We start from the raw sequence: 72,089 nt of genomic DNA, 5'->3' as shown, positions 1-72,089 counted from the left end.
GCAGTTTAATTTGTTAGTGTTAATATGCATAGCTTATGTATTTATGGCATTATATTCACCCTTTGACGTTCCAATTATGTAGCTAGGAAGCTGTTTAGAGCACTTATTATTAAATGTAATCGTTGTTTTCCAGGAAATACTGGAACGATGCAAAAATAAAAGATATTTCAACCATTATTGTTTTATCAACAGAACCAGGGCGCAAATATTATTAAAAGCGTAGGATGTAAAAAATGTGTGCGTGTACTAGTGTAGGACATACGTAAGAAGTGAAACTTCTTTATGACCTTATTTTTAAAAAAATAATTGACTTTAAGCAACTTAACAGAAATACGTCGAATCACGCGTGGTAGGAATAAGAAAAAGATGGCGCGTAACGGAAAAATGTCACGCGTAACGAAAAAATGTTACACAAAAATGTTTTCCAACCCCGATTTAAAGAAGTTTCACTTCAAAAATTCAAATTTGTCATATACAAACTTATAGTATTAGAAAAATTGGTAACAATAAGAAAATATTTAAAATAACATATTATAATATAATAATACCTTTTTGTAACCGGAATATCATCCCATTTATTGATATTCTAATTCATATTCTAATACACTTTCCTTATTCGATACAATTAACATTCCAATTATTTAATAAGGCCACCAAATTGTTCATTAAACGTACCCCTGAGTCACGTTTTTATAGCCAATGAATTTTCCATCCTTGTGTCTAAGTAATTAAAATGTACGACACATTAGCGGTGAAATATTACTTACTAATACCTACAGACTAAAGTGTATAAAATCTTATTCTATCCTACTATAATAATATAAACCTTTATTCAGACACACAAAAAGGATACCAGCAGCACGGTCTCTTTTCCCAATCCTGGCAAAATCAGCTCCTCCATCTTCCTTCACTCTCTTCTGGACGGCTGGTCTATACTACTAACCTATACTTAATATTATAAAGCTGAAGAGTTTGTTTCTTTGATTGTACGCGCTAATCTCAGGAACTACTGGTCCTATTTGAAAAATTCTTTCGGTGATAGATAGCTTATTTATCGAGGAATATTAAGACCAACAGGAGCGGACTACTGCGGGTAAAACCGCAGGACACAGGTAGTATATTATTATAAATAGAAAAGTTTGTAAGGTTGAATACCTAGATGGATGGATATAATATAAACTGATGCGATCTGAACTAAATTTTATATACCTACAGATATTATATTGAAGGAAGTCACACACCATATTATTTCCATAGAAACATACGTAAAACACTCCTCTTTTTATACTGTTTTTATCTAACATTCATACCAATATTTACCATATCCGACCACTGGCCGGTACATTCTGTTCTATTCGTATCCCTTATCAAAGCACTAGCTCATAGCAAACAGTGAGCATGAATAATTCATAGCGGAATGTCTAGCGTTTGCCTCGAAGACGACTCTTGAATCCCGATGTTTCGCACCATATTGTCTTACTATTTTTATGGGTGTAGGGACAATTGGCGGCAATTTGCTGGTGTTAGTAAGTAAATAGAAAAAGTATTTGGGAATAATGTTATGTGTGAAATTGCTTTGTATTGATTGTACTGATTCAGACAGAGTCATTCGTTTAAGAGGGATATTAATTAGGCATCTTCGTTCTTCGAAGGCTTCAAGAATCAATGTTTATTTATTTATTTATAAATTCTTTATTGCACTTAAAGAGAATAAAAAAGAAATACAGACACTTAAATATAGCTTAAACTAAGTACAAATGGCGGTCTTATCGCTTTAGAGCGATTTCTTCCAGACAACCTTTGGTACAGTAAAGGAAAAAGTACCTATAAAATAAAATAAATGGGTAGTGCAATAATAAATAATAATAGTAGGGAAAATATACACATACATATTTATATTGTTATTGATAATAAATAGTGAAAGGGAAAGAGAAATACAAAATACCATAATATGACATAATACATAGTAATTAATAATTTAATAATAAGTATATTATAATTTATGTAATGTTATAGCTAGTATGCCGATAATTGCATCCCTGCTAATGTGAAAAATGCTTTAAACTTTACAATTAGTAATGGAAATTCTGAGTTCAATACCTGGTGGAACTTGGAAATAGTTCCAGTATGTCTGTATATACTAGACCAATCCTGTATACTCGACCGTAAATGTATTTCTGCTCAATACAGCCATTCCCATCAAGGGGTACTGAAAATCAAGTATATTTTTGACCAATGGTATACAATAAAAAGTAACTATTTCAACATTAAAGGCAACAATTTTCACACTCAATTGTTTCAGTTATCAGCTAGAACATGGTCGTTCGTGCGGAAATAATAATAATTATGATAATGTGCCATCATCCACCGTGGCAAGGGAACAATTAATGTCATTAATTTGTATAATTAAACTCCATTAAATCCTTTGAAAGTGCCCAGTTTTAAATTAACTGCATGTTTTCGGTTTATACGCTCGAATTCCTTTGATGGCTTGTTGGAATAACTTCTCAATTAAAGCTATTATATTCATGATATTATATGTATACTAGATTTCCGCCCGCGGCTTCGCCCGCGTTTGCAAAGGAAAACCCGCATAGTTCCCGTTCCCGTGGGATTTCCGGGATAAAAACTATCCTATGTGTTAATCCAAGTTACCCTCTATATGTGTGCTAAATTTCATTGTAATCGGTTCAGTAGTTTTTACGTGAAAGAGTAACAAACATCCATACATCCATACATCCATACAAACTTTCGCCTTTATAATATATATTAGATATTAGATGTAGAGAACGTTGTTTAATAAAATGGGTAGATAATTAGATATCAACAGCATCTTCTTATGAACCAAAAGAACAACTGTAGAGTTTCTTGCTGGCTCCACTCTGTAGAAACTGCTTTCCGAACCGGTATTTTTTCTTGACGATTCTGAAAGAAGTCTAGGTCTAAGTCTAAATATACGAGTTTTTGTTTGTTGATTTTGTGTATCGAATCCTCTCGTGCAGTACCTATACAGTAGATGCATGTGTTGCTGAATTCAAACTTCAAATATATGTATTTTTGATATCTTTAAGCTAAATTTTAACATACTCATCTTTTCTTTATAAATGTATTGAGTTTAATACTATGAGCACAATTTCCTAAATAGATACATAATTTACCTAATACACATCTATTACACTAGAAGCAGACAATAGTCACAGAATATTTGTCCAGTAGTTACATCAAACCAACTCTCTGATAACTACACCATTAACTATTAAGCCATCTTCACGAAACAGTATCAAACGGCATATCAAATAGTACCATTAGCCAAGAATGAATATTAATTTTAGGGATGTAACGATACATGATTTTGCCGATACGATACCGATACCGATATTTGTAGTAATGTATCGGCGATACCGATACCGATACCGATATCGATGGCTTGGTAGAAAAATAAATTGTGAATTAAGCATAAAAAGTTACCAACATTTAACAGAGACTCAACTATTAATCGTATTCTTTTAAATAAAAATGCCAAATCAAAAAACAACAAAACCATTTATTTTAGTATTATTATTTTGCAAAGTCAGTTAAACTTTAAGTAATACACATACAATCAGTACCTAATAAAAGTTTACTATTGGTAGTTTTTTCAGAAAACTAAGTGCGCACGCGCGGGCGGCCTTCCGCATCGTTCATTGGGCGCGGTTTTTTGAATTGTTTGATATCGGTATCGGTTGTTTTATTATCGGCGATACCAATATATCGGCTTGCCGATTAATCGGCCGATATATCGGTATCGGTATCGGTATCGTTACATCCCTAATTAATTTCAATTAAATTTTCCCGAATTTAGGCTCAATATGACCTAAAAAATAATCCAAACATCTTTAAAACGAATTTCGCAGAAACATTGACGGACGATCTTCAGCTAAAATAATACGGGGATTGTGGAAAAAATTCTCTTCTTAATTTTTTTCCAAATAATAAAGTCGAGTGTCAAAGGGCTGGAACAGAATGGAGCGCTCGTGAGCGGCGACGGAAGTTTTGTTTGTAGTTGTAGACGGGCGGTTGAAATGCTTCTTTCTTTGAATTAAATAATGATAAGTAACAAAATTTTCCTTTACACTACAATTAGTATATGAATAAAAGTGATACTAACAATTTCTCAATAATTCAACCTTCTGTGCATTATCCACAAAGCAGAGTCAGTGTAAGAAAATAAACAAAATGTTGTGGGATAACAAAAACAAAACAAAGAATATTAAAATTATTTACGTTATATCTACTCATATTAACAATTTTGCCCGATGAATTCCATCGAATTTTTTTTATAAATTACTTCATCCATTATTCTTGCCGGGATTTTCCAGTAAGTAGTAATTACGTATAATATTATCATGACTCCTGTTGAAATATTTAACAAAACACTTATACTATTGCTCCCACTAAAATGTTATTCAAAAACGCTCGTTTACACTACACGGAATACTAAGGAAGAGTTAATTAAGCCTTCCTTATTATAATCGCGAACTGTACTTACCTTTCCCTGCTGCAGATTTTTCCCTAAATTAAGAAATTTTTTAAAGCATTCTAGCTTCCTGGGGGAATTTTTGCAAACAATTTTCTTTGATAAATTTTTTAAAGGCTTATCTTTTGTGAAAATTTGACCTTTTGATAAGGTATACGAAGCCCTAAAATAAATAAAATGACTAATTTATTTGATGATAAATTTCCAAAAGATAGTCTATTTATAAAACAGCACAAATATTCTACGAATCCAGGATAAAACGACAACAATTTATTTAAAAAATACCAGATAATTCGCGTAATCCTGGCGTTATCGGCGTTTAAAAATGTTACAAAAATAGTATTGGAATTCCAGAATGTTCCAGCAAATTCTCGTAAATAATTCCACTGAGCACTTACCGAAATAGCGCTAAGTGCTAAAGTGTAACTGTTATGACTTCGGCTAATCCTATTAAGTCGGTACCCACTTAAGTTCCATGTGGTTTAGTGAATAACCTGACCATACATATACTAGTCTATGCGTAAAATCTATACTAATATTATAAATGCGAAAGTAACTCTGTCTGTCTGTCTGTTACTCAATCACGCCTAAACTACTGAACCAATTTTCATGTTTGGTATGGAGATATTTTGATACCCGAGAAAGGACATAGGCTACTTTTTATCTCATTATGCAGTGCACAGTCTCAGAATAGAACGAATTCAAAAGCGTTTTCTAAAACATCTTGCATTTTCGGTAGGAAAATCCAAGGAATTGAGAAGCTATAATAACCGTCTAACTCATTTCAAAATTAAAAACTTAGATAAAAGAAGAAACGCATTAGACTTAATGTACTTATTTAAAATTTTAAATGGTCATATTAACTGTTCGGCGTTGCTATCTAAATTTAAGTTAAAGTTCCTTTTAAATATCCACGAAATCCCGTTAACCTTCTATCTGCCCCATTACGTAAGACTGTCCTTGGTTCCAGTTCTCCGATTCCTAGACTCTGTAGAATTTACAATGAATTTGCTAAAGACCTAGATATATTCTCCCTTAGGTTAAATAAATTTAAGTACCTTGTCCATCACTTAGTTTAAGTTTTTAGATTAATTTTTTGTTTCCTGTATAAAACCTTTTAAAATTTAAATGTATGCATGTGGTGTTTACCTACCTTAAATTGTACACTTAGTTTTAAGATTAATTTTATATATTATATACTTGTTTATTTTGTGTAACAATTACTGGTAAACCTAATAAATAAATAAATAAATAAATAAATCCCGGGAGAATGACGTAATCCCAGAAATCCCACGGGAACGGGAACTATGCGGGTTTTTCTTTGACTGCGCGGGCGAAGCCGCGCGCGGAAACCTAGTTTTATATGTATAAATTAGAATTGACTAAAATTTCTTCGTAACAACACTCCCAACGATTGTAAGTTGTTACAATGCCTAGCTTAAGAGACACCAGTTTTATGTACTGTTATATTCATTACCATAATATAAGTACAAGAATAACGTTCTTCAAAACTTTTCACTAGGGCGGCCATAGCAATCTTGCCACTTTGCAAATAAAGGTTCATTGAAATTATAATATCATTTAAGTGCTAACGTTATTTACCAAAGTTATATTTTCTACAACATGATTAAAAAAATATCCACACACATAGAAAGATGCACAATGAAGCTAACAATTAGGCGTTATTAAATCCCTTGTATTTTCATTGCAAAATATCCAAGAAGTAAAAGGCATAATTAACCTTAATTCCTTGTCCATTGCAATTAAAACATCTAAAGAAAATGAGTTTATGCGATAAAAACAATAGAATACTTAACACAAAACATGATGTCCAATAACAAAAATATTCAGTCAAAGTCTGATGGTATGCTTTGACACACAAATCGTGAACATTCCTTCGAGTGCATATTACTTCCTCATTCCGATTCTAGACAAAGGATTGCTGGTTCTAGCTATCTATGTGAACCAATATGATGTAGATTCACAACGCTAATATAAGCTAGACAGCGATTTTAAAATGATGGAAGTTCCTTGATGGATGTTCATCTAAATACAAAAATGGGACAAAGAATAATCGATTAAGCTTCTTTCCGCGCACAACTAATTTATGGAACGAACTTCCCCATGCGGTGTTTCCAAACGGTTACGACTTAGGGACCTTCAAGAAAAGAGCGTACTCCTACCTTAAAGGCCGGCAACGCACTGACAATGTCCCCGGCATTGCTGGTGCCTATGGGCGACGCAGTGCACTTAACATCAGGTGACGCGTCTGCTCTGTTGCCTCCTCTTATATAAAAAAAACCGGCCAAGTGCGAGTCGGGCTCGCGCACAAAGGGTTCCGTAGCAGCAAATATAATAAATTACAGTTAAATCAACCTATCTCAAAAACTATAAGAGATACTTTGATCAAACCAAAAATCGTTGAAAGAGTTAATTAGCATGCATCACCTCTATTTTTTTTAGAATTTTATACCCCGTAGTTATAAAAATAGAGGGGGGGGGACATACTTTTTACGACTTTGAGAGCTGATATCTCAAAAACCGTTCACTTTAAGAAAAATGTTTTTTAGAAAACTTTATATCATTTTAAAAGACCTTTCCATTGATACCCCACACGGGTATGTACATCGAAAAAAAAAATTTCATCCCTCAGTTACATGTATGGGGGGCCCCACCCCCAATTCTTTTTTTTACTATTTAGTGTCATATTTTTGTAGCGGTTCATACAACACATATTCCCATCAAATTTCATCACTGTAGTACTTATAGTTTCCGAGTAAATCGGCTGTGACAGACGGACAGACGGACAGACGGACAGACGGACATGACGAAACTATAAGGGTTCCGTTTTTGCCATTTTGGCTACGGAACCCTAAAAAAGATGAATATTCGTTCTACAAAGCTGTTGGTCATAGGCGAATGTGAACTTTCAACAGTTATTTCAATCAAAAGTTCAATAAATCGCTTTTACTCTGATTCTGACTCCTTTAGTATGATTTAAAGAAATGCGCAAGAGAGCTAACTTTCTTACATACTTAAATAAATAAAATTTTGCATATTTCAGAGCATTTATAGCTATATTATCGCCTACAATTACTTTCTTCTTCCAAAATGCATGTGTGGCATTGCAAAGCTATTTCTTTACAAAATTCGTTAAAACAGATGTACTAGAAGTCACTAAATCGCTAAGCTCCAAAACTTATTCGATAGTATTAGAGCTAAAAAGTACAGCAAACCTTCAGTATCTATAAAGTCACTTATAACTCAGAAATCTCGAATACTAAAAGAGAGCAAGCAGAAAAAATGCTATCGGAAATGGAGCGGCACAGCCACGGCATCTAAGTGCCCTTTGCTACGGAACCCATCAACTTTTCAGCCTTTAAAAAGTAACTGTATTGTCAATCGAATTTGTCTCCATTAGGAGGCAGCAGTGACGTCTACCTAATTTCCTCTAAAAGCGGCCGTCCACAACTCGATTCGCGATCGTTTTCCGTTCGTTCCCTTGATTTTATTACAACAATTCCCTTTTGCCCCCACTGCCTTGAATTACTTTGATCAAACCTCGATGTTCCAATGATTCGACGAGGAATTCAATTGGCGAGCTTTGAGCGAACAATTTGTTATTGAGCAGTTTGGTGTATTGTTTTGGTGATGTAATGTTAAGACGATACACAAAAAAAAATCCACTGCTTGGCGGGCGGAGTCTAATAGCTCGCTATCGCGAACGCGGGTGTGCGCGAAGTCATTCTTGCAAACTCGCCGCGCTGCCGCTGGCCGACTCGGGACAAACATGTATGGAGTCGTCATACAGTTATAATATTGTTATACATTTATTCAATTGTTGATTTATTGGTTTTATTTTCTTGCTTATAAACAAATAATCTTCTTTCCAACAACTACTTAGACATTATTAATAATTATTATTATTTCGTAATGTTTACTTTATTACAAAATAATACAGGTTATAAATAATCTTTAAAATAACAAAAATATTGTTACTCTGAAAAAATGAAATGGTAATCAATAACGCGGACTACTGAATTGATTTAGATAGAATTTGATGCTGACGTAGATATTACATCATGCCCAGAAATGAAAGGTACTATTTCTGAAAGAAGTTATAAAATATAAACCCTAATTCTTCTCAGTCAAAGTCAAGAGTGGAAGATATCACTAATACAGTAAAACTGATGCGAAACTTTGGATGTTAATTTGTATATTTTTTTGTTAGTTGTTACTTAATCACGTCAAGACTACATTACCAATTTTGATAAAATATAGCTAATTGCCTGGATTTACACATAGGATACTTTTTATCCGAACTGAACACTTCTGTGGGATAAAACAGGATTCACGATATAACCTAATTCCAAGCGGGCAAAGCCGCGGTCGGAATGTATTTTTTTAAATAGAAAAATTGTTTAAAAAAAAACACAAAATATATTGACGCATGTATTTATTTTTTTCACTCTATTATAATTGTAATTATTCATTACAAATAATCAAAATAAAATAGCCAGAACAAAGTTAGGCCCTGGTAGGGTAGGTAGGCAGGTACAGCAATGTGAGACGAACACTGGCTTATTTATACCAATAATAATGTATTATAAACATTAAATTAAGTTTACAACAAAAATACATAATATTAGCTAATGTGAAAACGAATCAACCAATCATCCCACAACAATGAAATGTGCACACAAATATTCATCCAAATCGGTTCATGTGATTAGGAGGAGTGACTGCAGCGCCATCTTCCGGGCCCAATTGTGTTTCCAGATCACCCAGGAACTCAATTTAATATACTTACACAAAATTTTTCGAAATTAAAACTCACATTACTATGTAAATATGAATATAAACCTGTTTTAGTACTAAGCAATTTCCCGCACAGGTGTAGTAAGTATAAATGAAATAAATATCAACATCAAATTCTTTATACAACATACTTATCTACCACCTACTAAGAAATGTAATTCTTGAAATTTTTTCGTATTTTTTTTAAATATAATACTACTCCAATGAGCTCCTGTTCCATATCACGTCCGCCATACTTCCACTAAGTTCACCATGATTTTTTATTTCTTTGCACTTTGTTGCTTTTTGCTAAAAATGGAATCATGCGATAAAACCAGTAGAACGTTGATAACATACATTTTTGACTGAATAAAGGTGCTTACGAAGGAGTGGGTTCACATTGTGAACAATCAGTGGGTTTATTTTCCTTCTGGATTCCGGATTTCTGAAAAGATTATCTATGCTATAAATGAAAAAAATCTTACACATTCGTTATGTACTTAAAACAGGGGTACATATCAAACATCGTCTATAATACAATTATCATCAAATTTAAAATAAAACCAACTTCTTCATTAATTTGTTCCAATTGTAAGCATTCTTTTTTCTTCAACCTTTATGTTTCTTCTTCTTATTTTCTTTATTGTCCCCATTTGTCTCATTTTGTCTTATCGTGTTGTCACCCTGTTTTACGATTGCGCGAGCGACACAAGTTCCCCGTGTGACGGCCGTAGCGGGAATGACTCGTGCAGCGATCGGGTTAGGAAGGTACAGGGCGGCTCTCGCTATATTGGCTGGTCGCGCGCTAATTTCAAGTATTTCTTGTTTATTTCAAAACCATCGCATATTTCAAAATTCTAAATCGGTAGACGTATAGGTTGTATATTTTATAGTTAATATCCAAAAAGTCGTAACTTAACGTTTGTTATTTTGAAGATGCCAGAGATTATAAAAAAATAACAATGAGAACTTTGTATTTTTTTTCTATCGAGAAAATATCATGGAATCATGTTTCTAAAACGGTAGACGTATTGTGTTACTATTGAACTTTCTTGTCAAGAATTTTCATCACGACAACTTTAATAATATAAAAATTACGAAGGTTTGAAAAGGGCCGTAAATGTTAGAAAAATTAATTCATCACCTTAAGCGGGTATTCTTATCGTGTGCATCCATACATAGACGCTTTATAGTTTATAGCATGACGTGAGAACGTGTGATCGTAACTATGGGTGTATTTTTCGTGTCTAATCTCAATTTGTGTGTAATGTAAGCTCAATTTAACTTAATTATAAAGAAATGCATACATTTAATAACATTCTAGACATTCTTTACATACTCAAAAGAACTTATTATAGTGATCGATTACTAAAATTTCACCATATTAAGCCTCCTAATTTAAATGCTAGGTATTTGTGCGTTATTTTGTTGCATAAAGATATATTCCGCTATATAGTTCGTCTAATTTAGTTAGATAAGGTCAACTCTGGAGTTTAGGATTATATATATATTAAGTTTATAGGATTATATAGGATTCACCCACGTAAAAAATGGTTTTCAAATTATCTCTTTATCAATATTAATACGCAGTTGGTTGGCTTCTTGCACGTCTAATATAGTGTTATCTTCAATATAATAGCCGTACAAAATATATAGTGCTTATATGTTATTAATTTTACTAGTATGTATTACAATTTTGAATGCAGTTTTTGTTAAATGATCTTGCTGTGACCACAGTAAGAGGAGTAGAATTAATTGATTAAAACCATTGTCTATGTTAAAACACAATATTATTTGGTGGAAAAAACGTATATATATTTCCTTGAATCTAATTAAGTACATTAGTTAATAGATAAATGAACTAAGTATTATAGTAAGGGTAACCATAGAATAATTTTCAATGATAGAAGGAGAATTATATCGGCATCTCGTAAAAAATCATGTGAGAGAAAGAGACAGACTGACTCTCTTGATAATGCGATTTGTGATTAAAAGCAATACATTTTTTGAAAACATTCTCTATAATATTTGCCTATAAATAATAATGTATCACGACAGTAGTTATTCTCATTTCAATTAAATTAATGTTAAATAAACATGTATGATTTAAGAGGTCTTAAAAAAGCGATTTTTAACATTTTGATAAAAAATTTCATAACCATATTTCGAATCTATAGGTACGTGAATAGACCTATGTATTTTGCATGTCTAAAATCGATTTTTTTTTTCACAAATTATGCACGTGTATATTATTGTACTTACTTTTATTTTCCTATTTACACCGTGTTACATAAAAAATCAATGTAAAATACATTTTGCTTTCCTATCTTATAGAATTAGATCATTAGTTAATTTTAATTATACTTGAAATATTAAATCTCTTTAACATATTCAAAACCACATAATTATGCATTTTTATTGTTAATTTTTCAAAGGCGCTAATTCTGGCGCTGACGGTACAGGAGTGACAGTTTCTGAAGGCATCAGAAGGTCGAATTTCTTTGGATGAAGCATGCCCTTTTTTGACGCGTATATGAGTAGTATGAATATGGAGACGGAGAAAGACAGCACCTGTAAAAGAAATACATTTTTATTTACATTTAATGAGCCTCTAATGAGCCTATGAATCGAAATAATTAATGTAGGTACTTTATGCTTGTCAATGGTTCTGTCATACTAATACCTTCTAAATGAAATGGATCTGTTGAAATGGAACAATTAATTTTAACGAAAAGTAGCAATCTCTACCACAAAATACAGATACATACAGTAAGAGCTAGCGCGCACGAGCAACTTTGTCTCCGCAACTATTTTGTCTCTCCCATCAATTGTATGGGGAGTTGCGTCGCTACGTGCGCGCACTTTCATACTAGCCCATGGGTGGAGAGACAAAATAATTTGGAAAATCCAAAAGTGCACGCCTCATAATTTTTTTTTAATAAATATTTATTAATTATTATTTTTGTTTATTTAATAACAATTAAACCACATCGAATCAGACCCTGAAAAATGAAAGGGTTCTATTCCTGAGCATACTCAAGCGTAAGAGAAAAAAAAAGACTCGATTAGTAAAGTATTTCGGTCGCTATCGTGTTAACAAGAAAAAGGATCCGCACATACAGACACACGGACGTCCAAGACAGAACTTTTTTAAACTGTTTTTTAACTAGTTTAAATAACAAAAATGACATCAAAAATATCATGAACGTTAAAAATAGTGTTTTTTCTTAATATGTGTGTGTATGTATTATCTTACAAGTGCAATGTATGATACATAAAGACATTTTAAGTTTGAAAAATCAGATGTTTTGCGCGAAGTGACAGTAGTACCCACCTCAACGCTTCGCTTATGAGGCGTGCAATAATTGCGGAGAAAAAGTTGCTCGTGCGCGCTAGCTCTAAGGAAACTTCATACAAAATGTTCGAAATGGCTCCCCCCCCATCAAGCGTGTTTACGAGGGTATTGAGGGGGATCGATAGTAGCGGGTGACACATCCACAGATTTTGAATGACAAAGATACATAGTATAGAAAAGTGATGTCAATGACTTCACGTTAAATAAATATCGATTGTTTCAGTTTGTAGCCTTATATTATTGGCTTCGGTATCTATTGTAAGTATTCTTTTAAAAAAAATATTCAATCTACAGTTTTGACTTTCCTACGATTTTATTATATGTAGGTATAGATATTAAAATAAGTAATAACCATCACATAAATATGCCTATATTCGAAAAAAAAAATTACAAATTATTTACTGAAAAATACTTTCGTCTACTACGACTAATTCGGAATTTATTGTTAAATTTTAAGGTGTAAAATATTCTCAATCTTATGAACAGTTTTTAGTAACTTATGTTTAATTCGTTGTAAATTTATTCAGCCACTTTACAGTTTATGTGTTCTCTCTTAAAGCAGCAACGAAAATGTTATCCATTTTCGACATATTGAACAAAATCATCTGGTGGTATAATTGAATTCAAGCAGCCGAATATTGCGCAATTAGTACGTGGCATTTTTAAAATGATCGCTGAAATTAACTAATTTACAAGCACGTGTTCAAATTAAACTGAAATAATATATTTCACCAAAATGTTAAAACAATAAATACATAAAAGATAGATATTATAATTATTAACTAAGTGAAATTAACTAATTTACAAGCACGTGTTCAAATTAAACTGAAATAATATATGTCACCAAAATGTTAAAACAATAAATACATAAAAGATAGATATTATAATTATTGTATTTTTATCGATACGTGACGTCACCAATTTGTCAAGCACTATTAGCCTGTCAAACTATTTTCTTTTTCATCCTAAAACAAAAATAATTTGGAAAATACAAAAGTGCACGCCTCATAATTTTTTTTTATAAATATTTATTAATTATTATTTTTGTTTATTTAATAACAATTAAACCACATCGAAACAGACCCTAAAAATGAAAGGGTTCTATTCCTGAGCATACTCAAGCGTAAGAGAAAAAAAAAGACTCGATTAGTAAAGTATTTCGGTCGCTATCGTGTTAACAAGAAAAAGGATCCGCACATACAGACACACGGACGTCCAAGACAGAACTTTTTTAAACTGTTTTTTAACTAGTTTAAATAACAAAAATGACATCAAAAATATCATGAACGTTAAAAATAGTGTTTTTTCTTAATATGTGTGTGTATGTATTATCTTACAAGTGCAATGTATGATACATAAAGACATTTTAAGTTTGAAAAATCAGATGTTTTGCGCGAAGTGACAGTAGTACCCACCTCAACGCTTCGCTTATGAGGCGTGCAAAAGGTGTTTTAGGATGAAAATTATTATTATACGAGCGTAGCGCTCGTATAATAATAATTTTAATTTATTTTTGCATATTTTGTGTTTTGTAATTTAATTTAATTTATCGTTTCAAAAATAATTTAGTAGGTATACCTACATACAAGTATTGTAATTTCTGGTTTAAAATAATTATTGAATGTTCGATGTTCGATGTTCGATGTTCGATGTTCGTTGTTCGTTGTTCGTGGTTCGATGTTCGTTGTTCGTGTTTGTGTTCGAATTAAAATTCGAGTTTGTGTTTGTGTTCGTGTTCGTGTTCGTGTTCGTGTTCGTGTTCGTGTTCGTGTTCGTGTTCGTGTTCGTGTTCATGTTCGTTGTTCGTTGTTCGTTGTTCGTTGGTCGTTGGTCGTTGCTCGTTGCTCGTTGCTCGTTGCTCGTTGTTCGTTGTTCGATGTTCGATGTTCGATGTTCGTGTTCCTGTTCGTGTTCGTGTTCGTGTTCGTGTTCGTTGTTCGTTGTTCGTTGTTCGTTGTTCGTTGTTCGTTGTTCGTTGTTCGTTGTTCGTTGTTCGTTGTTCGTTGTTCGTTGTTCGTTGTTCGTTGTTCGTTGTTCGTTGTTCGTTGTTCGTTGTTCGTTGTTCGTTGTTCGTTGTTCGTTGTTCGTTGTTCGTTGTTCGTTGTTCGTTGTTCGTTGTTCGTTGTTCGTTGTTCGTTGTTCGTTGTTCGTTGTTCGTTGTTCGTTGTTCGTTGTTCGTTGTTCGTGTTCGTGTTCGTTGTTCGTTGTTCGTTGTTCGTTGTTCGTTGTTCGTTGTTCGTTGTTCGTTGTTCGTTGTTCGTTGTTCGTTGTTCGTTGTTCGTTGTTCGTTGTTCGTTGTTCGTTGTTCGTTGTTCGTTGTTCGTAGTTCGTTGTTCGTTGTTCGTTGTTCGTTGTTCGTTGTTCGTTGTTCGTTGTTCGTTGTTCGTTGTTCGTTGTTCGTTGTTCGTTGTTCGTTGTTCGTTGTTCGTTGTTCGTTGTTCGTTGTTCGTTGTTCTTTGTTCGATGTTCGTTGTTCGTGTTCGTGTTCGTGTTCGTTGTTCGTTGTTCGTTGTTCGTTGTTCGTTGTTCGTTGTTCGTTGTTCGTTGTTCGATGTTCGTTGTTCGTGTTCGTGTTCGTGTTCGTGTTCGTGTTCGTGTTCGTGTTCGTTGTTCGTTGTTCGTTGTTCGTTGTTCGTTGTTCGTTGTTCGTTGCTCGTTGGTCGTTGCTCGTTGCTCGTTGCTCGTTGTTCGTTGTTCGATGTTCGATGTTCGATGTTCGATGTTCGTGTTCGTGTTCGTGTTCGTGTTCGTGTTCGTGTTCGTGTTCGTGTTCGTTGTTCGTTGTTCGTTGTTCGTTGTTCGTTGTTCGTTGTTCTTTGTTCGATGTTCGTTGTTCGTGTTCGTGTTCGTGTTCGTTGTTCGTTGTTCGTTGTTCGTTGTTCGTTGTTCGTTGTTCGTTGTTCGTTGTTCGTTGTTCGTTGTTCGTTGTTCGTTGTTCGTTGTTCGTTGTTAGTTGTTCGTTGTTCGTTGTTCGTTGTTCGTTGTTCGTTGTTCGTTGTTCGTTGTTCGTGTTCGTGTTCGTTGTTCGTTGTTCGTTGTTCGTTGTTCGTTGTTCGTAGTTCGTTGTTCGTTGTTCGTTGTTCGTTGTTCGTTGTTCGTTGTTCGTTGTTCGTTGTTCGTTGTTCGTTGTTCGTTGTTCGTTGTTCGTTGTTCGTTGTTCGTTGTTCGTTGTTCGTTGTTCGTTGTTCGTTGTTCGTTGTTCGTTGTTCGTTGTTCTTTGTTCGATGTTCGTTGTTCGTGTTCGTGTTCGTGTTCGTTGTTCGTTGTTCGTTGTTCGTTGTTCGTTGTTCGTTGTTCGTTGTTCGATGTTCGATGTTCGTTGTTCGTGTTCGTGTTCGTGTTCGTGTTCGTGTTCGTGTTCGTGTTCGTGTTCGTTGTTCGTTGTTCGATGTTCGATGTTCGATGTTCGATGTTCGTGTTCGTGTTCGTGTTCGTGTTCGTGTTCGTGTTCGTGTTCGTGTTCGTTGTTCGTTGTTCGTTGTTCGTTGTTCGTTGTTCTTTGTTCGATGTTCGTTGTTCGTGTTCGTGTTCGTGTTCGTTGTTCGTTGTTCGTTGTTCGTTGTTCGTTGTTCTTTGTTCGATGTTCGTTGTTCGTGTTCGTGTTCGTGTTCGTGTTCGTGTTCGTTGTTCGTTGTTCGTTGTTCGTTGTTCGTTGTTCGTTGTTCTTTGTTCGATGTTCGTTGTTCGTGTTCGTGTTCGTGTTCGTGTTCGTGTTCGTGTTCGTGTTCGTTGTTCGTTGTTCGATGTTCGATGTTCGATGTTCGATGTTCGTGTTCGTGTTCGTGTTCGTGTTCGTGTTCGTGTTCGTGTTCGTGTTCGTGTTCGTGTTCGTTGTTCGTTGTTCGTTGTTCGTTGTTCGTTGTTCGTTGTTCGTTGTTCGTTGTTCGTTGTTCGTTGTTCGTTGTTCGTTGTTCGTTGTTCGTTGTTCGTTGTTCGTTGTTCGTTGTTCGTTGTTCGTTGTTCGTTGTTCGTTGTTCGTTGTTCGTTGTTCGTTGTTCGTTGTTCGTTGTTCGTTGTTCGTTGTTCGTTGTTCGTTGTTCGTTGTTCGTTGTTCGTTGTTCGTTGTTCGTTGTTCGTTGTTCGTTGTTCGTTGTTCGTTGTTCGTTGTTCGTTGTTCGTTGTTCGTTGTTCGTTGTTCGTTGTTCGTTGTTCGTTGTTCGTTGTTCGTTGTTCGTTGTTCGTTGTTCGTTGTTCGTTGTTCGTTGTTCGTTGTTCGTTGTTCGTTGTTCGTTGTTCGTTGTTCGTTGTTCGTTGTTCGTTGTTCGTTGTTCGTTGTTCGTTGTTCGTTGTTCGTTGTTCGTTGTTCGTTGTTCGTTGTTCGTTGTTCTTTGTTCGATGTTCGTTGTTCGTGTTCGTGTTCGTGTTCGTTGTTCGTTGTTCGTTGTTCGTTGTTCGTTGTTCGTTGTTCGTTGTTCGTTGTTCGATGTTCGTTGTTCGTGTTCGTGTTCGTGTTCGTGTTCGTGTTCGTGTTCGTTGTTCGTTGTTCGTTGTTCGTTGTTCGTTGTTCGTTGTTCGTTGTTCGTTGCTCGTTGGTCGTTGTTCGTTGTTCGATGTTCGATGTTCGATGTTCGATGTTCGTGTTCGTGTTCGTGTTCGTGTTCGTGTTCGTGTTCGTGTTCGTTGTTCGTTGTTCGTTGTTCGTTGTTCGTTGTTCGTTGTTCGTTGTTCGTTGTTCGTGTTCGTGTTCGTGTTCGTTGTTCGTTGTTCGTTGTTCGTTGTTCGTTGTTCGTTGTTCTTTGTTCGATGTTCGTTGTTCGTGTTCGTGTTCGTGTTCGTGTTCGTTGTTCGTTGTTCGTTGTTCGTTGTTCGTTGTTCGTTGTTCGTTGTTCGTTGTTCGTTGTTCGTTGTTCGTTGTTCGTTGTTCGTTGTTCGTTGTTCGTTGTTAGGGCATGCACCCGGGTTTACCCGGTTCCGAAAAACCCGGGTAAACCCGGGTTTTTTGATGATCTTGAGAACCGGGTCTGAAAAGTATGAAACCCGGTTCTCCCGGTTCCACAAAAATATTAAAATATTAAGTATTATTTATATTTTGCTGCATTATTTTAACAAATTTATTGTATCTGGCAACGTCAGACTCACGTGCATCGCGAATTTTCGTGCCACGCCTCAAGCGTGGCTCTGATTGGTGGTCTAATAGGCCGGGAGATACTGACACAAAATTTCGGGTCATTTGTAACAGAATGGCGGTTCTACAGGGGTCTTAGTATGCCATGACAAAAACAAAAATGATGGTCAGAACGCTGGTACCGGCAGACTAGTCGCGTGGGCGTTAGTAGAACTCGTCGGATAAATAGCGAAAATCAAACGATTTGTAACACAAAAATTTTAGAATTTACCGATAGCCCATAAAAAAGATGTAGGCAGTAGTGTCATGCCATACTTTTCCGTTGTGACTTACAGCCCGGCATACCGACGTGAATGCGTTAATTTAAAAAAAACAATTCAACCATTTGTACCAGGATAACTTTTGCACAGGTAACCATCGTCGTGCAGCCATTTACGAAAATCGTCATGCCATACTTTTCGGACGATTCCAAATTGTCGCCATACCGCCGAAAATCTGCAATTTTTTTTTCTCACCAAATAATGTTTTTGTTTTTGGTATCAAGCTGAAATTTATATCGAATACTCAAGTCTTCGGTCCCTTTTATGTGAAGAAGTCAAACTCACAAGCCAACGCATCAAAAGATACAGTCGTAAATGCTGAAAAATTTCGCGAATTTCGACATTCGCATGGGTCTCAAAACCTACAGCTGGGTACTTTTCATGAACACAGAACCTTTAAATTAGGTAAAAGTAACGTCTTATAACACAGATAAAGGAAAAATTGCTAGAAACATAAATTTTAAAGTTACAACATTATAAAAAATAGGTTTGTTCGGAGCCCTCGGAGCGCGAGTCCGACTCGCACTTTGCCGGTTTTTTGCTTTACAGTTTGCAGTTAATTAATAAGGTTTAAGTTTATATGTGATATTAATGATAACAATTAACAAGGTACTTTTATAAGACTGATGAATAAAGAGAAGTATTGAAATTTTGTTTCTTTATTAATTTAATAAAATAAGACACAAGCCGCGTAAAATAAAAAGCCCATTAGGTACTTTTACGGTTACTTTTGTTTAATTTCGTATTTTTTTCCGAGGTATTATAAAAGAACCGGGTAACCCGGTTCTACCCGGTTCTGAGCTCGATTTGGAACCGGGTTTCAGAAACTTGGAACCGGACTCGGTTCTGCATGCCCTATTCGTTGTTCGTTGTTCGTTGTTCGTTGTTCGTTGTTCGTTGTTCGTTGTTCGTTGTTCGTTGTTCGTTGTTCGTTGTTCGTTGTTCGTTGTTCGTTGTTCGTTGTTCGTTGTTCGTTGTTCGTTGTTCGTTGTTCGTTGTTCGTTGTTCGTTGTTCGTTGTTCGTTGTTCGTTGTTCGTTGTTCGTTGTTCGTTGTTCGTTGTTCGTTGTTCGTTGTTCGTTGTTCGTTGTTCGTTGTTCGATGTTCGTTGTTCGTGTTCGTGTTCGTGTTCGTTGTTCGTTGTTCGTTGTTCGTTGTTCGTTGTTCGTTGTTCTTTGTTCGATGTTCGTTGTTCGTGTTCGTGTTCGTGTTCGTGTTCGTGTTCGTGTTCGTTGTTCGTTGTTCGTTGTTCGTTGTTCGTTGTTCGTTGTTCGTTGTTCGTTGTTCGTTGTTCGTTGTTCGTTGTTCGTTGTTCGTTGTTCGTTGTTCGTTGTTCGTTGTTCGTTGTTCGTTGTTCGTTGTTCGTTGTTCGTTGTTCGTTGTTCGTTGTTCGTTGTTCGTTGTTCGTTGTTCGTTGTTCGTTGTTCGTTGTTCGTTGTTCGTTGTTCGTTGTTCGTTGTTCGTTGTTCGTTGTTCGTTGTTCGTTGTTCGTTGTTCGTTGTTCGTTGTTCGTTGTTCGTTGTTCGTTGTTCGTTGTTCGTTGTTCGTTGTTCGTTGTTCGTTGTTCGTTGTTCGTTGTTCGTTGTTCGTTGTTCGTTGTTCGTTGTTCGTTGTTCGTTGTTCGTTGTTCGTTGTTCGTTGTTCGTTGTTCGTTGTTCGTTGTTCGTTGTTCGTTGTTCGTTGTTCGTTGTTCGTTGTTCGTTGTTCGTTGTTCGTTGTACGTTGTTCGTTGTTCGTTGTTCGTTGTTCGTTGTTCGTTGTTCGTTGTTCGTTGTTCGTTGTTCGTAGTTCGTAGTTCGTTGTTCGTTGTTCGTTGTTCGTTGTTCGTTGTTCGTTGTTCGTTGTTCGTTGTTCGTTGTTCGTTGTTCGTTGTTCGTTGTTCGTTGTTCGTTGTTCGTTGTTCGTTGTTCGTTGTTCGTTGTTCGTTGTTCGTTGTTCGTTGTTCGTTGTTCGTTGTTCGTTGTTCGTTGTTCGTTGTTCGTTGTTCGTTGTTCGTTGTTCTTTGTTCGATGTTCGTTGTTCGTGTTCGTGTTCGTGTTCGTGTTCGTGTTCGTGTTCGTTGTTCGTTGTTCGTTGTTCGTTGTTCGTTGTTCGTTGTTCGTTGTTCGTTGTTCGTTGTTCGTTGTTCGTTGTTCGTTGTTCGTTGTTCGTTGTTCGTTGTTCGTTGTTCGTTGTTCGTTGTTCGTTGTTCGTTGTTCGTTGTTCGTTGTTCGTTGTTCGTTGTTCGTTGTTCGTTGTTCGTTGTTCGTTGTTCGTTGTTCGTTGTTCGTTGTTCGTTGTTCTTTGTTCGATGTTCGTTGTTCGTGTTCGTGTTCGTGTTCGTGTTCGTGTTCGTGTTCGTTGTTCGTTGTTCGTTGTTCGTTGTTCGTTGTTCGTTGTTCGTTGTTCGTTGTTCGTTGTTCGTTGTTCGTTGTTCGTTGTTCGTTGTTCGTTGTTCGTTGTTCGTTGTTCGTTGTTCGTTGTTCGTTGTTCGTTGTTCGTTGTTCGTTGTTCGTTGTTCATTGTTCGTTGTTCGTTGTTCGTTGTTCGTTGTTCGTTGTTCGTTGTTCGTTGTTCGTTGTTCGTTGTTCGTTGTTCGTTGTTCGTTGTTCGTTGTTCGTTGTTCGTTGTTCGTTGTTCGTTGTTCGTTGTTCGATGTTCGATGTTCGATGTTCTTTGTTCGTTTTTCGTTGTTCGTTGTTCGTTGTTCGTTGTTCGTTGTTCGTTGTTCGTTGTTCGTTGTTCGTTGTTCGTTGTTCGTTGTTCGTTGTTCGTTGTTTGATGTTCGTTGTTCGTGTTTGTGTTTGTGTTTTTGTTAGTGTTCGAATTAAAATTCGAGTTTGTGTTTGTGTTCGTGTTCGTGTTCGTGTTCGTGTTCGTGTTCGTGTTCGTGTTCGTGTTCGTGTTCGTGTTCGTGTTCGTGTTCGTGTTCGTGTTCGTGTTCGCTGTTCGCTGTTCGCTGTTCGCTGTTCGCTGTTCGCTGTTCGCTGTTCGCTGTTCGCTGTTCGCTGTTCGCTGTTCGCTGTTCGCTGTTCGCTGTTCGCTGTTCGCTGTTCGCTGTTCGCTGTTCGCTGTTCGCTGTTCGCTGTTCGCTGTTCGCTGTTCGCTGTTCGCTGTTCGCTGTTCGCTGTTCGCTGTTCGCTGTTCGCTGTTCGCTGTTCGCTGTTCGCTGTTCGCTGTTCGCTGTTCGCTGTTCGCTGTTCGCTGTTCGCTGTTCGCTGTTCGCTGTTCGCTGTTCGCTGTTCGCTGTTCGCTGTTCGCTGTTCGCTGTTCGCTGTTCGCTGTTCGCTGTTCGCTGTTCGCTGTTCGCTGTTCGCTGTTCGCTGTTCGCTGTTCGCTGTTCGCTGTTCGCTGTTCGCTGTTCGCTGTTCGCTGTTCGCTGTTCGCTGTTCGCTGTTCGCTGTTCGCTGTTCGTTGTTCGTTGTTCGTTGTTCGTTGTTCGTTGTTCGTTGTTCGTTGTTCTTTGTTCGATGTTCGTTGTTCGTGTTCGTGTTCGTGTTCGTGTTCGTGTTCGTGTTCGTTGTTCGTTGTTCGTTGTTCGTTGTTCGTTGTTCGTTGTTCGTTGTTCGTTGTTCGTTGTTCGTTGTTCGTTGTTCGTTGTTCGTTGTTCGTTGTTCGTTGTTCGTTGTTCGTTGTTCGTTGTTCGTTGTTCGTTGTTCGTTGTTCGTTGTTCGTTGTTCGTTGTTCGTTGTTCGTTGTTCGTTGTTCGTTGTTCGTTGTTCGTTGTTCGTTGTTCGTTGTTCGTTGTTCGATGTTCGATGTTCGATGTTCTTTGTTCGTTTTTCGTTGTTCGTTGTTCGTTGTTCGTTGTTCGTTGTTCGTTGTTCGTTGTTCGTTGTTCGTTGTTCGTTGTTCGTTGTTCGTTGTTCGTTGTTCGTTGTTTGATGTTCGTTGTTCGTGTTTGTGTTTGTGTTTTTGTTAGTGTTCGAATTAAAATTCGAGTTTGTGTTTGTGTTCGTGTTCGTGTTCGTGTTCGTGTTCGTGTTCGTGTTCGTGTTCGTGTTCGTGTTCGTGTTCGTGTTCGTGTTCGTATTCGTGTTCGCTGTTCGCTGTTCGCTGTTCGCTGTTCGCTGTTCGCTGTTCGCTGTTCGCTGTTCGCTGTTCGCTGTTCGCTGTTCGCTGTTCGCTGTTCGCTGTTCGCTGTTCGCTGTTCGCTGTTCGCTGTTCGCTGTTCGCTGTTCGCTGTTCGCTGTTCGCTGTTCGCTGTTCGCTGTTCGCTGTTCGCTGTTCGCTGTTCGCTGTTCGCTGTTCGCTGTTCGCTGTTCGCTGTTCGCTGTTCGCTGTTCGCTGTTCGCTGTTCGCTGTTCGCTGTTCGCTGTTCGCTGTTCGCTGTTCGCTGTTCGCTGTTCGCTGTTCGCTGTTCGCTGTTCGCTGTTCGTTGTTCGTTGTTCGTTGTTCGTTGTTCGTTGTTCGTTGTTCGTGTTCGTGTTCGTGTTCGTTTTCGTGTTCGTGTTCGTGTTCGTTGTTCGTTGTTCGTTGTTCGTTGTTCGTTGTTCGTTGTTCGTTGTTCGTTGTTCGTTGTTCGTTGTTCGTTGTTCGTTGTTCGTTGTTCGTTGTTCGTGTTCGTGTTCGTGTTCGTGTTCGTGTTCGTGTTCGTGTTCGTGTTCGTGTTCGTGTTCGTGTTCGTGTTCGTGTTCGTGTTCGTGTTCGTGTTCGTGTTCGTGTTCGTGTTCGTGTTCGTGTTCGAGTTCGTGTTTGAGTTTGAGTTTGAGACTGTGTTTGTGTTTGTGTTCGTGCCCTATACGCAAAATGTAGAGTTTCCGTTTTTAAGCAAAACTGTTTAGTATTTTACAATTTCGAAAATTTATTTTTAATTAGGTAGGTATCTTAATAATCTGTATATTTCCCTACATAAATAAAACTTTTAAGAGAAGAAATTGCTACAAGATAATAACGTTGTTATAGACTAATTACCACGCTCGCAACTGTCTGTTACTCAATCACGCCTAAACTACTGAACCAATTTTCATTAAGTTTGGTATGGTTATATTTTGATACCCGAGAAAGGACATAGGCTCCGTTTTAACTCAGGAAAATGACGCAATCACACGGGAACGTGAAATATGCGGGTTTTTCTTTGACTGCGCGGGCGAGCCGCGGGCGGAAACCTAGTTGCTTATAAAATATAATAATTATTGTCTACTATGTATATGTATGTATACAGTATAGTATGCGACAGAAAAAAAAACGTGTAAATTACGTAAGGCAAGAACGATTCAAAGGATTACAATCATTCTAGTATGTTGACTGTTGACTCTACTATTAAAATTCTGAAGAGAATTTAAATAGTTTTAGAGGAGAGAATCCGGGGTGAAGTGTTTGTTAAAATATTCTATTGCTTTAACTATAATGATGGACTAACCTTGAATGAGAGATTAGTATTTTTAAACCTACAGCTAGCATATACCTAATACGATCAAGTCTTATTTCTATATTCATTTATGAATTTACACTTACAACAATTTTAAAGTTTAATTATTATTAATGAAACTTTGTATTAAAAACTTTAAACTCACCGCAGAAACTCCGAACGTCGCAAAAACTTCAGATGACATAAACATTTTCACAAAAAACGTAAACAAACGCACAAAAACAACTTACTTAATAAAATTATTACATAAATTATCACAGATTCACATAAACATAGTTTCTTTAACTGTTATATTAATTAATAAACTATGCAGTAACTGACAACTGTATTGCAATATTGTTGTTGTAAGTTAACTTGTCTACCTGTGACGCGTGACACTGACAGCTGGCGGTGCGGCAACGTCGCTTATCGCATTATGTAGCAGGTGGCTCTAACGTCATTAAGGAAGGTCAGACACGACTTTGTAGATTTATTAATTCGTTTATTTTGTCTGGCGTTTTAATTTGTTCTGTTAGATAATATTGACGTGACAATTTTTCAGCTTTTAAATAACTTTAGGTCTTTATTGTTTTAATTGTCGAAACTTAAAAAATATTTATACGGAATGGGACTCTGTATTTTTTTTCATGAATAAATTTAGTTAATCAAAAATAATGTTCGTAATGAAAGAATCAATTTCAAAATGTCTACATAAAAACGGGATAAAATATTAATTATTATGATCTAATTCTACTACAAAAAAATACCCTTTAATATTTAGTAGAACTCGTATGTCGACATGCTCCGTTTCGTTTGTAAACATCCTAAACGTCGAAACGTCACCTGTTGCAGCAGAGCGGCAACGTCTCAATCAAAATGTGCGCGTGAGTCATGGAATATGAATTCAATTTTTGGTTTTCACTACATTGCTGCTTATGTAGAGCGGTTCTTTACAATATCATGTTGTACTTGTCCTTACAAAGAAGCAAGCTATATTGAAGTAAAGTATTATGCCATTTGCAAGAGACAGATGACATTTAACTAATTTTACCTGTGGCGAATTTTAATTTAAAACTTTCTATTAAACGCAAATGTCAAAAATTTTCAAACAATATTACGCTGTTATTAAATTAAAGAAAATAGAACTTTATAAATAAATTTTTGCCTATGTTAACTTTGCAAGAGTCGTCAGTATGAAAGGTAGAGAACTTACGTAGAACGAAATAATACTATGTATTTCTGAAACACCTGAGACCGTGTTTGATCTTGGATCCGAATAAACTTGAATATTTCTTCACCTAGGAATAATTTTAACTACTATTATATACTATTTAATATATGTAATTGCTTTAATGTATGTATTTGCTTATCACTTTTTTATAAAAGTGAATAGAACTCAATTTACCTAATCAACCTGATCCACCAAACATTGTGTTGTGAATTGTGATGTATTAAAAAAAATTACGAATTCTATAGACCTGAAAACTATAAGAAGTTTTAGAGAAAAAATAAATAAATAATTTTTACATTAACTAGCTATAAATATTCTGTCTCTAGTTCAAATCAGAGCACTGTATATTCGAAAAGAATTTTCTATTATCACCATTCACCAAACATAGCATAGATCCTTGATAAATATGGCTTTTTATAAAAACCGCCCTAAAATCATTTATTTGGACCCATGCTCCATATAGACTACATAATTAAATAATAGTTCTGGTAGAAGTTATTGTTTAAAAATTATAAGATGTTTTGCGTAAGTAAATAGGTAATTAAAAAAGATAAATTTGCGTAAATCTCTAGAGTCTAGCCGACTATCGCCAACAACGAGTAAGTTATAACTATCCAAACAAAGAAACCACTCAACAAAATGTATTTTTGCGATTGATAGAAGGTTATTATGATATAAGTGTGGACAAGACATCTCAAGATAATCAAAGCTTATAAAATAATAAGTAAATCCCTTAAAATGAAAAATTCCCTTATCACAAACGATTCCATGTACTTAATTCATAGAAAATCCAATAAGCAATAAATATCACACTGCAATAATATATTTGATAATATCTGATCCGATATAATATCAAATATTTTCCAAAAACTGTCGTTGTCATTAACTTTGATTTACTGGGAAATCAGCAAAATAGGCAGGCATATTCAAAGGTTAAATTTCGGATAATTCTCATCAAAGTACGAATATAGGATATTTTGTCAAATAGAAAGCATCCTTAGCGAGCATTAAAGCTAGCACGCTGAACGCTCCAACATAGTTAAGTTCATTATGAAGAAATTCAAAATCAAAATCTGATAACATCTTAAAACATTTCGTTTATTAAATTTCATGTTTAAATATTCACTCATTTATTACTAATAAATTTGAATGTAATAAAGAAAAATTAATCTTTAAAGGTCTTTTTAGATAGCCTAGATAATTAGGTAATGTCTGAGCTCTAGCCTTGGAAAGACAAGCCATTATTATTGTAGGGCTTCTACTTACTTAAGTTTTCCTAGAATTTGTTTCAATTTACAGTTTCTAGACTATCTCGTGTCTCAATTGACATAAATAGAAGTAAATTAACAAGTTGGTGACAAAAACAAAAAACAACTTTATGAATTGAAAATAAACGATCGCAATGTCATATGAAGTCTTCTAAAGAGATGGACGAACTTAGATAATACATTGCTACAAACCTATAAAGCTCCATGTTGTATATTACTAGCTTTCCGCCCGCGGCTTCGCCTGCTTTGTCTAAAACCTAATAAATTAGGTATATGAGTAGGTACATACTAAAACCTTCTTCGAGAATCACTCTATCTATATATATATTAAAAAAAACCGAATTATGTAGTTGCGTAGTTTTAAAAATTTAAGCATAAATAGGGATATAGGGACAGAGAAAGCGTTTTTTTTTTATACTATGCAGTAGTTATGTAAATTATGTTTACATTCAAACTAAATTGTAATAATTTATTGACATCATTATTGCGATTACGTAATAAATTAACGGGATGAGGTTAATTTAAATGATAATGGAGTACTTTAATAGCAGGACAAATAAAACGTCATTATAATAAAAAAAATATATTTATAACAGTTTAACGCCTAACTCTATAAAATATTGAAGCAAGTCGTGCTGACTCCGCTATACCAGCCCACGTTTCTGAGTTTATTTGAGATATGTATTGAGGAGGTACTAGAAACCCATATTCATTCATATCTGGCAACTCCAATGTGAAAGAGAAGGGTACGCCAATGTCCTGAAATAATAGTACAATAACATTTATTCGAGCAGATATAAAAACTCATTTTTGTTAGTGACATTTTACCTAACCTATGATAGTTAACATTACATTAAAATAATGCGGCTATTTTATGATAGTGGTAGATGAATGTGATATTATAACAGAATGTTTTAAAATATATCGATAATAGGTATATTATAATCAACGACGTTGCAGCAACAATTACACGCAAAAACGTTAAATAAGACAAAATATTTGTACCCAAATTAATTTAAAACCAACCTGTGCATAATCCTGAGAAGTACCCGAAGCAGGGTACAGAACAAATCTGCTATTACCAACCAAATAATCGTACATATTAGGCAGTTTATTCCCATCTATATGAGCTCCCATTGCAGCTCCAACCATATGAATTTGAGCCACATTTGCCGGCAACGTAGCATTATCGAACCCGTACAGTATAAAGCTTCCATAACTGTGAATATTCAAATAGATCTGAATACGATCCAAGTGCGAGTGAAGTATGTCTCTAACGTGTCTGTTTTCGATTTCAGAGAAGGGGTAGGGACCAGCATAGAGACTGGAGCAAGGGTTGTTGGAAGCGTTGATCTCCATGAAGAAGATGTCAAAGTTACGGTTGAGGTCCACGCCGCGGCATTCCTCGTGAATCTCTGGGTTAAATGAGCGGCTTGCGCGCCACATGCGTTCCTGGAATATAATATTATAATAACTATTTTTACAACTGTTGTAATAGACAAATTTTATAATCTGTATTTTAGTAATGGTTAACTGTATAGTCTGTGTAGTATCTATAGTAAAAAGGCCCAAAGGGATTGTTTTTGCCCTTATCCTGTCTCTTTGGTTTGTGGTGTAATGTAGTGCTGTACCAGTGTACCTTGCTATAAATTATAAAATAAAGTTTTCATATCAGCATTCACAAGTTGTGTTTCAATATCCAATTATTTCAATAACTATATAAAAAATAAACTTAGCATCGACATATACCTAACTTTTTTATTTAAACTTAAACTTTTTGGTTATACAATTACTTATTCTTCAGGAAAAGATTTTGATCATTAACGAATTCTATATAATAAATACATTCAGATTGACACTTTTTAACGTTATAAAATTTCTCACATAGGAAAATATTACATTAACACGAATCATGTTTAAATTTGGACAAAATACTGTATTATTTGGAAATTTAGCTATTACGTTTCACCTACATCAGTATGAGAATATTCATATCCATCTGGGTTGTAAACAGGCAGTATGATCCAGTCAACATTATCCCTCAGATCTCTATCTTCATCCCGCAAACTTTCAACCAAACGATGCATGGTATACAACGCTACGGGAGTAGTTACCCATTCTCTGGCATGCATTGCCGCGTCCATGAAGTATATGGGCTTGCTTGGATCTTCGAAATTCGTTGTTGATATCTGAAAGAAGATAGTCATGTAGATGAAAATTATTTTCTACTTGATGTTAACCAGCACCGGTAAATAGAAGACTGAAGTCCCTATTGGAGTAAAGGACATGCACTATGCATACAGCTGTTTCACTGGTCGATTTTCTTTCAGAAAAAAGTAGGTAATGAGCCTTCTGTGTCCTTCCAGACCTCCACCAGGAATTGAAACCAGGACCATTTTGTAATTTTAACTACAGATAAGCGTAACAGGACACCAGTAGCTGTGAAATCAGCCATTATACATACCTTTAAATATTTCACTGGTCGACCTTCAAAGCTCAATCCAGCTGTCACCACTTTTGCAATATTTGGATATTCCCGCGCCAATCTCTCCATATACGCATCAATCTGTAAAAAACATTATTCATTTCGTGAAAAAATAATATCTCTGGGTCATTTTCAAAATATTTGTACGTCACGAAATTGTCAGTAAACTGTTTCGTTAGGAAATGTCAGGAAGTTGTAAAAGTAAGGCTGTATTCAGAATAAGGTAATATTACATATAAAAAAGTAAGAAGTCACTAGTTAAAAAAAATATATATTTTTAGTTACAAAATAATCAACAAACAATCAATTTTTATAATTCTCTGTTTGCTTTTCCTTTTCTTTTCTTCTATCATTAGCTTTTTTAATTTTTCAATGTATTTTTTTGCCGTTCGGCACCGGTTAGCGGCATTCTGAAACTAAAAAAAGCTGTTGGATATATGTATTTTGAATAAAAATAAAAACAAAAGTAAGCATCACTCGTGTGGGTGGAAAAGCGATCAACACTAAATGCAATAAGTTATAAGGCAAGCGTTATCCCATCAGAAACCACTTGTAAAATTGGAGGCCAAGACTCACTGATCCGCTTTCACTATAAAAAAGTTATCAGATCCCAGGAAAAGTCAAGTCCCTAAGCCCGACTTTACTAACCCTACATCATGGTTGAAAAAGTATGGCCTGTAGTTACAAAAAAATAATCTTGAGAGATTTATTGTTTTTCTCCTTTATTCTCCTTTATTCGTTACATTAATTTAACACACATTTTAATATCTTATTTTCATACTTTACACATGAGACCACAGCTTTACCGTCTACAATTTACTGACGTCAGTAAATGTCAAGAAATTGTTCGTCAGTAACATGTAAAAAATAACCTTAGAAATACTTTTACACAAAACATAATCACATTTACCATTAGATTGAAAGTGTAATCTATTACTCTAGTCATAATTTAAGTATATTACAATTGCGGTAGGTGAATTCTTCAAAATGTACTTACTTTTGTTGAGAATACGTCGTTAGGAAATTGTAACTAAATTTTTTGCACAGCACACTACTGGACTTCTTCGATGTCTGGACGACGAACAAAATGGCGACGCGTTAATGTGACCTTACTTTTCGTGACATGACCAGTGTTGCCAATGATTAGAGTTAGATTCCTCTTCTTTGTGATACAAGAAGTTGGTTAATTATGTCAATAAATCAGTGTCACGAAATTGTAACGATTGATAGGGACATTTTTATAATATGTAATTCTTCGTTTATTTAAGGTAATTTAAATAGTTTAATCTATCAGATATAACACTTCAAACATTGCTTTTTAATTATGATACAAAAAAATAGGAAGTTTCATACAAAAATTCTGATAAAAATATTGGTTTTCATTGTCGTCCACATAGGGGACAATAAAAAAATGTATGGAGCTTTTTTTGTTACTTTATTTTCACATTAAATTTATGTAAGAATTTGAATCGCAATTCATTGCTTTTTATCAGAAATGATATGCAGTATGCTTAAGTTTAGTCTGTAAAACGTTAACAATGATTTATTTCAGTCGTAACCATATTTTTTTCGAAGATTTTTTAGGGGGACAAACATTTTGTAGTAATGTACAATTATTTTGAAAACGACTCCTCTGTATTCTATTTTTGTCGTCGCTAAAATAAGACAAAGGATAAAGAAAAAGGATAAGTGAAAAGTTTCTCGAAATAAACGTATTATATAAATTTTATTTTAACGTATGAGTAATGGCGGTGTGGATAGTCTGGCATAAAATATGTATATTTAAACCGACTGCAAAATAATGTTACCGATTTAAATAATACTAGCTGATCCACGTAACTTTGTCTGCTTTCTAAAGGTCAAACGTCTACGTTCTGATAGTGAAAGCGTCATTTAATATAGCCTTCCTCAATTATTAATGGATATTCCAACACAAAAGTAAATTGGTTATATTTACTATGGTTATATTTTAATTCATTAGTACGATCCCAACTAGAATACGCCAGTGTGGTTTGGAGTCCCCTCTATTCAGTGCATTCTCAACGTATTGAAAATATTCAACGTAAGTTCACCCGGCACATTGCGTTTATCTCTCAAGGTATATCTCATAGAAATCCTTACGACACCCGATTAGCGTTCTTCAATATGATATCTCTTCGTAATCGTAGGCAACAAAGGGATATCTTGTTTTTATACAAAATAATTAGAGGTATTATTGTATGTCCACAAATATTAGAGCAAATTAGGTTTACAGTGCCTAGTAAAATACCCCGTCTTCCCATATCTAGAGTTTTTGATCTCCCGCTGTATCGAAACAATGTTGGTAAAAACTCGCCAATAAATAGAATGTGCAGTGAGTTTAATGTTTTGTGTGCATCTCAGCCTAATTTGGTGGATATTTGCTTTGATTCGTATTCAATTTTTTCTAAAAATATTGTTAATTACTTTAAATATAGTTACGTTAGTCATAACAATAAATTAACATAAGAAACGCTATGTTGATTTAGTTGGTACAATTTAAGTAAGTTTATGATATTATAAATGAATTGTCCTTACCTGTAATTGGTAGATACATCCTTACCATTTATATACTTCTAGATTTAAGCTTGCATTGATTTATATGTATTTACTGTTGGTTTGGCTGATTAAATAAATAAATAAATAAATAAATATTGGTAGTTAGTAGGTACCAATAGGTGCAATACCGGTTCTTTAATTCATTAATATTATATTGTTTTATTACCTCTGCTACTCTCGCATATTTATTGTAAACTGCCACATTTTGACGGCTTCTTGTCCAATTTATGAGGTCTTCGTCAAAATTTTTAATCTTGCTGAAAAAACAAGGAAACCTTCCCAATTACGAATCTAAAGATTTATTTAAACAATGGAAGTGGGGATTTATTTAAACACATTAAAGGGGTTTTAAGAGTCATTTCAGAGGTAGACCTTTTACAGGATTACTCTTTGTAATTACATAATTCATGAAAAACCGGTTTGTAGATAATATAATAGTAAAACTTTCTATCACGCGTGTGAAGCCGTATTCTGAAACTAGTATTATGTATATTATGTTACAACGATTGGCGACGATTTATTGATTTATTGTTCTATGTTTATAGTCCAATGACAATAAATAGATAGATCCCAATCATTAAAAGGCTTATATCTAATATATTATCAGGGTTTGTGAATAATTGAATTGGATATCGCCCCCAGGATTCAAAGACTCATGTATTAAACATAAGAAGAACGTATTTCTTTGTTTCTTCGACAAACATTAGTATAATTTTATATGAACGTATAAATCTTTTACTCCGCTAGCGATAAAATACGCATAAAAGATGTCCTCAGGCGAAATTCCCGCGACAAAAGTTAAAAGTAAAAAAAACAACAATACGTTTATATTCTTTGAATGCGAAAGACATTGCTTTTAGCAATAAGGACGTCTTTTTCGGCATGGATTTCTGTTATTTGTTTTTTTTTATTATGATGTTAAAATCGGCTTGATCAGTAAATTGGTATTAATTAATGGTGGATATCAAGGAGCTTTATATATTTGAAAAAATGTAACTAATAATGGCCTTACACCAATGGGTCGTTGAATGTTGAATGTCCGTTTCCTTTGATGTAAGGATCTGAATAATAATATTACAAGATAACTCGAACTAGATAACTAGTTCCTTGAGATCTCTCAAATTAAAATCCAATAGACTTTGCATTTCAGAATGAATCTTTTAAAGTGAAACTTTTATTACATCGTCTCAAACTTTTTGGTCTGTGTAGCGCATGTCGCGTGTATCGCGGCTGCCGAGTAGGTATACCTACTCGGCAGCCGACCGACACGCGACATGCGCTACACAAAGCAGTGTTCGGAACCGTTCGAACAGTTTCACTTTTACCGTGGTTTCATAAAACCACACAACATTTTTATTTTTAAAGTTATGCAACACCAATCTGGTTTTAAAGGTGTAAACAATTTGCTTGATAAACATGCCATTAGGCACATCCGACCGAGGACCGACACTGACCAAGCTACTTCGCGCAGCAATTGCTTCCCGAGGGCCGAGGGTATTCACTCTGTGGTGACCCGCCTGTTAGCAAACGGCAAAAATGATTGAGCAAGTTTATTATAAAAATATCAACAAATTAGAAAGCTAAGCCTGGGTTTCACAAGAACAATAGAAACCATAAAACACGTTACCTCGCAACATTCCCCTCACGAATATAATACTCCATCCCTTGCGCATGTAAATGTTTAACGAACGTTTCCCTCTGCTTAGGTCCGACCATGATATCAGCGTGTCTAGCCCCAGGCATGCCTGCACGCCAGATGTCTAGATCTAATTCATTTTGAAGCCTTTGTATTAAATTAATATCATCCTGGTTGCGGATAACAACGCCGTAGACCGTGTATCTGAAATTGGGATTTGATTACGGTCCTTGACATCTTTGGGTACATGTTATTGCTAGACTAGTTGCTGCCCGTGACTTCACTCGCGTTTTCGAAGAAAATCTACTTAGAAAGTAGTCGTTTTATGACATTAAAAGTAGCTTATGTCACTCTCTCTAAACGTATAAACATATGGTGTGCTTGTTGATTTTTACATTTAAATTACTAAATTTTGAAATTTAAATACTTCCCTGTTTTTTCCATAAAATAATTCACACAATAATATTATGCAATTTCACTATTATTTTTATGAATAATTTTTTTATCAAGATTAATTTGTGCACTTGACTTACCCCTCATATTGTTCATATATTTTACTAAAAGATGTTTGAACAAAAATTAATAGAAATAACGAGAAAATTTTCAAATCCATGCTTATTACTTATTGTTTGCACCTGGACGTTTAGAATAAAATCAATTCCTTCTACTATCAGAAAGGATTATTTATAATCACTTAACTATAATTCTTATCTAATCATAATAAATTATTGATGTAAAACAAGCAAATTATTGTAAAACATATTGTTAATGTACTTTGATTGATACATTTATGCAACCTAATTATAAACAACTTATCTTTGAATAAATCTAAGTAGTTTTTCAGTTTACTAGCTTTCCGCCCGCGGCTTCGCCCGCGTTTTCAAAGAAAACCCCGTACTGTCCCATTCCCGTGGGATTTCCGGGATAATTAATAGTATGTGTGTTATTCGAAGCTACCCTCTATATGTGTGCTAAATTTCATTGTAAACGGTTCAGTAGTTTACGTGAAAGAGTAACAACACATACATCCATCCTCACAAACTTTCGCATTTATAATTGTATTAGTAGTTATTTATAATATTATAGGCATGTAATATGAATTTACTAAAATAAATTTATTAAAACTTTATTTTTTGTCTTGTCATGCTTGCTGTCAGCTATTGAAGGTAGTAAGATAATTAAATCAATTACTCGCTTTTTAAATCATTTTTACGTGCTTTTATTCAGTTCAGTTTATTTTTTAGAAGCCTGAATTAGGTATCGAATATGGATATGTAATTTCAAAGTATATGTAGAGTCACAGTGTAGTAAATCAAACTATAGTTGATATAATTTTGAAGTCTTCATAGTGAATATAAAGTCTTTTATCTTATAATAATATTATACTAAATGTTTGCAAAATAATAATAAAAAGAAAACTAACATTCGTTATAAAAATGTAAATTTCAGTTTTTGAGAAAGAATTGCGTTTCGACACGTACGTGTAGTTTTAATATAAGTTCTTCTTTCCACTATGAAAACTGTAAAATATTTATCCTGGTAGATTATTTATAAAATACTAACGAAGTAATTACCAGCTCTTTTATAAATTACTAGCTGTGCCCCGCGAATTTACTCGCGTTACCTACTCTGCTCTTATTGCTCTTAGCGTGACGATATAAAGCTTATGGCCTTCCTCTAATAATGGACTATCTAACAGTGAAAGAAGTATTTTTTCAAATCGATCCCGTTGTTCCTGGGATTAGCGCGTTCAAGCAAGCAAACAAACAAACTCTCTCGCTTATAATATTGGTAAGTATAGATCTCAAGTCACTTTTATAAATAAGATATGTAGAATGTAGAGTCCAATAATTAGGAACCTACTCAATTCTTTAAGTGTGTATAAATTCCTCTTTAATATTTAAAGGTTAAATTTGTAAGAAGTAACTTCCGAAACTATTGCACCGAATTTGGAATATGCCCAGCAGCAGGGCAAAAATCCTATTTTTTTTTTAGTTTTGAATCGGAGCTGAAGCAAGCGATTAGTTGTAGGTAAGGGCAGAAAAGGAGACTAAAACACAACATGTACATTGTTAGACTTTATTAAATATAATGGCAATAATTTACTTATTATTACACACTTTATGATACAAGCTTCAAAACCACAGTAAAAAGATACAAACTTATAAAGAATTTATCAAAAACACACATGACTAATTTTCATCAAATAAAAGTAAATATTATATTACTTCTTAAATACAATTTTCACGAACTTGACTTGTTTGTAATTACTTACTGACTTATATTCAATTAGGAAAGTAAGAAGTTTATATAACAAAGGCAATTAATACACTCATTATAAATTAAATAGATAACAAGTTTGTACTAAGTGTATAAAGATTAAAGAAGATGGAGTACATTATATAAAGATAAGTATATTTAAATATAGTTAGAAAAACATGCTTTCATAAGAGAAACTCATGAAATTATTGTATTGTCATTGAACCTTTAATAATTTTGATACGTGTGCAAAGTTTTAAACAAATCAGCCCCCCTAGACAAGTGGCTTTCTATTAGCGTAAAGTTCAATAGAATAGATTATGAATGTATGAGATTGACGTAATCAATCGTCGTCGTCGTCGTAATCAAACGTCAATTTCATACATTCATAATCTATTCTATTGAACTTTACGCTAATAGAAAGCCACTTGTCTAGGGGGGCTGGTCGTTTAAAGCGTGAAATAATAATGGTACCTACCTAGTCGATTAAAAAAAAATTCATGATTTTTAGTACCCCTTTATAATTAAACATTCAGAAGATATAGTTATAATAATTATCCTCCTTTATACTATTACTTTACATAGGTTGCCTGAAAGAGACCGCTCTTTAATGATAAGGCCGCCATGTGCGGTGATTTAGTTTTAAGTTTCTATTTTAAGGTTCAGTTTGTATGCTAGGACAATAAAAAATAAATAATTTAAAGTCTATCACGATAGAACAAGTACGACAATCTTGCAGTTTCGGCTATACCGGCATAAGTTTCTGTGTTTATTTGCTCAATATATTCTGGTGGTACCAGAAAATTGTAGCCGTCGAATTCTGGCAACTCAAGCGTTATGGCAAATGGGACGCCAATTGCCTGAAAAAATAATAATGGAATGTTTAAAAATACATGTAAAACATATACATTGTAAATTTAAAATGCAGTACGACTTGGTAAGTCATGTGTTAGCAGTTAGATAAATACTTCATGTAAGTACTTTAAGATTATAGTTTTAAAATGCAGTACAATTTGGTAAGTCATGTGGTAGAGCTTATTGTAAGAGTTACTTCTTAAATCCAATTTATCTAAAAATAAATTTAAAATAACGAACTCCTTTATTATTAAGTATTTAAACAACATTTTTAGTAATCATTTTTTATGAAAACATGCCAACATTAGATTGATTGAGCAAAACTTTCATTATTTTTCTTCAACTATTCAACTACTTTTTGATTTGTTTTGTATTACGCGTGAGTGTCTTGTATTTTGTGGTGTCGGTGTAAAATAACTATTTCCTTTCTTAAACATTACCTGAGCGTAATCCTGAGACGTCCCCGACGCGCCATACAGAACGTAATTGCTATTCCCAACCGCGTAGTACGGAGCGTCCGCCATCTTCCTTGCATCAATATGCGCTCCCATAGCCGCAGCCACATAATGCAACTGCGCCACATTATGAGGCAACGTGTTATTATCAAAACCGTACAAGATAAAGTTCCCATAGCTGTGCATGTTCATGTATATTTGAATACGGTCTAAATATAAATAGAGCATGTCTCTGACGTTACGGCTTTCGACTTCAGAGAAAGCAAATGGTCCAGGGTAGATGTCGGAGCAAGGATTGCTGGAGACGCTGAAGGTGCCGAAGAAAATGTCGAAGTTCCTGTTGAGATCGGCTCCATAGCAGATGGGACTGATCGACGCGTTGAAGGAGCGACTGCGGCGCCACATGCGGTTCTGAAAATAAATAAATGCTGTTTTACCAAACTACGTTTATTGCAGGCGATGCTAGAGAATTTCCTTAGTTAATGAACAATTACAAAAAACTTAATGAATGGATTTCAAATGAAAAAAATATGAACCAAGAGCTGAAATTTCCTGTAGGTATATCTATTCCATAAATCAGGAATTTGATTGTTCTACTACATCAGATAATTATTAAGCAGTTTTAAACGATATTTCTAGGATTAATAGAATTCCCAAAACAATTTACAGAAAAAAGTTGTTTTGCCCATTTATCCATAGCATATATTTCTTTACTCTATGCTCATGCTCATGCTCAACCACTACAATACGATAACATTTTATCATCACCTCAACATGAGAGAACTCCCATCCATCCGGGTTGAACACAGGCATGATAACCCAGTCAATGTTCTCCAAGAGATCCCGGTCTTCAGCTCTCAAGTCTTCAACCAAGCGATGTATGGTGTATAGTGCTACTGGTGGAGTCACCCATTCCCTGGAGTGCATTGCCGCATCCATGAAGTATATGGGCTTGGTTGGGTCTTCGAAGTTCGTGGTGGATATCTGAAATGTGTTTAGAATGTATGTTGGAGTTGTTTGAATAGAAACTCTCGATTAATTTGTTCTGGAAACTTAAATTTTTGTGTACAAAATAGAATGGGATGATACTAATTTTTTGTCGACAAATAATGATAATTTATTTATCTCAAATCGAATAAAAGAATACGAAGTTCTATACGAGATGTATGATATTCTTTAATTCGTAATTAAAATTATATCTTCTTTATGTTATGTATTATAACTAGACATCGGATTATATGCATTTGCATATTTGCATATGCAAATGCATAAAACTCTCTAATTACGGCGTTAGTGCATATTTTAGCCTTTTTCTCCAATCGTGCATATTTCGTTAAGTAGCGGGAGTTTTGATTGGTCGACTAACCTTTATTAGCCAATCAGAACGCTCAGCGAGTAAACAAACCCTATTTTGGCATGGTAAAATGGCAAAAAATTACAAAATGGGCTCCATTTTAAGTAAATTTTGAGCCATTCAAAATAGGGCTAGATTACCCTTTTGGGGCTAAAAACTTAAAACACGGGTTGAATTCCAAAAAAGGGCTAGATTTAGCCCGGAAAGGTCTAAGGTGGCAACACTGGGCTCGCGGGTAACAAACATCACAAATTTGCGCTCGAAAATTTGGTAAAAATGCTTAATTGTATATTGGCACAAAAACTATACTTAATTCTCAAGAACATTTCACTGTTTTCATAAAACATGATTTAACATATATAAAAATAATAAAGATTTTTGATTTTGTATTGTGCATATTTTAGGCATATCAGTCGTTTTTAGTGCATATTTCGGCCTTTTTTAGTGCATATTTGCATGCATATTTTGGCATTTTGTTAGTGCATATAATCCGATGTCTAATTATAACAATTTTCTTACACATCCAAGTGCAATAATATTCCTTTCCAAAAACAAAGTGTTCTAATTCATCTATAACTTCTCATTTAATCTATTTTTTTTAATATCTAAATTAACTCACCTTAACATATTTCATTGGCCGTCCTTCATAGCTGTTGCCTGCATTCACAACAGTCACTATATTAGGATATTCTCGTCCTAGTCTGTCTAGATAAGCCTCGATCTAGAAATAAAGTTGATTAATTATTATTTTGAGTAAGATTTTAATAAACAGATTATATCATTAACGACATCATTAAGACGTTGAATATTACCATGTCATTAAGGTGAACATTAATAAAAAAGTGATGTTTAATTTCAATTTTATTTGGCTACAAAATGAGAGTAGCCAAATAAAATTGAAATTAAAATATAAAAAGAAATACAGTTAATTGTTATTATCTTCCCAGCATATTATACTACACAATTTATGTTATGTTAAATGCTGATTTAAATTAGTCTAAAATATAGTATTACTAACAATGTGTAACGTAGACTTCGGACAGTGTAATATTGATGAGAGATATAGTTTTTTTGATCGTTTATTTTATGGAAATTGTATTTTTCATTTAAACGTAATTATAAAAAATAATTAAAACATCTGTTATGAATTAAATAAATAACATTTGGATTACCTCTCCATATCTAGGATACGTGTTATAAATGGCATCATTGTTCCGTCTCAACTTCCATTGATTGAACCTTGCTTCAAAGTCATCGAGGGCCCTGAAAAAATAATCTATACTAATATTATAAAGCTAAAGAGTTTGTTTGTTTGAACGCACTAATCTCGGGAACTACTGGTCCGATTTGAAAAATTCTTTCGGTTTTAGATAGTCTATTTATCGAGGAAGGTTATAGGCTATATTTCATCACGCTACGGGCAACAGAGTGGAGCCACGGGGGTGAAACCGCGCGGAGCAGCTAGTTTCTTAATATAGACTCAGTGATACATTATCAGCAGATTTATCTTTTTCTTCTATTGGAACAAAAAAAGGCATTTAATAAGGTAAAGTAGACTGCAAGTTATAGACTAAATAACAATATTGCATATGATTCATTTTTATTAGATTAGCATTTACTGACTAGATAGTCAATTTTTAATCACTACAAAGCAAAATAACTTGTAATTAACACCTAAATATGTGATTTAAGGAAAAGTGTGAGTCTTATGGCTGGTTCACACTTTGATTAGTGCGAGTGCAGGTGATGAGTAGTACTACGTGTGGACAGCGACTGTTTAGTGCGAGTGTTTAGTAGGCTGTGTAGTAAAGTGAATAGAAGCGTGTTCTATTTTTTTGCGAGTGGACTGCGAGTAGCCACGTCCCGCGCGCCCTCCCTTCCCCCTCACTCGCAGTGTGCCTGCCTAAACACATTTGGACAGGAGTGTTTAGTGTTTAGTGTTTAGCGTAGTGTGTAGCGTCACGAATTTCACCATTGTCCTGCACTCGCACTAATCACCTGCACTCGCAGTTGAATTGGACACTACTCGCACTACACACCTGCACTCGCACTACACACCTGCACTCACACTAATCACCTGCACTCGCACTAATCAAAGTGTGAACCAGCCATGGTTCACACTTTGATTAGTGCGAGTGCAGGTGATGAGTGGTACTACGTGTGGACAGCGACTGTTTAGTGCGAGTGTTTAGTAGGCTGTGTAGTAAAGTGAATAGAAGCGTGTTCTTTTTTTTTGCGAGTGGACTGCGAGTAGCCACGTCCCGCGCGCCCTCCCTTCCCCCTCACTCGCAGTGTGCCTGCCTAAACACGTCTGGACAGGAGTGTTTAGTGTTTAGTGTTTAGCGTAGTGTGTAGCGTCGCGAATTTCACCATTGTCCTGCACTCGCACTAATCACCTGCACTCGCAGTTGAATTGGACACTACTCGCACTACACACCTGCACTCGCACTAATCACCTGCACTCGCACTAATCACCTGCACTCGCACTAATCAAAGTGTGAACCAGCCATTATGCGAAATATGACTCGTTACAGGTTCAGGTATGAACATGTTGACTTCGTGTTTTAAATTGCAGACCCGTACGTCAAAAAAATAAAGACATAGAATCGTTTAATGATGATTTTAAGACCAATCTTTGCAATTATTTTCTATCGAACCGATTTCGTCCAATTATGTATCGAGTCCGTCCACGGTCTTCGAAATATGATGAATACTAACATAATTTTTTTTATGGGCTAGAATAAATATCTTTTAAAAAACTGCTCAAATAACGTAAATTTTAACAAAATTGGGTCTTGTCAGCCCCTTAACACTAAAGAAAGCCGTTTTCAATTACCTTCTCATTTATATGGAATCTATCCAAAAATAAAAACAATCAAATCAAATAACACAAATGAAAATATTCTTGTTATCGTTCGCTTGTGAAATCTTATAACTTAAATGGCCAATTGATTCAAGAATATCTAGGTCGTTCGTATTAATCGGCTATTATAATGATATTTTTGCTACATTTCAGGAATGTGTTTCGTGTAACTTCTTGAAAATTATAAGACTGATAAATTTTAGGTGTCCCATAAACACCAGAAAAAAAATGAATAATTTGGATTACTGCGGCGGATTGGAGAGTTGAGTAGGCGTTGCTGCGGTATGGCAAAAAGATACGGTTTGTTTGTTTGTACGCGCTAATCTCAGAAATCACAAGTCCGATTTGAAAAATTATTTCACTGTTAAATAGTCCATTAATCGAGGAAGACTATCATCACGCTAAGACTAATAGGACCGGAGCAATGCGGGTAAAACCGAGGTACGTAAAGCTAGCGATGAAAAATTAGCGAAATTAAAAAAAAACAACACCAGAATTTGTTGCTTATTTGTTGCTAATTAGTTGCTATAATGACGATTTTGTTGCTCAACCCGTTCGCTGAAAATCAGCAATAGTTCTAGCTTAACGTTAAGGTAGCGTGCAGAAATCGGAAAAAGGGATGGATCGTTGCAAAAATGCAGATGAATTTGTTGCTAATTTGTTGCTGCATAAAAACAGTGAAAATTTTGAATTTTTTTCATTGGCGCCAAAAATAACACTGGCCACGTCAACTTAATTGTCGATTTTCGGTAGTGAAACATAAAAAAAAATTTGTTGCTCCTCACATCATTCACTGGCAAAGTGTACAGAGCCAGCAACAAAATAGAAACCGGAAGTAGAGTTAATTTTGAAACCGGTTTGCTAGAAAATCGTCCACGCCAGCTTAACTGTCGATTTTCGGTAGTGAAACATAAAAAAAAATTTGTTGCTCCTCACATCGTTCACCGGCACAGTGTACAGAGCCAGCAACAAAATAGAAACCGGAAGAAGAGTTAATTTTGAAACCGGTTTGCTAGAAAATCGTCCACGCCAGCTTAACTGTCTATTTTCGGGAGTGAAACATAAAAAAAAAATTTGTTGCTCCTCACATCGCTCACTGACACAGTGTACAGAGCCAGCAACAAAATAGAAACCGGAGGTAGAGTTAATTTTGAAACCGGTTTGCTAGAAAATCGTCCACGCCAGCTTAACTGTCGATTTTCGGTAGTGAAACATAAAAAAAAATTTGTTGCTCCTCACATCGTTCACTAGCACAGTGTACAGAGCCAGCAACAAAATAGAAACCGGAAGTAGAGTTAATTTTGATACCGGTTTGCTAGAAAATCGTCCGCGCCAGCTTAACTGTCGATTAACAGTAGTGAAACATAAAAAAAAAATTTGTTGCTCCTCACATCGTTCACCGGCAGTTTACAGAGCCAGCAACAAAATAGAAACCGGAAGTAGAGATAATTTTGAAACCGGTTTGCTAGAAAATCGTCCACGCCAGCTTAACTGTCTATTTTCGGGAGTGAAACATAAAAAAAAAATTTGTTGCTCCTCACATCGCTCACTGACACAGTGTACAGAGCCAGCAACAAAATAGAAACCGGAGGTAGAGTTAATTTTGAAACCGGTTTGCTAGAAAATCGTCCACGCCAGCTTAACTGTCGATTTTCGGTAGTGAAACATAAAAAAAAATTTGTTGCTCCTCACATCGTTCACTGGCACAGTGTACAGAGCCAGCAACAAAATAGAAACCGGAAGTAGAGTTAATTTTGATACCGGTTTGCTAGAAAATCGTCCGCGCCAGCTTAACTGTCGATTAACAGTAGTGAAACATAAAAAAAAAATTTGTTGCTCCTCACATCGTTCACCGGCAGTTTACAGAGCCAGCAACAAAATAGAAACCGGAAGTAGAGTTAATTTTGAAACCGGTTTGCTAGAATATCGTCCACGCCAGCTCAACTGTCGATTTTCGGTAGTGAAACATAAAAAAATAATTTGTTGCTCCTCACATCGTTCACTGGCACAGTGTACAGAGCAAGCAACAAAATAGAAACCGGAAGTAGAGTTAATTTTGAAACCGGTTTGCTAGAAAATCGTCCACGCCAGCTTAACTGTCGATTTTCGGTAGTGAAACATAAAAAAAAATTTGTTGCTCCTCACATCGTTCACTGGCACAGTGTACAGAGCCAGCAACAAAATAGAAACCGGAGGTAGAGTTAATTTTGAAACCGGTTTGCTAGAAAATCGTCCATTTCTATTTTGTTTCAAATTTCGGTTTCAAAATTAACTCTACCTCCGGTTTCTATTTTGTTGCTGGCTCTGTACACTGTGCCAGTGAACGATGTGAGGAGCAACAAATTTTTTTTTTATGTTTCACTACCGAAAATCGACAATTAAGTTGGCGTGGACGATTTTCTAGCAAACCGGTTTCAAAATTAACTCTACCTCCGGTTTCTATTTTGTTGCTGGCTCTGTACACTGTGCCAGTGAACGATGTGAGGAGCAACAATTTTTTTTTTATGTTTCACTACCGAAAATCGACAGTTAAGCTGGCGTGGACGATTTTCAAGCAAACCGGTTTCAAAATTAACTCTACTTCCGGTTTCTATTTTGTTGCTGGCTCTGTACACTGTGCCAGTGAACGATGTAAGGAGCAACAATTTTTTTTTTTATGTTTCACTACCGAAAATCGACAGTTAAGCTGGCGTGGACGATTTTCTAGCAAACCGGTTTCAAAATTAACTCTACTTCCGGTTTCTATTTTGTTGCTGGCTCTATACACTGTGCCGGTGAACGATGTGAGGAGCAACAAATTTTTTTTTATGTTTCACTACCGAAAATCGACGTTAAGCTGGCGTGGACGATTTACTAGCAAACCGGTTTCAAAATTAACTCTACTTCCGGTTTCTATTTTGTTGCTGGCTCTGTACACTGTGCCAGTGAACGATGTGAGGAGCAACAAATTTTTTTTTTATGTTTCACTACCGAAAATCGACAGTTAAGCTGGCGTGGACGATTTTCTAGCAAACCGGTTTCAAAATTAACTCTACCTCCGGTTTCTATTTTGTTGCTGGCTCTGTACACTGTGTCAGTGAACGATGTGAGGAGCAACAAATTTTTTTTTTATGTTTCACTCCCGAAAATAGACAGTTAAGCTGGCGTGGACGATTTTCTAGCAAACCGGTTTCAAAATTAACTCTACTTCCGGTTTCTATTTTGTTGCTAGGTCTGTACACTGTGCCGGTGAACTATGTGAGGAGCAACAAATTTTTTTTTATGTTTCACTACCGAAAATCGACAGTTAAGCTGGCGTGGACGATTTTCTAGCAAACCGGTTTCAAAATTAACTCTACTTCCGGTTTCTATTTAGTTGCTGGCTCTGTACACTTTGCCAGTGAACGATGTGAGGAGCAACAAATTTTTTTTTATGTTTCACTACCGAAAATCGACAATTAAGTTGACGTGGCCAGTGTTATTTTTGGCGCCAATGAAAAAAATTCAAAATTTTCACTGTTTTTATGCAGCAACAAATTAGAAACAAATTCATCTGCATTTTTGCAACGATCCATCCCTTTTTCCGATTTCTGCACGCTACCTTAACGTTAAGCTAGAACTGTTGCTGATTTTCAGCGAACGGGTTGAGCAACAAAATCGTCATTATAGCAACTAATTAGCAACAAATAAGCAACAAATTCTGGTGTTGTTTTTTTTTAATTTCGCTAATTTTTCATCGCCAGCTTTACGTACCTGTAAAACCGCATGGCACAGCTAATCTATAAAATACAAAATATGAATCGCCAAATGTGTTGCTTAGTGGTTAGCATAACTCGAGAACGGCTGAACTGATTTTGTCAATTATTTTTTTATAATATTCCTTGTAATAAGAGGATGGTTATGAAGACCAAATGTAAGCATGTACCACGGGCGAAGCGGGGGCCGCTAGTGTTAAATAAGAATGTCGAATATATTTTGGTTTGTTTAGTTAAATCAGAACATCAAAGCATCTCGTAAAGTTAATGTAAGCTGTGAATAAAAGGACCATAAACATACTGAGGACTAACTCGTGTTTATGGCCTGCTTTCGTCGAGATAACGCTCAGCCTTGCAGGGTCGTGAACACTTTAATTGCAGTATTCTTTAATAGTATGTCATGAAAGTTAATTACGCGTTTAATAAGGTAGCTCGTAATGAGATCAAGAGGTTGGTGTTTATTTTTTTCCTTTTCGGGGGAGGAATTTGGCGGCTTTTTTAAGAATGTCATAACCTTTCATCAATACTAATATTATAAAGCTGAAGAGTTTGTTTGTTTGTTTGAACGCGCTAATCTCGGGAACTACTGGTCCGATTTGAAAAATTCTTTCAGTGTTAGATAGCCCTTTTATCGAGGAAGGTTAAAGGCTATATATCATCACGCTACGAGTGATACGACCAACAGGGGTGGAGCCACGGGGGTGAAACCGCGCGGAGCAGCTAGTTGTTATTATAAGCCGTCGTGACAATCACATGTGACACTCATATAATATGTGAAGAGGAAACATATCGACAGACAGATAGAGGTACTTTCGATTATGATGTAATTTTATAGCATTTATAAGATAATACAAATAAATATAATGCATGAAAGAACTTAAAAATAACTACCTATATAGATACTTTTGATTCAAACGATAAAATAGACCCTTGTGCAAACATTATATTATTCTGAACACAAACTCAATACATTTGACTTGGAATAAATATTAAAACGGACCTTCAACGCTCTTCAAACATAGTCTCGGGGGAACGTAACTACATTGGAGAAACACTACTTTATATATTTTCTTTTAAGACATTTTATTCCAGTAACTATTCAACATCTAAGGTACGTATGTATTTAGTATTGTTATGTTATATCTATAATAATATTATAAAGCTAAAAAAGTTTGTTTGTTTGAACGAGCTAATCTCAGGAACCACGGGTTCCATTTGAAAAATTACTTCACTGTTAGATAGTCCGTTTATCGAGGACGGCTTATAGGCTATATATTATCATCACGCTAAAGTGCGTCACACACGGTGAAGATACTATAATATTTTATATTACAGTATAATAATAATTAATTAAAATATTTTATATTACAGTATACCCGAAATTTTGTGGGTCATTTGTAACAGGATGGCGGTTCTACAGGGGTCTTAGTACGCAATGACAAAAAGAAAAATGATGGTCAGAACGCTGATACCGGATACCTTAAGATACTGTAATATAAAATATTACAGTATCTTGAGATAGAATATTATAGTATAATCACAGTATTACCATTATTTCCTACAGTAAGGAATCGCCTTTGATGTCGCGCGATGCCGCCGCCAGCGTAGGTAATTACGCTGCCACACGAAAATACGCTAGGGTTGCAACAAATGGGAAATAAAACAATTATGATCACAGAACAAATATACTCTAGGGAGATTATGATTATTAATATTATGATGAAATCTTTATTCATATGTACATTCAAAATAATTGCGATTATTAAATCTGATGTAATTATTTGTTCATAAATATATAATTACAGATATTGCACTGCTAAATATTATTTACGTGGACACTTTATTTTTGGATGTTCTTAACCCAGTTGTTACTATCGTTCTTTTAAAAGGACGCACCATAAATAAAATTATTATTAACAATGAGGGCATTTTTGAAAAAAATGTTTATATTCATTTGGTACCTCACGGTTGTAGGAATTGGAAAATTAAAGTGTTGTGTCGTTTTATAACAGTGGTATATTTTTAAATTATTTTAGAATTTTTGCTATTTTCCATTGATAAATCAAGTTAAATGTATTATCAATAAATTACAACAAATTACTTGATTTATTTTAAATACACGTAATTTGAAACGTGTTTTATCAGAAATATATATTACCTACTATTAGATTACATTTTATTTGTGATATTTATGCAGTTTTAATTGCCGTTCTTTTAAAAGGCCAGTAGTAATATGTACTACTACAGAGTACTTTTTTGCGCATGCACTCTTTGAAGAGCATCACAGCATCGACGAAGCCATGGTGCCCTACTATGGCGGCCATCCATGCAAGCAATTCATAAGATGGAAACCGATAAGATGGGGGTATGAATTTTGGGTCGGAGCGACACGGTTAGGTTGCATAGTTTGGTGTGATCCATATTCCATACCAAGGACAATCGAATGATGTTGGTAATCAAAACAAATACCAAAAGCCTCTGGGATTGGGTGCAAGCGTTGTATTACAGTACGTCGATGTACTGCGACAAATATAAGGCAAAGCTGCATTCCATTTATTTTTTGACAACTTTTTTACGTCCATTCATCTCATTGATGAACTTCGAGTACGAGGAATAAAAGCTACTGGCACAGTACGTGAAAATCGCGTCGCGAAATGCCCTTTGCCTGCTGCCTTTGAGATTTGTAAAAGACACCACAAGGTCAAGCATCAATCGACCAGAGCAGAACAAATTTATTTTGCAAATGGAATGGTAACAGTGTTGTGACTGTTGCATCAAACTCTGATACGATTCAGCCTGTGTCTACGGTAAAGAGATTTTCACAACAACAGAAGAAAAATATAGTTGTCGTAAAAAAAGTACGAGAAAATGGGAGGGGTGGACAGATCCGACCAGAGCATCGGTTTTTACAAGACATCTATCAGAGGCATGAAGTGGTATTTTTCTTTGACTTGTCATGGACTAGATATGGCAATACATAATTCTTGGCAAATATTATATAAGTAAAAGGGGGCCATTATGATTATCTCCACATTCGTAGAAGTGTTGGAACTGCTCTGCTCGAAACATATAAGAATGAGGAACGTAAAGGTGATAGAGTTTCCGTGAAACCTCTGGATTTGATGGAAAAGATCACATCATTAGGTACAGAGACAAGCAGCTTCGGTGTATAGAATGTCACAAGAAAACCAATTTCTATTATCCTAAATGTAATGTAACCTTGCATCCTAAATTATGTTTTGAAAACTTTCATATTGCTACATAAATATATGTGAAATGTATGTTGTCATTTTAATATCATAGTAGTACATATTACTACCGTCCTTTTAAAAGTACACCATTTTCCGAGATTTCCACAATAGATAAAATTTTTATACTATTTTTCCAGTTAAACTTTTTGCAATATGGACACAATATGTAAATTTCACCTTAATATGATAACAAAAATTGTTTCAGTAACATCTGGGTTAATTGTATATTATAACATTTAACTAAGTAATGCATTCGCATTGGGCTGTACAATCTGATTAGAAAATAATGAGGACAACATATACATAGCTTTGATTTTAATTCAACAGATACAATTAATACAATCTTTCTGAAATATTGTTTCCTTCTGGGATTTCAATGTAGATTTACATCCGTAAACCGAACAGTTTGTGCGCGCCATAATAGAATATGTAAGTACCTATGTATAATAAAATTATTACACAAAAAATACGACTGCGTCATCCTTTCGCGCTAGGTAAAGCAAACTAAGCGTGTTTGCTTTACGCGGCCCGCGTCGCCCGACCCCCGCCAGTTCCCCTCCGTTTCTCTGCACAAGTACATTCGTCGCACTACTGTAGGAAATAATGGTAATACTGTGGTATAATCTAATATTATGAGCGAAGCAATTCGGGGAAAACCGCAGGGCACAGCTAGTATGTTATTTTAATTCTATTCTGGATATAATATAAGCTGTTAAATTCAGCATTTAGTCGAGTATTGCTCTTATTACGAGTGCTATTGTCTCGGTATAAGTTACAATATTAAGTTCAAGCATTTCTCTAATTGCTTGATAATGCTACTATTACAAAAATGTTTCATTTTAATTATTATTTTTATTTTAATACCTACCTATATTTCACAATTTTTGCAGATTTTACTTAAGCTAGGTTATCCTTTTACTACATTTTTCACATGTTCTTATTATTTCAAATCTACGCAGTCTTTTAAGAAATTATGTAACTGTTTGGCTATTCAACCTAGCAAAAAATCTTCTACTTAATCAAAATATTAAAAAGCAGTTCATTAATAATAAGCGAGGCATTTATCGACTATGTCAATCAATAAAACAAATATTTACCTGACCACATCACTATTATGAACATAATGCTGAATACCAGCTTCGTCCAGTCTTGCCAAGAACTTTTCCATATATTGTGGCCTGACCATGATATACGCATCTTTGACACCAGGCAAGCCAGCGCGCCATATGTCTAAATCCAAATCAGTTTCTAGTTCTCGTATTAGTTTAATATCATCTAAGTTTCGTAATACCACACCGTGTACTGTTGATCTGGAAATATACATTAATAAATATAAATTATCTATATAAGTATTTATTTAAAACTAGCAGTCCGCCCGTGGTACATATTTACGTTTTCTCTACGTAAAAACCATCCTCGTACTTCAAGGAATATAATAAAAAAAGAATTAACGAAATCGGTTCAGCCGTTCTCAAGTTATGCGCTTACCAACACATTTTGGGATTCATTTTTATATTATAGATTATATAATATGTATGTTGATCAGCCATCTGGTTTCCATAACACAAGCGAAATCTTAGTAAACAGATCGTGCCGTGTGTGAAAATTGTCGTGAAATATTTATTTATTACATATTTAATATGTTAATTTTCCTATAGATATACCTATAGGATACTAGCGGTCCGCCCCGGCTTCGCCCGTGGTACATATTTACGTTTTCTTCATAAAAACCATCCTCGTACTTCAAGGAATATAATAAAAAAATAATTATCGAAATCGGTTCAGCCGTTCTCGAGTTATGCGCTTACCAACACATTTTGCGATTTATTTTTATATATAAGATTTATAGGATATTTTCCTTAAGAGTATACGTATGATAATTGATACATATTGTAAACGTAAACGCAAAAGAACGGTAAAAGAATAAAAAATAGTCAAGTTCGTTAAACCGTTAAGGTTGATGTTCCGACCGTCCCTCCATACATTTTTGATTACCTCTAAACACTTAACACAGACACTATTTCTTTAAAACTAATCATTTTATCACTTCTCTATAATGAAATGTGTGCGCGTTCGACCTTTTTAATCAATAATTTACAATATTTACTTAGAAAAACAACAGTAAAATACCGGAAAAATTTGACACTTCTACAGTAGTGTGCGTGACTTTTGCCAAGCGAAACATGACATAAAGCACGACATCTAGCGCATAGACTATATACTTATTACAGATCTAGCGCGTCAATGTCTAAACGAAAGGCGATGTATAGACATTGACGCGCTAGATGTCGTGCATTCGCGTTCGTTATCTTATGCATAATGAGCATAATTCTAATAAATCAAAGTTCTGTGTAAAAATTGAGTAATTTCATTTCCAATCGTTCAAAGAAAATAACAATAAAATAAAATAAAACTAATGACCTTAGAAACTATGTTTTTTTTTATTTATTACTCATTATTGTTCGTCCGTCGTAGGTCTGTAAACTGTATTGTAAACTGAAGGTAAATGGTACTGTAGGTACTTTAGTTCGGCGTCGTCGCTCGTCGGCTTGATATAAAATTACATTCTTGATTTCATTGACACGCGCTATGATTTGCGCGCGGAATTTCTTGTGTTGTGAATTTATTTTTGTATGCTATGCATTTTAATTGATTCAAATTGCAATGTTTCTCTAGTATGCATTTGAGACTATATTGTAAATTGTAATAATTGATCGTGGGTATAGTAATTAATTATTCTAATAACGCAATTAGTAATATATGTATTTTCGGTGGGATTCAAAACAAAAAATTGGCCCGTGATTTTTATGAAATTTCACCACATTGCAAATCACATCAATCATAGTTCATACACATGTATGACGAAAGTGATTAGTATTGTGGCTAACATTGACTCATCAGTTCATCACTGAAACCAGTGATAAATCAGTACCTATATCATATTGTGTTTGAATATTTTTAAACAATGATATAAGTATACAATTATTATAAATCGGTAAACTATCAAAGTAATCACAAACTTGCAAACATTGGTAAAATGTCCAGTAGTTTATGAGCCTATTCATTACAATCAAACAAACAAACAAAGTTTTCCTCTTTATAATATTAGTGTAGACAAACACTATGAATACGATCACGAATGCAAATTCGGGGATTTTCTAATTATTGCTAAATAATAATTGAATTCGTTTTGAAATACTCTATAATTTTTAGTGTATAAATAGACATTTATAATGTGGTGCTCATTTTTTTTGTACTGCTAACGCTATTGTAGGTACCTATTTTCGTTGTTTTATTTCAAGTGAACACGGTTATACAATTTTGTCACGAGCCGCCTATGATTGTAGGTACTTTTGTTAGGCTCCTTCGTCGTCCGCGTCGGCTCGAAAGTTCTTGATTTCATTGTCACGCGCTATGATTTGCGCGCGGATTTTCTTGTGTTGTGAATTTATTTTTGTATTATTATTATTTTTTATTTATTTTTTTATTTTATTGATTCAAATAAAATATTTCACTAGTATGCATTTGAGACTATATTGTATTATGTATAATTTATCGTAGGTATAGTTATTCTTATAACGCAGTTATATTTTCGGTGGGACAATTTGACCCGTGATTTTTCTGAAATATCACCACGTTGCAAATCACATCAATCATACACACGTATGACGAAAGTATAGTGGCTATAATTGACTCATCAGTTCATCACTGAAACCAGTGATAAATCAGTATATCATATTTTATTGTGTTTGAATATTTTTTAAACAACGATATATACAATATTATTATAAATCGGTAAACTACCAAAGTACTTCCGAATTTTCAGACAGACAAACAAGTAGGTAGTTTGAACACGCAGTTTTCTTATATTAGTAGCAAAAATCAAAACCATAATATTATGTTTACCTACTATATTTTACTAAAAGTCGAGTGCGTCGAAATCGTAAATAATAATATGTTTTTCACCTTCCTGGTTATTTTCCCATAGTAAATAGTGTTTTAGGTTTGTTGTTGTAGGTAGGAATAATAATAATTATTCTTACATGTTGGTTATGAAATGTATATTGAAATAATTTACTTTTACAAATCATTAGTGATATAAGTTTTGAGTGAAAATGCTTGGATCAGCATAATATTATATGGTACTTCAAATACATGTTTTGATAAAAAAAACAATAGTGTAATAAAATAAAACTGCGTTTTATTGTAATCAATGTTGACAATTTTAAATTCCAAAATTATTGATCAATAAAATAGTTTACACCAACAAATATAACTTTTATTTTTATAACAATCGTTCATAATATAAACCGTAGCAGGTGGCGTTTTGAAGTTCTGTCTACTCATACAGAAAAATGGAAAACTTGTTTTTTTTGTAAACAATTTATTACTCATGTTGTTTGGCAACTCGAAGCGTGGTCGTCCGTCGTAGGTACTTTTGTTCGGCGTCGCGTCGTCGTCCGCGTCGGCTTGATATAAAACATTCTTGATTTCATTGACACGCGCTATGATTTGCGCGCGGAATTTCTTGTGTTGTGAATTTATTTTTGTATGCTATGCATTTTAATTGAATCAAATTGCAATATTTCTCTAGTATGCATTTGAGACTATATTGTAATAATTGATCGTGGGTAGGTATAGTAATTAATTATTCTAATAACGCAATTATATTTTCGGTGGGATTCAAAACAAAAAATTGGCCCGTGATTTTTATGAAATTTCACCACATTGCAAATTATATATTATACAATTACAATTACAATTATTATAAATCGGTAAACTATCAAAGTAATTACAAACTTGCAAAATATGCTTTTCCGAATTTTCAGACAGACACACAATTTTATTAGTTTGTTTTAGCAAAGTAGGTACCTATACCTATACGCTTACGTCGCGCGTCGCGTCGTCGAAAACGGTGCGCCCAGAAACAAACATACCTAATTCAGTTACAATCCTTTTTTTGTTCCGTAATTTATTGTATTTATTCTAATACGATTTTTTTTATTCGTCGGCCAGTTCTACTAGGTATAAAAAGATAAAATTGAAATATAATTATTGTAGCGACAGCCATATTATGTTACTATGTTTTCGTAAATATGTTTTTCACCTTCCTGGTTATTTTCACATAATCTTATTCTTATATATAAAAATGAATCGCAAAATGTGTTGGTAAGCGCATAACTCGAGAACGGCTGAACCGATTTCGATCATTCTTTTTTTATTATATTCCTTGAAGTACGAGGATGGTTTTTATGTAGAGAAAACGTAAATATTATGTACCACGGGCGAAGCCGGGGCGGACCGCTAGTATATATATATAAATGAATCGCAAAATGTGTTGGTAAGCGCATAACTCGAGAACGGCTGAACCGATTTCGATAATTCTTTTTTTATTATATTCCTTGAAGTACCAGGATGGTTCTTATGTAGAGAAAACGTAAACATGTACCACGGGCGAAGCCGGGGCGGACCGCTAGTCTAATATAAAAATGAATCGCAAAATGTGTTGGTAAGCGCATAACTCGAGAACGGCTGAACCGATTTCGATAATTCTTTTTTTATTATATCCCTTGAAGTACGAGGATGGTTCTTATAGCTAGAGAGCTAGTTAGTTTAGTTTTAGTGCAGTGGCAGTGTAAATGTTGTTGTTGAGGTTATGTAAATTTAACACTTTAGTTAACTACCAAGATAGGCCAGTAGAAATCGACACTAAAAAACCCTAAATTCGCAAAGCACGATGTAGATTTGAATTTTTGGAATGTTGTTTGGATCAGTTAGGGTGATGTAAATCCCAATTTGCAACTTCGAAAAAGTTGTGCTCGCTGCGCACCACGTGATAAACTGCGAAAATTTTGGACTTTTTTCACTTTTTGCTCTAAAAGTCATAAACTATGCGTTTCCGACAAGTATGATTCGGTACATAAATTAAGGTTATTAAATTTGCAACAATTTAAGCCTAACCGCAGCTCTCTAAACCTTATAACGACTAAACTGTGGCCATTCGAAGATGGTTCATTTTTCCCGAAATATTGAAATTTTTAGTTTTGCTCCCGTTTGAAGCAAAATATTGGCAAAAACCGCTCGTTCTATGAGAAGTTCGTATAATAAAGTTGTAGTGCATTTAATTTTCTTTCATAAGAGCATAGAACAAAGACTGTGAGACAAATAGTTCACTCACAATATCTGAAAAACAAAAAGAAGGTAGAAATAGATTTTTAAAGAATTGAAACTGAGGGCATATAAAATCATAAAAAGGATAATACTTTTTCATTTGCAGAATAGGTAATTAACAAAATTACAAAGATAATTAAATTTGCAACAATTTAAGCCTAACCGCAGCTCTCTAAACCTTATAACAACTAAGCTGTGGCCTTTCAAAGATAGTCAGTTTTTCCCGAAATTTTCAAATTTTTAGTTTTGCTCCCGTTTGAACCAAAATATTGGCAAAACCGCTCGTTCTATGAGAAGGTCATAAAATAAAGTTGTAGAAAATTTAATTTTGTTAATTACCTATCCTGCAAATGAAAAAGTATTATCCTTTTTATGATTTTATATGCCCTCAGTTTCAATTCTTTAAAAATCTATTTCTACCTTCTTTTTGTTTTTCAGATATTGTGAGTGAACTATTTGTCTCACAGACTTTGTTCTATGCTCTAATGAAAGAAAATTAAATGCACTACAACTTTATTATACGACTTTCTCATAGAACGAGCGGTTTTTGCCAATATTTTGGTTCAAACGGGAGCAAAACTAAAAATTTGAAATTTTCGGGAAAAACTGACTATCTTTGAAAGGCCACAGCTTAGTTGTTATAAGGTTTAGAGAGCTGCGGTTTGGCTTAAATTGTTGCAAATTTAATTATCTTTGTAATTTTGTTAATTACCTATCCTGCAAATGAAAAAGTATTATCCTTTTTATGATTTTATATGCCCTCAGTTTCAATTCTTTAAAAATCTATTTCTACCTTCTTTTTGTTTTTCAGATATTGTGAGTGAACTATTTGTCTCACAGACTTTGTTCTATGCTCTAATGAAAGAAAATTAAATGCACTACAACTTTATTATACGACCTTCTCATAGAACGAGCGGTTTTGCCAATATTTTGCTTCAAACGGGAGCAAAACTAAAAATTTCAATATTTCGGGAAAAATGAACCATCTTCGAATGGCCACAGTTTAGTCGCTATAAGATTTAGAGAGCTTTAATTAGGCTTAAATTGTTGCAAATTTAATAACCTTAATTTATGTACTGAATGATACTTGTCGGAAACGCATAGTTTATGACTTTTAGAGCAAAAAGTGAAAAAAGTCCAAAATTTTCGCAGTTTATTATTTGCGTATAATCTTTTTTCCTACTTTCCCAAATTTTGTAATTTTGTTAATTACCTATCCTGCAAATGAAAAAGTATTATTCTTTTTATGATTTTATATGCTCTCAGTTTCAATTCTTTAAAAATCTATTTCTACCTTCTTTTTGTTTTTCAGATATTGTGTGTGAAATATTTGTCTCACAGACTTTGTTCTATGCTCTTATGAAAGAAAATTAAATGCACTACAACTTTATTATACGAACTTCTCATAGAACGAGCGGTTTTTGCCAATATTTTGCTTCAAACGGGAGCAAAACTAAAAATTTCAATATTTCGGGAAAAATGAACCATCTTCGAATGGCCACAGTTTAGTCGTTATAAGGTTTAGAGAGCTGCGGTTAGGCTTAAATTGTTGCAAATTTAATAACCTTAATTTATGTACTGAATCATACTTGTCGGAAACGCATAGTTTATGACTTTTAGAGCAAAAAGTGAAAAAAGTCCAAAATTTTCGCAGTTTATCACGTGGTGCGCAGCGAGCACAACTTTTTCGAAGTTGCAAATTGGGATTTACATCACCCTAACTGATCCAAACAACATACCAAAAATTCAAATCTACATCGTGCTTTGCGAATTTAATGTTAATTTCCACTGGCCTAAGATATAAAGAAATGAGGATAGGACACAATAACTATTGGTTGAGGTATTTATAAACTCATAATATAGGGTAACGGCACCAGTGGTCAGCCAGGCACCAGTGATCAGCCTATTGCGTTGTTTATTGGCCATAAATATCGCTATAATCAAAATAACCAAATCACGCGCACTTAAATAAAAGCTCTGTTTCGTTATTGGTTCATGAATCACGCGATAGGAGCAGCAGGGGGTCAGGGGAGAGAAGTAAACACGTTCGTACAGGTGCTCTCCGCCGACAAGAGCAGAAGTGTCATGTCTGCAATATTTTTTGTTTCACGTGGTGCTCTTTTGAAAGGTGAGAAATAACATATTTTAGTATGAAATGTGATTGTGTTTTATAGATAATAACTTTATAGATTAGTTAGAGCATTTAATTTTATGAAATTTGATAAAAAATATTGTTTTTTTACTTAAAAATTTGAGGGGCTGACCATTGGATACTGATTTTTTATGAAAGATCCAATGGACAGCCCCTGGGGCTGATTACTGGGATTATTCCTAATTGTTAGAAAACCCAGTGGTCAGCCGCATTTCAAAATATTTTTTTCAAGCGGCTGACCACTGGGTCTCAATCTGTGGTCTCAATGATCCAGTATTCAGCCACGATGTTATTGAAATAATATTTTAAGTATAAATGCGAATGTTTGTGTTTGAATCTATAAGTAATACTTCATGTTAGTTAAGTTTTACCTGAAATAATGGTATTCTGTGTATTCATATCCAAAAGTTATTATTTTTCCCTTTTTTTCTAGCTAAAAATGCCGCCAAGACAACAGTATCCTCCAGAGAAATCCTCCGAAAGAGATCCTCCTGTGGTTGATTATAATTATATATATTGTGGATTATAGATGCATCAATAATATTATTATAAACTAAAATTGCTGATTTCTTTAAACGGAATTATTGCTGTTTTTATGATAAATAATAAGAAGTTCCTAGAAAATAAGAAGACACAAAGAGATTGTAATAGTATGTTTAAAATAATATTTGTATTATGTGCGATATACATTTTTTTGTGCTAAGTGAATCGTTGCTTTAAAAATGTGATTAATATAGTTGATTTTGATATAACATTGTTTATTTTGATCTCATAATTAGTTATACTTACTAAAGGCTGAACACTGGGTTCAACAAGGCTGTTTATTGGTTTTTAGAGGCTGTTCACTGGGACACTGGGCCATTTTTTGTTTAAAATTAATTATATATTTTACTAAGAGAATTATTGTTTTTGATAAACGCTGATTCGAAACTACAATAAACAATAAATCCATACATGTTGTACGTTTTTTTATTCGACGATTGTTGTAGAAATGGCAATTGTCAAAACTTCAAAAAGCTGTTATGAGGCTGACCACTGGTGCCGTTACCCTACTTTTAAAAAAATTTCTAGAATTAAATTAGAACAGCTGATTCAAAATAGCCTAAAAAATCTTAATAATAATAATTACGCTTCACAGCAAGAAGAAATGTACCATATGTACCCGCACAAAGTCGATATTGTGTTGCCTACCGTTCGACTCAATGGCTAGGGTTGTAACTACCTTTAATAATTATTACCAAACTAATAAACCGAGTGATGCGAAATAACCATAATTCTTTTAGAGTTTGATAAAATGATCAGGCAGGTATTTTCTTTAATCCTCTGAATTCTCGGTTACTAAATTGTATCGTTGAAATTATTCTTAATCGCGTAAATTTAATAAATAATCATATGGAAAACACTTTTCATTTGTTTTTTTACTTTCACGCCCAACTACTATACAATAATTACGTTGTTTCGGTATTTTGACGAGAAAACGCAGGAAACATCCGTTGTATCATTTTAGATAGATTGTATATTTTGTATCTGTAGAATTGAAATCAAAGCTATGTATATGTTGTCTCCATTCTTTTCTTATCGGATTGTTGATCCCAATGCGAATGCGTCACTTAAATTTTATAAAAGACAATTAAGAACATCAAAAATAAAGTGATACGTAAATATTTCACAGTGCAATATATTATGTAATTAATAATAATTATATATTTATGAAAAAATAATTACATCAGATTTAATAATAGCAATTGTTTTGAATGTACATAATATGAATAAATGATTACATCATAATAGTAATAATCACAATTGTTTTATTTCCCATTTGTTGCAACCCTAGCATATTTTCATGTAGCAGCAGAAGTACCTACACTGGCGGCGCGGCGGCATCGTGCGACATCAAAGGCATTGCCTTACTAGGTAAGTTTATAATGACTCATTTCTTTTATTATATAATTTACGTTTTACTTTTACAGAATCCGATTCAATGGATTATGAAGACGAGTCACACAACGCCATACGATAGTGATGATGAATGAACATTTCAATAAATGCATGCGTGTTTTTTTATGTTGTTTTGTAATTGTTAATTGTTTCTTAAATAAAGAAATAAACTAAATATTTAAATGATGATTTGTTATTTGCAACACAACTTTATATTTGAGATTCTTTACAAATGTATATTTAGTTTTGTATCATCAAATTTATAAATTTTATTCCATAGTTTTCAAAATTAAATGTAAATGACCATAAAAACATTAATAAAGTAAATCATTGATGTAAGGTCAGGGAACGTAATACATATATACATCTGACCATGTAGAAGCTAAGTCTTGTTGACTGCTGAAGTCTGTAAAGTTTTGTTGTCTGCTGAAGTCTGTACGCAATGAAAATGTCTGCCGTTTCGAAAATAAGTTTTTAAGACCCTAATAAATAAAATATATGAATGGCAGATCTGGTCAAATACTTTCAAAATTGTATTTTTTTCAGCACTTTCATAAGTGTCTGCCAGAATGTTATCCGCGTGATAATGGTCTGCCATTGTTATTTTCCGATAGTAATAATAATCTATTTTCAAATATCAAAATGGCAGACGTGGTCAAATGGTTTCAAAGTTCGCCAAAAATTTCCACCTGTCTTACCTAAGCGCGCGCCCCGTCCACCACTCTGGGCTTAGTGACTCCTCATCTCATGTATAGTAGGTATAGGGGAATCAACACACAAAAATCCAGATCTGGTCAAATACATACAGGTAGCTTTGCGCTAGCTCTCTAGCTATTACTTCTTATGGAGAGAAAACGTAAACATGTACCACGGGCGAAGCCGGGGCGGACCGCTAGTAAATAATAAAATAATAAATAGTGTATTAGATTTGTTATTGTATCTTGTATACCTACGAATAATTATTCTTACGTCTTGTTGGGAAATGTTCAAATACCTACCTATTGAAATAATTTACTGTTACAAATCATTAGTGTTATTAGTTTTGAGTGAATAGGCATGGATCAGAAATTCAGAATATAATATGCTACTAACTACTCAAATACATACATGTTTACACAACAAACACCACTGACCTCTATAACTATAAGTTATAGAGGTCAGTGACCGTCAGTGACAAACACTATGGATACCTACGCTCGCGAATGCAAATTCGGTGATTTACTAATTATTGATACCTAGTCATTGAATTCGTTTTGAAATAGCCTGTACTTTGTAATTTTTAGTGTTATAGACATTTATAAAATGTGGTGCTCATTTTTTTGTAATAAATCATCCCGAACGCTATTGTATTTTCGTTGTTTTATTTCAAGTGAACACCTATACAATTTTGTCACGAGCCGCCTCTGGCCTCTGGGTGAAATAAACAAGTCAAATGATTTTTGTTCTAATTGTATTTTGGTAGTAGTTTGTTTAGAATTTACATTACCATTGTTTAATTTTTATTTTGTATTTGCAGTAAAATAAAAAGATGAAAAACTTCATTAGGTATATTGTACGACACCTCACTCTGAATCGCGCTAGCGAAATTTTTTCGTTACAGAGCACATATACAACTTTCGGACAATCTTCATTGAGGTCGGCCGGCAAATCGAGTATGTCGAGAAACTTCACTTATTCGATGGAGGTATTCTACCTTCCTTCCTCCACAGTTGTGGGACCCCGACGTGCATTGAACACGCAGCTTTCTGATACTAGTAGCTAAAATCAAAACCACAGATATGTCTGTGATCAAAACCATAATAATATTTTTACCTATTATTTTACTAAAAGTCGAGTGCATCGAAATCGTAAATATGTTTTTCACCTTCCTGGTTTTTTTTCCATAGTAAATAGTGTTTTTGATTTGTTGTTGTATGAATAATTATTCTTACTTGTTATGAAATGTATTTTGAAATAATTTACTTTTACAAATCATTAGTGATATTAGTTTTGAGTGAAAATGCTTGGATCAGCATAATATCATATTTGCTACTTCAAATACATGTTTTGATAAAAAAAAAACAATAGTGTAATGTAGGTAATAAAATAAAACTGCGTTTTATTGTAGGTAATCAATTTTGACATTATTTATTTCCCAAAATTACAATAAAATAGTTTACGCCAACAAATATAACTTTTATTTTTATAACAATCCTACTTCCTACTAATGCGTAAGTTTGTGAGGATGTGTATGTGTGTGTTTCACGCAAATACTACTGAACCGATTACAATGAAATTTAGCACACATATAGAACGTAACTTGGACACATTGAATAGGTTTTATCCCGGAAACCCCACGGGAACGGGAACTATACGGGTTTTTTTTTGAAAATGCGGGCGGAAAGCTAATCGTTCATAATAATATAAACCGTAGCAGGTGGCGTTTTGAAGTTTTGTCTACCCATACAGAAAAATGAAAACCACAGGAGATTGCCCAAGTGACTATGGCACTTGGTATCGCAATCAAACTTATTGTGTCAAGATGAAATATAGCTCAATTTAAAGCTTGATGTTAGTACTTTTAGATATGATTAAAGTTTTTATGTAAATAAGCCGCAGTTCGCGACAATAAAAATAAAACAATAGTTTTATTCAACACTTCAAAAAACTACTTAATCGAGTTTAAACTAACGATGAACGTTAAGTTTTACATTTATTACATAGGTAATATTTTAATTTACAAGACAAATGTGAAAAGTAAATCGTAATTTAAACATTATTTCAAAATAACATCGAACAATGCGTCGAACACATTCATTTGACATTTCAAATAGAAACTATGACATATGACGTTTGCAAGAGAGATAGATATAGGTATGTGTCAAAACAAAACTTTTACTTTTATTTCTATTTATTCGGTATAATTACAACTTAATAGTGATAAATATGATCATTATAAATACAAATAGGAATTAACAATATCACGAACACGTGACACAACTAGTATTTTACCGATTCCATACGTAGTCATACATGTTTCAAAAGAAAAACTTTTACTTTTACTATTATTTCAATTTATCCGGTTTAATTAAGACTTAATATTGATACATATGATCATTATAAATACAAATAGGAATTAACAATATAACGAATACGTGGCACAACTAAAATTTTACCGATACCACCCGTGGTCATTCTCCTTTGTGGGTCATTTGTAACAGGATGGCGGTTCTACAGCGAAAAAAGAAAAATGATGGTCAGAACGCTGATACCGGATACCTTAAGATACTGTAATATAAAATATTACTAGATTAGATAAAATATTATAGGTAGTATCTTCACCGTGTGTGACGCGCTTTACATTCACGCCATCTAGAGTTAAATCTTTATCATTTTTGTATACGTCTGTGTGTGTAAACGACCCTGTATGCAATGACAGATGTTAAAACGCATAATTTTACCGAATTGGGTGGATTTTAAGGCAATGATATAACATATTTCAATAAAATATAATATTCAGTAACCGCCATGACTATTCCTAGGTTTGATGACTATTCCAATTACGCAAAAACTCAAATAAACTAGAAATGTAGAATTCAGCGCCATCTAGCGGGATATTGGCTGGGAACAGATCGTTGCAATCACCTTAAATAAATTCTTGTTTCTTTCAAAACATAGCTACTTTTAAATTAATCCCCTTTGTATATTGGCTTACATACAACAGATTAGTTACTATACTATAGATTTTTTTAAGCTATTGCATAGCTTAGAATTTGAGAGCGGCGACCGAATGTAAAAATTCCGTAACGAAAAAACCTAACACCAACCGGCACAGCGATACGATGCTATGCAATAGCTTTACCGCGGCAGTCCTCGAGTGCCACACATATTTTTTACTCATAAACAAGATTATATTAAAAGTTTTACAGTTTAAACTATTTTTCCTTAATGTTATGTTCAGTTTTTTTTTTTACTTCGGATCAATTTACTTATACATTGCCAAACAAAATACGGAAATAAACAAAACACGATAAAATATTGATGGAAAAGCTAAAAGCAAAGTGTTCCAAAAGTTATTTTAAACATTGAAACAGTCAAACAACTTAAGCTGATTCTGTCAGACGAAAGACGACTTTTATGTTTTGTTTTGTGTTTCCTTAGAACAACGTGGATTTTAAATTACAAGAAAAATACAAACATATAATTGAATAAAACTATAAACACAAAAATACTATTTTCCCGTAATAAAATTATTTGAGAATACTTTTTGAAGTGAACGTCTACTTCTTTAGGCGCATTGAGAGTAAAATTTCAAGGTCGCGTCATGGAAATACCGTCACGTTATGGAAGGCATCGATTTGGGTATCTTTGAATCTTGCCAAAGAAGTTTCACTTCTGACACGTGTGCTCGGCACACACGCTCTTTTTTTTTCTATTTATTTTCATTAAATAGAATATTGACTATAATAATATAATATTTTGTTAACTAATTTAAATGGAATTTATGATAAACAAAGAAAACATGCATTTGAGGAAGATAAGACTTAATTAATCGACTTGTTGGATATTATCATTTTGACTCTTATTAATTAAAGGCAATATCTGATGAATATAATTTATTAGGTACTTAATATTATTGAAAAACATCTAGCGATTTTTTGTGCTTTACCTAGAAAAGCACTTTCCGAGTGCCTAACATTGAGATAATATTACTACGTATGGAGGAGACACCACGAACAAAATCTGTGCGCCATTTTTTTGCTCTAACTAAGTTTTAAAAATTATTATCTAGTTAGGTACTTACTGATGAAAGTTATTCCTTTGCACTTTTCCGTATTATTTGTGCAATATCGTAACACACCCGAAGGCATATTAGATGCGTTTCACTTTAAAACAAATAAAAAATGAGCGTGCAATTACGCCATATGGCGTATGTTGTGCGGAACATAAGTGATGTAGGCGGTGTCGTCTCCATATATATATTATGTATATATCTCAATGGTGCCTAAGGGCTCTCTCTTACGAGTAGAAGTTATTAAAAATAAACTTATTTGTTTAAACATTTTTTACTCTACTAGCACAGATAATAATATGTACTGTACAATTATTAAGCCTCGTACTTCGTACTTTGTTTAAAAACAATTTTACGTCATATTGATAAATAAATAATAATAATAAATAAATATTATAGGACATTATAAATAATAATTTGCTTGATAATATTATTTGAGGAAAATCTCTAACACAAATTAATTTGGGGACTGATATGAATGAACTGAATATGGCTTATATAAAATTAAAATATCTAGAATAACATATAAAACTTACCCAATATACTCTTCATGTTTACAAAAACATGCGTGGATTAACACAAAAAGTGTAAATAATATTTTAAAGTCCATCTTGCTCGATGGTAATATACTAAATATTGTACAATAATATCAAAACGCCTATCAGCTTAATCTAATCATGGTGTAATCTACAATACTCATTTTATTTGATACTAGCGGTCCGCCCCGGCTTCGCCCATGGTACCTACATGTTTACGTTTTTTTTCATAAGAACCTTCCTCGTGGAATAGATTCCGCGGCACACGCGATGCTAGAATTTTGATTAAGGAATTTTTTACACCTTGGGTTACATTATTGCATTTTTGGTAAGGATCTCTAATTTAAATGCAATATAGCCTATGTTTCTCAGTGAAGATGCAGCTTTCTAATGGTGAAAGAATTTTTGAAATCGGTCCAGTAGTTTATGCGTGAAAACCATACATACATACATACATAATTACAAACCTTTCCTCTTTATAATATTAGTATAGATAATGTGCTTGCCTTATCCTCAATTTCATAATAGATTTTGTGGATACTAAATTGATAATGAAATTTAAAAAGTGATTAATCCAATGCTAGATTTTAATCTTGGCTCCGATCTAGCCTATGAGTTACTGTATTTAATTTATTAATCTGTTTGGTCGAAATATTTTTTATAATAAAACCAAAATTTTCGACAAAAAAGTTCCTACCATTTAGGATTAAGGATTAATCTATCTATAGTAATTATTAGTTAAATTTGGTTTTGTATTATTTTGTCGCAAAATGAACCGAAAAACTGCTTATTTTTGTCAGATTCGTAAACGCGTCCTTAAATTTACTCATTATCTACCTAAGTTGGATGAAAACGGGAGATACGTTAAATCAAGCACTAATTTTATAGCAATTGTACCTGTACTTTAATATAGTAAACTCAACCTACTGTGTTCTATAATTTAGTCAAAAGCGTCGAAGTATTATTATTTATTACAAAAACTCTTCTTTATTTTATTTTTACTATAATATACTAGTTGTTTGAAGCGTCGACCGGCTCCGTCGCAGGCCTGGAAAAATTGTCTATGTTCAAATTACGAGAAAATAATATACAAAAATCTGCTGATAAAAGTAATCGCATAACAGCTTCGCATAATTTTCCAGTTTATCTTAATAAAATAAATCTAATTAAATTTGTATATTGTAGTTTAGATCCACCTCTTTCCATTTAGAATCTATATATTTCACAAAGAAGTCTTACTAAAAGAATCCTATTTCCTTTGCCTCATCGTAAACAGAGGAAATTTGTGCATTTATGAGGCTCGTAACATTGCACGTCACCTGCCACTGAATAACTTAGCAACTCGTATTGGCAAAAGTTAATTTAGCAGTACATTACCGGTAAGTCGATCGAGGTTTACCGTACGCACATTTGAATAAGGGCTGAGACACACGGTGGAAATATATTATTTAAGGCTGCAGTCTAGCAAAATTGCGTTTTCAACAAGTTATTTGACAATTTTTTCCCGGCTAATGAAATGATAAACTGAATTTTTTTTTCTTGTTTATCAATTAGTGTTATATACGCAATGCGCGTGAATTTTTTCACATTTATAAAGTTACTTTATGTTACCTTAATCAGGCCTTCAAGATAAGTCTCTTTCCCCCAAAGACATTTCGAGCTAAGTTTGTGCACTCACTACGTTGCAACCGATTACAATTTACACAATCTGATCAGCGCATTATTATCCTTATATAGTCGTTATTAAAAACTGCTGAATACAATTGCCGAAAAACTTATGATTTTCTTAATTAGAACGTTATAAATTCATTAAATTTCCCATTTTTTGCCTTACAAAATCTATTGATAAATACTGCTAAAAGTTATTTTTTCCATTAATTTATTCGAGTTGGTTGAAGACCAATGAGTATTAATCCTTTAAAAAATTTTTTTTTTTAATTTTGATAATTCTTTAAATATTAAAAAAATATTTAAAATAATTAGGAAAAATCCTAGCGAATTTCTTTAGTCGCGCTCCTTGGGCCGGAGCGTTCTGACGTGTGCTCTACGCTCGATTTTCCTTCATACCGAAGTGAAAGTTGCTCTACTTCATTAAATTTAATATTTTTGTTAATTGATTATTTTTATCTTAGTTTTGTGCAAATATTCGTATTTTTAAACATTTCATTTCGATATGGAAAATAAACGAAAAAAATACGCGTGTAACTACTAGAAAAAAAATTATCTTCGAACATAAAGTTAATGAAACCAAATAGATTGCAAAGGTGATTGGCAACAATTTCTTTATTTTACGGGGTTTCAGTAGAGGGATGTATATTTCTTTAAAACTAAAGTAAGCTCATAAATTTTCTTATAATATAATTTTTTTGAAGTTCCAAAAATGTTTATTTTTCGTTTGAGAAATACGAAATATAATATAAACTTGTCAATACAAGTTTATATTATACTTGAACTTCCCAAGTTCATCCGGGGAAATCCCCATACGGGGAAAATGATTTGTTTACTCCTAAATTGATCCGAGGTGTTTTAATTTTTTCTTCTAGTCATTTTCAACGTAGCGGCATTTTGTTTGATTATTAATTTTGTAACTTAAATACAGGATGTTGGTTTTATATTCTGATCTTACAGACGCGCTGACAAATTTAGTCCGCCATTTCTAGTTTAGTCTACCAACTCTAAGTACCAATATTAAAACGAATGGATTATCATCACATCATCAAAACTCAGACGTAATGGAAGATCACAATAACATAGAAAATTCAGTGGGTGTTGAGAACTAAACAAACAGAAGTAACAGAGACGCGAAGAATAAAAAAAGAGGACGAAAACGATAATTCGTTGATGCTTTCCCTTTTCGACGTATTGTTAGGGTACATCACCAATCTGCAAAAAAACAAAACTGATGATTCCCAATTGCTGATTAAAAATGAAAAACAAATAATCGACAACAGTGGTGAAAATTTGCTGATCACAATGAAACATCCTTCAGTGGTAGCAGATTTACTCATTTAAAATGTATCGGTGAACAGCGTAAAGGAGATGAGGACAGGAAAACATTATGAATGTGGATGGTGGATTGTATACAGGGTGTAATCGATAAGGCGATTATGACGTTATTATTGCAGGTATCAAAAAACTTAAAACTGATATCGAAATTACTTTACCTAATGAGCAAAATGACAATAATAACTTTTTAAAAGTATAACGAGAAATATCTAAAAAATTTACTATATACACTCCCATATCAAAAAGGGAAAATGGGACTAGTAGAAGTTAAATGTCTAATTCCGGCAAAAGACATGAATGCGGAAGATGCGGTTAAAACAAATTAATATTTGAAATACAATGCAAAAAATAACACTTTTGTCATAGATAAGAATCATGACTATTTTTTCCAAATTCAGGGACAACTAAACGTTGCAGAAGCAGAAGTCTGCTTGTTTGCTGTTTGGACTGGAGTGAATCATTCGTTAAAAATAGAATATATAAAAAAGTATGTAACGTTTAGGCAAAATAAAATGATGGACCATTATCAAGATTTTACATAAATTGCCTACTGTCAGAATTGATTGATTCGAGACTTCAGCATTCGATGTCCATCAAGGACCCATCCTATATCATTCAAGCGATTGAAAAAAAAGAGATAAATCCAGTGCAACCGATAAAGCATCAAAATGCTAGCAAAAGATTTATTAGGTTTATCAATATAAATCTATATATTATTATACATAATATAATAAATCTGTAGAAGACGCGAAGACTGACATCCGCGCGGACGGAGTCGCGGGCGGAAGCTAGTCGGAAATAAATATCTTTTGTTTTCATTTGTGTATTTTTCTATTTAATAATTTTTTAACAAAAACATTACATTTTTTTTATTATATACAAAATTTGTTTATCCGTTTTATTAGTTAAACTGAACAACTTTCACTAAGAAACTTAGGTCGAAAAAAATGTATAGAGTTATGCATTTTGTATGGAAAGCTTATTTTTTTTTATATTTCGTCCAAATTTCTTTGTAAAAGTTGATCAGTTATATAAACATGAAGTTGAAGATATCAATAGAAAGTATTCGCAAATTTTGTGTACTGATAAAAAAAAATCACCCGGTGTAATTTTCACGAAAATTGTTTCAAATTGTCATTTTTGGTACTTATTACGAATATTAAATTATGCATACGAATGATTTAATTTTTAAAAATTAAGTGGAGCAACTTTTCCTTAGTACATTTGTATTATTTACATATAGGATGACAGGATGCATTTGTTTGCACTACTAGACCAAGCCCTTAATATGCCAAAAAGAACATAGTTGTTCCCAGATAGATTTGGAAATTGAGAAGAAAGATCGAAATCTAAATTTTGAAAAATGAAATGTGTGAAATGAAAATCATCAACATTACATTTTAAATGTAGTTACGTGTACGTTTGAGATCTACACGAGAAGAAATATTGAAGTTGATCTTCATTCAATTTCATTTTATTAACTTACTAGCGACCCGCCCCGGCTTCGCATGGGTGCAATGCTGATACTAAATACACTACAGAAAAATTGTGAACGTTGTATAGGTATAAAAATATAGCGGCCCGCTCCGGTCTCCGGCATCGCACGGGTAAATACATAGCCGGGCGGCCGCAAACGCTACGTCCTGCAATTTTTAAATCTGTAATATCTTCGAAAATATTCACTTAAATCATACGGTGTAAAGGGCCATATAGATCTATATTAAATGAACAATGTATCCATGGTATTTAATTGGTTAAGGATTAATGCTGTATTGGTTAAAATCGCTTCGAAAATTAGCCATTATTGGTCGTAAAAAGTAAATGACAAAAAAAAGTTATTGTGGGTTATCCATAAGAGATAGACATATACCATCGCGGACTTTTCTGTAGACCTTTTCAATGTGTATAATACTTAGTACATTATTTTGATAAAACTCGTAGGGTTCAGCCTGCGTTTGCAATGTAAGCGGAATAAATGTAATTTTTTACGACATCACATTAGAAACCTCAAAAATAACAGTACTTCTCCACTACTTAATGGATCTTATTATACATATAAACCTTCCTCTTGAATCACTCTATCTATTAAAAAAAACCGCATCAAAATCCGTTGCGTAGTTTCAAAGATTTAAGTACAAAGTACAAACACGTACAAAGGGACATAGGGACATAGGGACATAGGGACAGGGAAAGCGACTTTGTTTTATACTATGTAGTGATTATAAACATGTATTATTTGATGGATTCAATTTTACTGTCTTCTCCATAAAAGCATTAACTATTGACATTCACTTATATGATTGGCAAAGGTATTAGTTTCCATGGAAAGTCAACCACTACAGCTTTTATTTCAGAGTTTTTTAAAGTGAAACTTTTATTACATCGTCTCAAACTTTTTGGTCTGTGTAGCGCATGTCGCGTGACGATCGGCTGACGAGTAGGTATAAAGCAGTTTTCGGAACCGTACGATAATTATCGTACAAATACGATAATTTTGTGCCTAAGTTTCACTTTTACCGTGGTTTCATAAAACCACACAACATTTTTATTTAATTAAAATGAAATGAAAATTTATTTGTCAGTCTTACTTGATACGGCTATAAATAAGAAGTTCAGAAGATAGATGAGGGGCATTCTTGTACCTGAAAAACCAAAGCGTCCTGCACTTGATCGATGCAAGGAATCAATGATAGGAATGGATAGCTCTTGCAAGATTGATATTCGCATTTTCCGTATACCAATACTAGAAAATAAAAGGGATAATTTTTACTTAAACTAGAACTTAAATTTTTACACACAATTTAAGACGTATAACTATAGAGTTCGTATTTATATGCATATATTAAATATTGAGAAATTACAGATTTAACGCATTCAAAAGGCGTAATAGTCCAGTCTGTGGGGAAATGTAAAAGCCTCTGCTCTACAAAAGGTGGCGTAGAAAATGTTTTGAAACAATATTGTTTAGGTATGAAAGGTTAATAAAAATCCAAGTTTTCGACCTTGACGGACCCAGGCGCTAGCCGCCATCTTGAATTAAAGGTGCTAAAATTAGGTATATTTTAAATAACTTCTCAATTGTTTACTAAATCACAAAAGTGTCTATGAGGGGTTCAAAGAAGACAAAATTACCTACATTTTTTTCATACATGATTATTCTGTAAGTCTTAAAGGTAAAAAGTTACAAGCGACGGAAATAATAATATTTACAGAAATCATATAATTTTAATTTTGTTTAAAAATTGTGCAGCAATCTTTTTTTATTCTTTTTGATGGCCCGGGCTGGTTAATGGTGGCTTCTTCATTATCGTCGCTGAAATTTTCTGTTTCATTGTCTGTATTTTTAGTTTCCAACCATGAAATTTCGTCGATTAAATTTACTTTTTATTGATAACTTTACGAATCGTTCATATCGGATATCTTCTAAGGATTCCTTATCCATGTCCCCTCCGTAAAAAGTTACTAGAAAGCGTGCTCCAGCGTCTTCGATTTCTTCTGGTCATGATGACGAAATTTCATGGTTGGAAACTAAAAATACAGACAATGAAACAGAAAATTTCAGCGACGATAATGAAAAAGCCACCATTAACCAGCCCGGGCCATCAAAGAGAATTAAAAAAATGATAGCTGTACAATTTTTAAACAAAATTAAAATTATATGATTTCTGTAAATATTATTATTTCAGTCGCTTGTAACTTTTTACCTTTAAGACTTACAGAATAATCATGTATGAAAAAAATGTAGGTAATTTTGTCTTCTTTGAACCCCTCATAGACACTTTTGTGATTTAGTAAATAAGTGAGAAGTTATTTAAAATATACCTAATTTTAGCACCTTTAATTCAAGATGGCGGCTAGCGCCTGGGTCCGTCAAGGTCGAAAACTTGGATTTTTATTAGCCTTTCATACCTAAACAATATCGTTTCAAAACATTTTCTACGCCACCTTTTGTAGAGCATAAATACCTACAGACTGGATTATAAATAGATAGTTTGAATATAATTGACATGTGGCAATAAATACAGGAAAGATTGAGTTTTACATCGTTTGAAATATTGTATCATTTTAATATCCTGTGCATATTATATTACCGAGAAATGTTATCTTCAGAAATAAAACCAGTTAGCTTTAAAGTAATCGTTCAGTAAAGATGCTGTTTGTTAGAATCGAATTTAAAATATGATTGACTAGAGGATATTGCATCCTGTTTCTTGTTTAACAATCTTTTTTTTTTGCTTCCTAGAAATTGACTTATAAAAAAAAGTTATTTGAAGATTTCTCTTATAACCGACTTCAAAAAACAAAAAGTAGGAGGTTCTATGATCGCCTGTTTGTACTTTTGCAACCAACTTCAAAAAAAGTTTCTCCATTCGAGTCTATAATATTTTTAGGTTTGTTGCCTTTCGACTGGGTGAACCGATTTTGATGGTCCTCTTTTAATTTGAAAGAAAGTGCCGCAGCCATACGGTTGGACCCATTTAAATATTCTGCAGTTCTGACCAACAGTAGACATTTGGATGCGATTTAGTTTTTTGTTAAAAAATAATTATTTTTGTAAATCCTACGATATATTACTTACTTACCCATATCTTATTTCAATATACAGAACATGTGCAATACATCACTAGGAATTTGTCTTTGCTTAATAAAACAAATACGTACATAATGTACCCTAGGCCTAACCCTTGAGATATATTGCGGTTAATTCAGCCTTATTTATGTCGACACAAAAGTGCGACACACTTTTACGCCCGAACTGGATTAACTTTCCCTTTCACTTATTTTGAAGGGGTTAATATATTATTATAGTACCATAAACTGTAAGTAGTGCAAAATAGCACCTATACAAATATATTATTCCTTGCTATAGTCTGTGGTATACATATAAAAACATCTAAAGTAGGAAAAATTAGATTCTAATTACGCGTACTGCATTCATGCCTTATAGCATAAGTATACGTTTTGTGATTGAAAATTTTAACTAGCTTCGGTCCGCGACTTCACTCGATCGAACTACATTTACCTGAAAATTGATGACTAGCAAAATCGGATCATAGAAACTTTACCGCCCATTTAGACCAAAAAATAACGTGATATTCAATTTCAATTACATATCTATAAATCAGTAAAATAATCATCAGTTCAGTTTTCCGTCTTATATTCAAACTAGCCTACCGCCCGCAGCTTCGCCCGCTTTGTCTAAATCCTAATAAATTATATACTAAAACCTTCCTCTTGAATCACTCTATCTATTATAAAAACCGCATCAAAATCCGTTTCGTAGTTTTGATTTAAGCATACATAGGGACATAGGGACAGAAAAGGCGACTTTGTTTTATACTATGTAGTGATATTATTAAGATCTTTCTTCAAAATGAAAAACCATCTTCACGGAAGTATAAATTCATGACAAATATCACCCTATTTTAAAGAATAGGTACATATATCGATAGTCAAACTTTCAGAATAACCAATAGCATCCCGAATTTGTTTGCGCAACCGGAAAAATAACGAAATAAAACGTACATATCCACATAAATTCCTCTAAATCAGATGAACGTGCCAATTTATCAGCGAACTTGTAAGTTACGAACATCTTGTATGCTGAGAAAGTTTAGTAGAATTCAATAGAATCTACAACGATAAATAACCCAAAGTTTGAATAGATAGCGAAAATATTTGTTCGTGCGGTGACGATTTTTCAATTTCCGTCTGCCCTGATCAGGAGATATTGAAGAATAATAATTATAAATTGAATTTTTATCTGTTTCAGGTGAATATTGGTTTGAACTGTGGGCGTAATTCAATAGCTTCAGAAATAATGTTTTTGTTGTGCGATCTTGAGTGACTAGGTTGTTATTTATAGATCAATTTATCCTTACGAATTTTTAACTGAAATATTATATCTTAAACTAGTTGGGCTCTGCGGTTTTGCTCCCGCTCCTATTGGTCTTAGCGTGATGATATAATATAGCCTTTCTCGATAAATAGGCTATCCAACACGGACCAGTAGTTCCAGATATTAGCACGTTCAATCAAATAAACAAAGTCTTCAGCTTTATAATATTAAGTATAGATAAAGCATTAGGAGATATTGGATTTGAAAATGTAGGTAATAAAAGTCATATTAAATTTATAGATATTTTAATAACGAATACTTGAAAGG

General features: G+C 34.0%; 2 protein-coding genes and 2 long non-coding RNA genes across 4 annotated transcripts; 1 reads left to right on the top strand and 3 right to left on the bottom strand.

The window, feature by feature from the left end:
• Window positions 1-11,660: 11,660 nt before the first annotated feature.
• On the bottom strand, window positions 11,661-23,779 carry LOC149479094 (uncharacterized). The gene is made up of 2 exons (XR_016317360.1): window positions 23,548-23,779; window positions 11,661-11,884 (listed from the first exon to the last, which is right to left on the bottom strand). It is a non-coding gene; the product is annotated as an uncharacterized LOC149479094 (long non-coding RNA).
• A 2,677-nt stretch (window positions 23,780-26,456) lies between these two features.
• On the bottom strand, window positions 26,457-33,211 carry LOC149479093 (carboxypeptidase B-like). Its single transcript, XM_089708592.1, has 7 exons — window positions 33,112-33,211; window positions 32,570-32,782; window positions 31,109-31,199; window positions 28,345-28,446; window positions 27,854-28,069; window positions 26,907-27,332; window positions 26,457-26,639 (listed from the first exon to the last, which is right to left on the bottom strand). The coding sequence occupies exons 1-7, from the start codon at window positions 33,189-33,191 to the stop codon at window positions 26,478-26,480; spliced, it is 1,290 nt and encodes a 429-aa protein (XP_089564718.1). The 5' UTR covers window positions 33,192-33,211; the 3' UTR covers window positions 26,457-26,477.
• A 1,576-nt stretch (window positions 33,212-34,787) lies between these two features.
• LOC149479091 (carboxypeptidase B-like) lies at window positions 34,788-63,000 on the bottom strand. The gene is made up of 7 exons (XM_089708858.1): window positions 62,918-63,000; window positions 48,447-48,659; window positions 38,674-38,764; window positions 38,121-38,222; window positions 36,916-37,131; window positions 36,133-36,558; window positions 34,788-35,697 (listed from the first exon to the last, which is right to left on the bottom strand). The coding sequence occupies exons 1-7, from the start codon at window positions 62,989-62,991 to the stop codon at window positions 35,536-35,538; spliced, it is 1,284 nt and encodes a 427-aa protein (XP_089564984.1). The 5' UTR covers window positions 62,992-63,000; the 3' UTR covers window positions 34,788-35,535.
• On the top strand, window positions 55,566-56,625 carry LOC149479092 (uncharacterized). Its single transcript, XR_016317314.1, has 2 exons — window positions 55,566-55,648; window positions 56,106-56,625. It is a non-coding gene; the product is annotated as an uncharacterized LOC149479092 (long non-coding RNA).
• Window positions 63,001-72,089: the final 9,089 nt, after the last annotated feature.

This window comes from Colias philodice, chromosome 21 (genome assembly GCF_061535455.1).
Source record: "Colias philodice isolate Cphi_HAF_F1 chromosome 21, ilColPhil1 Martin Lab GWU primary, whole genome shotgun sequence".
Classification (NCBI taxonomy): domain Eukaryota; kingdom Metazoa; phylum Arthropoda; class Insecta; order Lepidoptera; family Pieridae; genus Colias; species Colias philodice.
The sequence above is the reverse complement of the archived record's forward strand: the minus strand, read 5'-3'. Positions and strand labels throughout refer to the sequence as shown.

Bases quoted from the DNA above. Each gene is read 5' to 3' on its own strand.
- LOC149479093 (XM_089708592.1), bottom strand. From the start codon at position 33,191: ATGGATTTGAAAATTTTCTCGTTATTTCTATTAATTTTTGTTCAAACA. The intron at 28,070-28,344 runs GTATGTATAATG...ATCTTCTTTCAG, and splicing joins GACCAGTGAAATATTTAAAG to ATATCAACAACGAATTTCGA. The intron at 27,333-27,853 runs GTAGGTGAAACG...ATTATATTCCAG, and splicing joins ATGAATATTCTCATACTGAT to GAACGCATGTGGCGCGCAAG.
- LOC149479091 (XM_089708858.1), bottom strand. From the start codon at position 62,991: ATGGACTTTAAAATATTATTTACACTTTTTGTGTTAATCCACGCATGT. The intron at 38,223-38,673 runs GTAATCCAAATG...CTTTATTTCTAG, and splicing joins CGTATCCTAGATATGGAGAG to ATCGAGGCTTATCTAGACAG. The intron at 37,132-38,120 runs GTGAGTTAATTT...AACACATTTCAG, and splicing joins GGCCAATGAAATATGTTAAG to ATATCCACCACGAACTTCGA.